This window comes from Sciurus carolinensis, chromosome 2 (genome assembly GCF_902686445.1).
Source record: "Sciurus carolinensis chromosome 2, mSciCar1.2, whole genome shotgun sequence".
NCBI classification, from domain to species: Eukaryota; Metazoa; Chordata; class Mammalia; order Rodentia; family Sciuridae; genus Sciurus; species Sciurus carolinensis.
The window spans coordinates 71,765,745-71,837,833 of record NC_062214.1 but is presented as its reverse complement, the minus strand read 5'-3'; the positions used below and the strand labels follow the sequence as shown (position 1 = coordinate 71,837,833).

The window sequence follows — 72,089 nt, the reverse complement described above, 5'->3', positions numbered from 1 at the left end:
AATATAAAGAATCAATGTGATGAAGATTTGGCTCTTTGAAAATTTAAATAATAATAAACACTTAGGTAAACTTACCAGAAGAAAGAAAGGGAAAATTCAAATCAACAGAATTAGCTACAAAAGAGTATATCAACACAGACATTTCTGAAGCCCTGAGAGTAATTAGGGATTCTTGAAAACTTAGATCACATTAAATTGCATAATATGAAAGATATTTAACAAATGTCTAAGTACATATGACCTAACCAAATTGAAATAATGGGGTGTAGAAAACTTAAACATACCAATATCAAGCTATGAGATTGAAAGAGTAAGAAAAAATTACTCCAACAAACTAAATTCCAGGACCAGACAGATTCCTAGCTGAGATCTACCAGCACTTTAAATCACTAGTGTAAATATACCTCCAATTATTTTATAAAATGAAAAATAAGGGAACACTCCAAAATACATTTTACAAATTTAGCTTTCCCCAATACCAAAACCAGATAAAGACACATCAAGGGAAGAAACATACAGAACAATATCCCTGAGGAACATAGATGAAGACAACCTTACAAAAAATATTAGCAATCTGCAATTAAAAATGAGCCAAGAAGAGTGACCACGCTCACCCACTGTGCAGAAATCATCCATGCTGTGGTTTTCCATAGCTCCCCAGGGCCACCTCCTTCTTGGGACACTGCAGCCACCACCATAGCCTCCCCCACCATGTGGTAGCCTCCACCTTGGGACAACAGACAGGCACTGGAGGCAACTGCCTACCACAACAATGCCCACCACAATGCTGCATATTTGAACAGACTGCCTAATTCCACCACACAGCCTGCCCTCACAGCCCCATCTCTTAAAGCAATCAGCTCCATTCTGGGAAACCTCAGCCACCATCTTGGGTTACCTCCACTGCTGCCACTCATTTTTAGTTGAGCATCTTCCATCATAGGACACTGGCCTGGGTCTGATACCCAAACATCAAGGCACCTACATGTTTGATTCTGCCACTACTGACAACGAGGGATTTGGCCACATTCATCTATAGACAGAAGCCAGTTCCTGGAGGTCCATCACCATGGCCCCTCCAGGGTTGATTACACCTGAAACACCCTTTCTCTCTTCCCTCCTGCTAATAGCAAACTTCTATTTATTCCTTATTCACTCTTCCCATGATCTAATACCTCTATATTCTCACTTCCTACCTTATAAACATCATACTATACAACCCTTTCTCTTCTTGTCCACCATTAGAAACTGTAGACACTAGGGTAAACCTATGGTTTTATATTGTAGACAATAATCAAACGCATCATTTCTGTTTATTGTGACAAATCTGTAAATGCCTTAATAGGGGTTATTTTGTTTAAAGCTGCATATTGTTTGCCAGTGGGTGCTGTTAATACTGATCTCCCCCCTAAAGGTGAGATGTTGGAAACCTGCAGGGACACTACAAATCTATAGGTTGAAAACTGTAATACCTCAGATCCACACTGTTAGAGGGGAAGACACATGAACAACATGAGAAAACAAGGGAAGAAAGTGCCCCAAAAAAAGCAAGGGCTACAATAATAGAATCTATTGACAGCACAGTAGAAGAAAAGTCAGAGAAGGAAGTCAGAATATACATAATTTTAAAAATCTGCAAAGTAAAGGATGATGTAAGAATGCAAATGCAGGCAACAGAAAATCACTTAAATGAAGAGCTATGAGAGTAAATACAGGAAGCAAAAGACTACTTCAATAATGAGATAGATATTCTAAAAAAAATGGGAATCCTTGAGATGAAGAAAACAATAAACCAAATTAAAAGCTCATTAGAAAGCATGACCAACAGATTAGATCACTTGGAAGACTGAACCTCAGGCAATAGAAACAAAATATGTAATCTTGAAGACAAAGTTGATCACAGAGTAAAGATGATAAGAAACCATGAACAAAAACTCCAAGAAATATGGGATAATATGAAAATAACAAATTTAAGAATTATTGGGACAGAGAAACAGAGACACAAACCAAAGGAATGTAAAATCTTCTTAATGAAATAATATCAGAAAATTTCCCAAACATGAAGAATAAAATGGAAAATCAAATACAAGAGAGGTTCACAGGACACCAACTATACAAAATTATAACAGATAAATACCAAGACACATTATATTGAAAATGCCTAGCATACAAAATAAGGATAGAATTTTAAAGACTGGAAGAGAAAAGTATCAGATTACATACAGGGGAAGACCAATTCAGATTTCAGCAGAATTCCCAATCCAGACACTCAAAGCTAAAAGATCTTGGAACAGTGTTTACAAAGCTCTGAAATATAATGGATGCCAACTAAGAATAATATTCACCAAAATTAAGCTTTAGATTCGATAATGAAATGAAAACCTTCCATGACAAACAAGAGTTAAAAGAATTTACAACTAGAAAGCCTGCACTACAGAACATTCTCAGCAAAATATTCCTTGAGGAGGAACTAAAAAACAAGAATGAAAGACAGCAAAGGGACAAACTACACTAAAGGAAAAGTCAATCAAGGAGAAACCAAGTCAAGTTAAAAACCAGAAATAAACCAACATAGCCAGGAATACAAATTGTATCTCAATAATTACCCTGAATGTTAATGGTCTAAACTAATTAATCAAAAGACATAGACTGGCAGGTTGGATTTTTATAAAGGAACCAACAATATGCTGCCTTCAGGAGAAACTTTTCATACAAAATGACATCCACAATTTGAAAGTGAAATGATGTGGAAAATATACCTTTCTCATGGACTGCATAAAAAAAATGAGTTTCCATCCTCATATCAAACAAAATGGACTTCCAGTCCAACTTAGAAAGAACAAAGGACATTTCATATGCTTTAGGGAATCATACATTAACAAGAAATAACAATCATAAATGTGTATGCCTCCCAAAATGGAGCATCTATGTACATCAACAAAACCTTCTCAAATTCAGGGATCAAATAGACCACAACACAATAATACTGAGTGACCCTAACAGACCTCTCTCACCAATGGATAGATCTTCCAAACAAAAACTAAACAAAGAAACTACAGAACTCAATAATGTAAATAACTTAGACTTAAGAGACATATAGAATATTCCATCCATCAACAAATGAATATACTCTTCAGCAGCACATGAATCCTTTTCTAAATTAGAACATATATTATGCCACAAGGAAACTCTTAGCAAATAAAACTTTAGAGATAATGCACTGCATTTCATCAGATCATAATGGAATGAAATTAGAAATCAACAATAAAATAAATATAGAAGCTACTTTACCACCTGGAAACTAAATAATATGCCATTGAATGATGCAAGGATAATCCAAGACATCAGAGAGGAGATTTAAAAATGTTTAGCGGTAAAGGAGAATACTGATACAACATATCAAAGTCTCTGGGACACTGTGAAGGCAGTCCTAAGAGGAAAGTTAATTGCATTGAGCTCATTCATTAAAAGAATAAGAAACCAACAATTAAATGACCTAAGATTACATCTCAAAGCCCTTGAAAAAGAAGAACAAATGAACACCAAAAGTAGTAGAAGACAGGAAATAATAAAAATCAGAGATGAAAATCATGAAATTTGAAACAAAAGAAACAATAGGAAAAAATCAACAAAACAAAAAGTTGATTCTTTGAAAAAAATAAATAAAATTGATAAATCCCTAGCTACATTAATGTAGAGAATGGATAAATGCTCAAATTACTAAAATTCATGATGAAAAAGGAAATGTCATGACAGACACTACTGAACTACAGAAAACAATTAGAAACTATTTTGAAAATTTGTACTCCAACAAAATAATCTACCAAGAGAGTTGAAAAGACTCTACATTGAAAATTACAGAAAACTGAAGAAATAAATTAAAGAAAACCTTAGAAGATGGAAAGGTCTCCCATGTTCTTGGATTGGCAGAATTAATGTCAAAATAGTCATACTACCAAAACCATTATACAAATTCAATCCAATTCCAATCAAAATCCGAATATCTTTCCTCAAAGAAATAAAGAAAGCAATTATGAAATACATTTGGAAAAATAATAGACCCAGAATAGCCAAAACAATTCTTAGCAAGAAAAGTGAAGCAGGAGACATCACAATACCACCATACCTTAAACTATACAACAGATTTATATTAACAAAATAGGCATGGTATTGACATCAAAATACACAGGTAGATAAATGGTACAGAATAGAAGACACAGAGACAAACCCACATAAGTACAGTTATCTCATACTAGACATAGATGCCAAAAACATACTTTGGAGAAAAGATAGCCTCTTCAACAAATGGTGCAGGGAAAACTAAAAATCCAAATGTACAAAATGAAATTAAATCCCTATCTCTCACCCTGTACAAAACTCAACTCAAAATGGATCAAGGACCTAAGACTCAGACCAGAGACCCTGCATCTAATAGAAGAAAAAATAGGCCCAAATCTTCATCATGTCAACTTAGTACCATATTTCCTTAAAAAGACTCCTAAAGCACAAGAAATAAATTCTAGAATAAATAAATGGAATTTATTCAAACTAAAAAGCTTATTCGCAACAAAGAAAACAATCAATAACATTAAGAGAGTCTACACAGTGGGAGCAAATCTTTACCACATGTACATCAGATAGAGCACTAATTTCCAGTATATATAAATGCTGGGGTCCAGCCCTAGCAGCAGTCAGGGGTCCTAGGTGGATGGGAGGCATCTGCGTGGTGCAGAAACAGCAGAGATACCAACTCTTCTGAGGCTGAATATATCTCTTTATTTTTCAGCCAGCCTTTTTATATGTATTTCATTTCATGGTTAGTTTAAAATAAGAAAAACCTTCAAAAGTACAATCTATGCTTCTTCTAAAAGTTACACATTCTCTCTGTATGACAGCACAGACCAAAACAATCTTATTTCCCAGCTAGATTAAAACAACCTTGTCCCCTAGTTAAATTAAAACAACCTGTTTCCCAGCTAAACTGAGGGCACCATGATCTGCCAACCTTCAACCTCCATTAGATATTCTGAGAAACTACCCCCACTGTGAACTCCAGTGTTTAACAGCAAAAAACTTTTACTATTATTAACAAAGAGCAAATAAATCAACTTGTAGTTAATATTTAGTCTATTCTAATTCATATAATGACAGACTACAATCTTATTTTGATTCTCAAAGAATTAGACTAAACAGGAAAAACACAAATTATATTTATGACTAACCTAAATATTTTTATTATGTAAAGTATCTCTAGAATCAACTATTAAAACTAGGAAAGCAATAAAGGTTAAACACCACATCCAAGTTCAGAGGAATGCCTCTTTATCCATTTGTATTTAGAAATTATTATACTAAAGCAATCACAGGCTCCTTTTAACTCGAACATAGCTACAATTATTTATTTTCATATATTTTATCTATGCATTACTACTAAATTTTATTGTATACTATTTTGTGTCCCAATACAGTAAAACCTTCCCAACGTTTTTCCAATAATTTTCTAACAGTATATTGATTATTAATATTAAAAAGCAACTACACATGGAGACATGCCATGCCTATGGCCCCCAAAAGGGAGTATGATCAACAGAACCATATCAAATGTTGAGTCCTCTACTCCAACAGAACCGTGTCAAATGTCAGAATGGCAGGAAATAGATGTGGCATATAAAGAACTCAAAAAATTAAAACCAAAAAGCCAAATAACCCAATCAGTAAATGGGCTAAAGAACTGAACAGACACTTCACAGAAGATGTACAATTGATCAACAAATACATGAAAAAGTGTTCAATATCTCTAGTAATTAGAGAAATGCAAATCAAAACTATTCTAGAATTTTATCTCACTCTAGTCAGAATGGCAATGATTAAGAATATAAGCAACAATAAATGGCAAGGATGTGGGGGGAAAGTATATTCATACATTGCTGGTGGGACAGCAAATTGGTGCAACCACTCTGGAAAGCAGTATAGAGATTCCTTAGAAAACTTGGACTGGAACCACCATTTGACCCAGGTATCCCATTCCTCAGCCTATACCCAAAGAACTTAAAATCAGCATACTACAGTGATGAAGTCACATCAAGGTTTACAGAAGCTCAATTCACAATACTTAAGGTATAGAACCAACCTAGATGCCCTTTAATAAATGAATAAACTGTGGTATATATACACAATGGAATATTGGAATAAAATTATGGCAATTGCAGGTAAATGGATGGAGTTGAAGAAAATGATGCTCAGTGAAATAAATCAAACCCCAAAACCAAATGCCAAATGTTTTCTCTGATATGTGAATGGTGATTCATAATGGGGTGAGGGGTAAGGGAAGAATGGAAGAATTTTAGATTTGGCAGAGGAGAGTGAGGGCAAGGGAGCAGGTATGCAGATGGGAAAGATGGTGGAATGAGATGGATATTATTACCCTATATACATGTAACAGCACATGACTGGTGTAACTCTACATCATGTTTAAAGAGAGAAATAAAAAGTTGTGCTCCATTCTTGTACAATAAATCAAAATGCATTCTGCTGTCATGTATAACAAATGAAAACATGTACAAAAATAAATACTATTAATTCTTCCTATCCATGAACATGGGAGAGATTTTTTTCCATCTTCTTATGCCTTGAATTTCTTTCTTCAATGTTCTACAGTTTTCATTGTAGAGATCTTTCATTTCCTTTGTTAGATATATTCCTAAGTATATGTTTTAGACTACTGTGAATGGGATTGTTTTCCTGATTTCTTTTTGCAGATTCATTGTTAGTGTATAGGAAAGCTATTGATTTTTGTATGCTGATTTTGTAACCTATTACTTCACTAAATTTGTTTATTAGCTATTGCCATCTCTTGGTATTTTTTAAAATCTTCAACATATAGGATTATGTTATCTGAAAACATTGATAATTTGATTTTTCTTTTCTATTTTCATCCCTTCCATTTTTCTCTTTTCTAATTGCTCTTGCTAGAATTTCTGGCACTATATTAAATAAAAATTCTGAGAGTGGACATCCTTGTCTTGCTCCAGATTTTAATATAAATGCTTTCAGTTTTTTTTCTCATTTACTATGAGGATATCTTTGGGTTTGTCATATACACCTTTTAATATATTCAGGTAGGCTCCTTTTGTCCCCAGTTTCTTCAGGTTTTTGTTGTTGTTGTTGTTGTTGTTTTAACCAGGAATGGGTGCTGAACATTGTTCAAAGTTAAATCTGAATCTGCTGAGATGATTATTTGATTTTTGTCCTTGATTCTATTTTTTTAAAGTTACATTTGTTGATTTTTATATGCTAAACTATCCTTGAATCTCTGGGATAAAGCCAACTTGGTCATGATGCACAATCATCATAATGTGTTGCAGAATATGATTTGCTAATACTTTATTAAGGATTTTGCATCTCAGTTTTTCAGGGATATTCATCTGTACAAACCTTTCCTTGATGTGTCCTTCTGTAGTTTTGCTTCATAAAATGAATTTGAAACTGTACCATTGCTTTCTATGTCATTGGATAATTTGAGGAACATTGGGATTAGCTCTTTAAAAATCTGGTAGAACTCAGATTCATCAGATCTGGGGCTTTTCTTTGTTGAAAGGCTTTTATTACTTCTTCTATCTCACAATAATTATTGGTCTTTTGGGATTTTCTGTGTACTCTTTACTCAATTTTGGCATGTCCTATGTGTCTAGAAATGTATTCATTTCTTCTAGATTTTCCAATTTATTGGAGTAGAATAAATTTTCAAAGTAGTACCTAATGATTCACTGAATTTTTGTGATGTCTGTGGAAATTTCTTCTTTTCATCTCTAATTTTATTCGTTTGGGTCTTCTTTTTCTTTTGGTTAGTTTGGCTATGAGTTTATCAATCTTGATTTTCTTTTCAAAGAATCAACTCTTTGTTTCATTTATTCTTTTTATTTTTTAATTCTCCATTTTATTGATTATGGTTCTGATATTAATTATTTCCCTCCTTCTAATGCTTTTGAAATTAGTTTGTTCTTTTTCAGAGGCCTTGAGATGTATGATTTTTTTATATGAAGACTTTATGCTTTTCTTAGGTAGGCATTCATAGTCGTAAGTTTGCCTTGTAGAACTGCCTGCATAGTTTCCCAGAGATTCTAGCACATTATTTCACAATTCTCATTTAATTACAAGAAATTTTTAATTCTTTCCCTGATTTCTTCTATCACCCATCAATATCTCAAAATGTATTGTTCAATCTCCATATGTTTATATAGTTTCTACATAACTATATAAACTTCTAAATTCATTGCATTATATTCTAAGAAGTTGGAGGGAATTCTATTTTTTTATACTTGCTAACAGTTGCTTTGTGGCCTAAAATATGATCTATTTTGTAGAAGTTTCCAGGACTTATTGAGAAGAAAGGTTATTCTGGTTTTGTGGGATGAAATTTCTATAGATGTTTTTAAGTTTAATTTTATTTATAATAGTTTTCAGGTCCAAAGAGTCTTCATTAAGTTTATATCTAGATGGACTATCTACTAGTGAGAGAGGTGAATTGAAATACTGGTGATTATATGAATCTTTAAATTGAGTAGTGAATCTTTTATGCAATTAGTTGCACACATGTTTGGGGCATAAATATTTATTATTGTATCTTCTTACTGAATTGTTCCCTATATCACTATGAAATGACCTTCTTTATCTCTTCTGATTTATTTTGCTTTGAAGTCTGATTTTTCATTTGGGACTAGCTACTTCTACTTGTTTTGAGGCTCAATTTAATGGTATATCAATTTCTATCTTTTCACTTCCAACCTGTGGCTCTATTTGCTTGTAAGGTGAGGCTATTGGAATCAACATACAGTTGGGCCTTGCTTTTAAATGCATTCAGCCAGGCTGTGTCTTTTAATTGGAGAGTTGACACCATTTACATTCAACCTTATTATAAAGAGATATTTATTAATTCCTGCCATTCTGATTTATTTATAATGTTTAATTTGTCCCAGTTTCTCATGTGCTTAATTACTCTTCAAATGAGATTTGTTCATTTGTGAGTTATGGGGTATTTTATTATTTCTTCTGTGTGGAGTATTTCTTTAAGTTCTAAAGTAAAGTTTAGTCGTTAGGAATGTTTTTTAACTCCTGCCTATCTTGGAAGGATTTTATCTTCCCTTCAACTGTGATAAAAGCTTTGCTAAATATTGCTATATTGGTTGACAGATTTTTGTTGTTGTTGTTGTTGTTCATTCATTTATTTTGGTACTGGGGATTGAATCCTGGTGTGCTAGACCACTGAGCTATATCCCCATCCTTTTTTTTTTAATTTATATTTATTGTAAATAATTGGGATACATGTTGTTTCTGTTTGTACATGGAGTAAGAACATACCATTTGTGTAATCATACATTTACATAGGGTAATGTTTGATACATTGTTATTTTTTGCTTCCCCCAACCCTCCCACCCCTCTTTTCCCTCTATACAGTCCCTCCTTCCTCCATTCTTCCCCCCTCCCACCCCCAATTATGTGTCATCATCCGCATATCACTGAGATCATTTGTCCTTTGGATTTTTTTAGATTGGCTTATCTCACTTAGCATGATATTCTCCAATTTCATCCATTTGCCTGTAAATGCCATAATTTTATTATTCTTTATAGTTGAGTAATATTCCATTGTATATATATATATATATATATATATATATACATATACCAAAGTTTCTTTATCCATTCATCAATTGAAGGACATCTAGGTTGGTTACACAGTCTGGCTATTGTGAATTGAGCAGCTATGAAATTCATGTGGCTGTATCTCTGTACTATGCTTATTTTAAGTCCTTTGGGTATAGGCCAAGGAGTGGGATAGCTGGGTCAAATGGTGGTTCCATTCCAAGTTTTCTAAGGAAACTCCACACTGCTTTCCAGAGTGGCTGCACTAATTTGCAGCCCCACCAGTGATGTATGAGTGCTCCTCTTTCCCCACATCCTCTCCAACACCTATTGTTGTTTGTAATCTTGATAATCACCATTCTAATTGGGGTGAGATGGAATCTTAGTGTAGTTTTGATTTCCATTTCTCTTATTACTAAAGATGGTGAACATTTTTTCATATGTTTGTTGATTACTTGTAGATCTTCTGTGAAGTCTCTGTACATATCCTTAGCCCATTTGTTCATTGGGTTATTTGTATTCTTCATGTAGAGTTTTTTGAGTTCTTTATATATTCTGGAAATTAGTGCTCTATCTGAGGTATGATTGGCAAAGATATTCTCCCACTCTTTAGGCTCTCTCTTCACATTGCCAATAGTTTCCTTTGCTGAGAGAAAGCTTTTTAGTTTGAATCTATGCCAGTTATTGATTCTTGCTTTTATTTCCTGTGCTATGGGAGTCCTGTTAAGGAAGTCTGATCCTAAGCCAACAAGTTGAAGATTTGGACCTACTTTTCCTTCTAAAAGATGCAGGGTCTCTGGTCTGATTTCAAGGTCCTTGATCCATTGTGAGTTGATTTTTGTGCAGGGTGAGAGAAAGGGGTTTAGCTTCATTCTGTTGCATATGGATTTCCAGTGTTCCCAGCACCATTTGTTGAACAGGCTGTCTTTTCTCCATTGCATAATTTTGGCACCTTTGTCTAGTATTAGAAAATTGTATTTATTTGGGTTTGTGTCCGTATCCTCTATTCTGTATCATTGATCTACCTGTCTATTTCCATGCCGTTCTTGTTACTGTTGCTTTGTAGTACAGTTGAAGTTCTGGTATTGCGATACCCCCTGCTTCATTCTTCCTGCTAAGGAATGCTTTAGCATTCTGGGTTTCTTATTCTTCCAGATGAATTTCACGATTGCTTGCTCTATTTCTGTAAGGTGTGTCATTGGGATTTTAATTGGAATTGCATTGAATCTGTATAGCACTTTTGGTAGTATGGCCATTTTGACAATATTAATTCTGCCTATCCAAGGACATGGGAGATCTTTCCATCTTCTAAGGTCTTCTTCAATTTCTTTCTTCAATGTTTTGTAGTTTTCATTGTAGAGATCTTTTACCACTTTGGTCAGATTGATTCCCAAGTATTTTTTTTTTTTTGAGGCTATCGCAAATGGAGTTGTTTTCCTCATTTCCCTTTAAGCTGTATCGTCGCTTGTGTATAAAAATGCTTTAGATTTATGCATGTTGATTTTATACCCTGCTATTTTGCTGAATTCATTGATGAGGTCTAGAAGTTTTCTGGAGGAGGTTTTTGGATCCTCTAAGTATAGAATCATGTCATCCACAAATAGTGACAGCTTAAGTTCCTCTTTTCCTATTCGTATCCCTTTAATTTCTTTGGTCTGCCTAATTGCTCTGGTTAGAGTTCCAAGGACAATATTGAATAGAAGTAGTGAAAGAGGACATCCCTGTCTTGTTCCCATTTTTAAAGGGAATGGTTTCAGTTTTTCTCCGTTAAGAATGATGTTGGCCATCGCTTAGCATAAATAGCCTTTACAATGTTCAGGTATGTTCCTACTATCCCTATTTTTTCTAGTGTTTTGAGCATGAAGGGGTGTTGTATTTTGTCGAACACTTTTTCTGTGTCAATTGAAATAACCATATGATTCTTATCCTTAAGTCCATTGACATGATAGATTACGTTTATTGATTTACGAATGTTAAACTATCCTTGCATTCCAGGGATGAACCCCACTTGATCATGGTGCACGATTTTCTTAATATGTTTTTGGATACGGTTTGCCAATATTTCGTTAAGGTCTTTGCATCTATATTCCTCAAGGATATTGGTCTAAAATTTTCTTTCCTTGATGTGTCCTTTCCTGGTTTGGGTATGAGGGTGATATTAGCTTCATAGAATGAGTTTGGTAGGGTACCCTCCTTTTCTATTTCCTTGAATACTTTGAGAAGTATTGAAATGAGTTCTTTGAAGGTCTTCTAGAACTTAGCTGAGAATCCGTCTGGTCCTGGGCTTTTCTTGGATTGTAGATTTTTAATGGCTTCTTCTATTTCATTGCTTGATATTGATCTGTTTAAATTGTGTATGTTCTCCAGGTTCAGTTTGGGAGGAGCATATGTCTCTAGAAATTTGTCAATGACTTCAGTACTTTCTGATTTGTTGGAATACAGATTTTCAAAGTAGCTTCTCATTATGTTCTGTATCTCAGTGTCTGTCATGATATTTCCTTTTTCATCACGAATTTTAATAATTTGAGTCTTCTCTCTCCTTCTCTTTGTTAGTGTGACTAAGGGTTTGTCTATTTTGTTTACTTTCTCAAAGAACCAACTTTTTGTTTTGTCAATTTTTTGAATTGTTTCTTTTGTTTCAATTTCATTGATTTGAGCTCTGATTTTAATGATTTCCTGTCTTCTACTACTTTTGCTGTTATTCTGCTCTTCTTTTTCTAGGGCTTTGAGCTGTAACGTTAGGTCATTTAGTTGTTGACTTTTCATTCTTTTCTGGAATGAGCTCCAGGCAGTAAATTTTCCTCTTAGTACCGCTTTCATAGTGTCCAAAAGATTTTGATATGTTGTATCATTGTTCTCATTGACCTCTAAGAATTTTAGTATCTCCTCCCTGATGTTTTCTGTTATCCATGTTTCATTCAATAGCATATTATTTAGTCTCCAGGTGTTGGAGTAACTTTTTTTATTTTTTCATTGATTTCTATTCTCAGTCCATAATGATCTGATAGAACACAAGGCAGTATCTCTATTGTTTTGCATTTCCTAAGGGTGGCTTTGTGGTATATCATATGGTCTATTTTCGAGAAGGTTTCATGTGCTGCTGAGAAGAAAGTGAATCCACTCATTGATGGATGGAATATTCTATATATGTCTATTAAATCTAGGTTATTGATTGTTTTATTGAGTTCTATGGTTTCTTTGGTTGGTTTTTGTTTGGAAGATCTATCTAGTGGTGACAGTTGTACGTTAAAGTCACCCAGAATTATTGTGTTGTGGTCTATGTGATTCCTGAAATTGAGAAGGATTTCTTTGATGTACAGGGATGCACACTGGGGCACATAAATATTTACTATCATTATGTCTTCCTGATTTATGGTACCCTTAAGCAGTATGATATGTCCTTCTTTACCCCTTCTGAGTAACTTTGGCTTGAAGTCCACTTTATCTGATATAAGGATGGAAACCCCCCCCCTATTTTACTGAGTCCACGTGCATGGTAGTTTTTTCCCATCCTTTCACCTTTAGTCTGTGGATGTCTTTTTCTATGAGATGAGTCTCTTGCAGGCAGTATATTGTTGGGTCTTTCTTTTTAATCCATTCTGCCATTCTATGTCTTTTGATTAATGATTTAGGCCACTGATGTTCAAGGTTATTGTTGAGATATGACTTGTATTCCCAGTTATTTGGCTTATTTTTGGTTTTTAAGTTGGCTTGGTTTCTCCTTTGAGTGGTTTTTCTCTAAGGTAGTTCCTCCCTTGCTGTCCTCCATTGTTGTTTTTTATTTCCTCCTCATGGAATATTTTGCTGAGAACATTCTGTAGCACAGGCTTTCTTAACTTTTGTTTATCATGGAAGAATTTTATTTCATCTTCAAATCTAAAGGTTAGTTTTGCTGGGTATAGAATTCTTGATTGGCAACCATGTTCTTTCAGAGCTTGAAATATGTTGCACTATTTTTTCTGTTTTTGCTGCAGCAATGTATTATGGTTTAGATGTGAAGGATCCCCCCAAAGCTCATACGTTAGACAATGCAAGAATGTTTGGAGGATAAATGATAGATCATGAGAGCTTTAACCCAGTCAGTGACTTAACCACTTTATGGGATCAACTGAGTGGTAACTGAAGGTGATTAGGGGGTGACTGGAGGAGATGGGGCATTAGGGGCATGCCTTTGGGGTATATATTTGCAACTGTCAAGTGGAGATCTCTCTCTCTCTCTGTCTCTCTGTCTCTCTCTCTGCTTTCTGGTCACTGTGTGAGGTGCTTCTTTCCATCATACTCTTCTACCATGTTGTTCTGCCTCACTTTGAGCCTCTGGAATGAAGCCATATAGATCTCATCTATAGACTAAAATCCTTGAAACTGTAAGCCCCCAAATAAACATTTTCTCTTCTAAAGTTGTTCTTCTCAGGTATTTTAGTCACAGCAGTGAAAAAGCTGACTAAAACACAATGGATGTCTGAGAGTGGGATCTGAGGGCCCATACCTAGCCCTTCCTACTTGGAGTCTAGCTATTTGCTTGGGTTTTTGTCTCCTGTCCTCTTTGCATTAAAATATACCTAATGTTTGAGTGTCATTAATTTGTGTGTGGAGCAAAGTGCATTATTTTGTCTTAGTATAGTTCAGCAGTGGAGTCTCTAGTCTGTAAATTTGTACTGTCCCTAAAGGTTCACAAAACCTCGAATAATAGAGGGTAACAAATAAAAGTAATAGCTGTTTCCTATTATTGACATCTATATTGTTGACACAAAAAAACAGGAATGGTGGGATCAGTAATTGCCAACAGCAAAAATAATCACTAACCATGACTAGGTCTGGCATTAATGCGACCAGATGGTTTCAATCTTGTCATCCACAGCAGTAATAATTGCCACAATATGAAGATGGGGGCAGGAGTTATGTTAACCAATTAGTTCTAAAATATGGGGAAAATACAGTTCTTCAAGTAAAGAAAAAGTGATAGAAAAGTGGAAGAGAGTTTATGATATTCAAAAAGTGAACAGAGACAGTAAAGAGATGTACCAATGATAAATAATGATTGAGGAAAATAATTATATTAAAGGGAGAGAGGAAGAAAGAACAAGAAAATCTGGCTGCTAGTGGGAGAAGACAAGAGAGACAGAGAAAGGAGAGAAACAAATAAACAAAATAAGTAAGCCCAAAATCCTAACTCTCAAAAGATAAATCAAGGAAAAATAACTACTTTTAAAATGCTAAAATGAGAAAAAAAAATTTATATCTATATCTATCTATCTATGTATCTATATCTATATCTATCTATATCTATATCTATATCTATATATCCATGAACCAAATAAGCATAGCAAGAACAGTTAAAAGAAAAATCACAAAAAATTATTAATGAAAAATGAAGTAATCATCTCCACTGAAGTGATCAAAATAGTCAAAATAGTCAATGAGAATATAAGGTGACTACCTACACCCAATTCTCTTTTTCTATTTCTTCTTGGGTTATGTACTGACAGAAAAAGAGAGCAAGGCCTGGGAGTGTTCATCCCTTTTTTTTTTCTATTTATTTATTTATTTATGTGTGTGTGTGTGTGTGTGTGTGTGTGTGTGTGTATTGCTCACTTTGCTGTCAGTTGGAATAGCCTGAGACTGAAGTTATTTGAAATAGCTCTCAGCTTTCCTTCTCACAAGTATAAGGTAGGAGGGTTGGGAAATATTGTCAATGGTAGCTTTTTCTGCACACACCAGATCACTGTACTATGGGACTGCTGCAGAGTTCTGTGGAGGATTTCCCATGGCTAGAGCTGGCTAGAGCTTAGGTTTAACCAGGTCTTACAGGCTTTGTTAAGTAGTATCTGTTTTGAAGAGATAAGGTTAACTTACACTTAGGGCCTAGCAGTTTTCAGTCTCTGCTGGGAGTCTGGATCTCAAGTTCCACTTAGGAATTCTATGGGAAGGGCAGGGAGCTAATCCACCATGCACTCTGTTGCCCACAAACACAGCTTTCCTAGGATTAGTCCCTGAATGTATTCACATTTGTATATTTAGATTCCTGTTCATTTTCAATTGGTCTTGTGAATCACAAGATTCAAAAGAAAATAATTTACCCTTTTTTTTTTTTTTTTTAACTTAAATCCCCTGGCTACATTGCCTGTTTCATTTATGTTCATTTATGTTCTTCTAGGTACATCCTAGGACACATGAATCATGTTTTCTGGTAAAGTATGGAAATGTTTGCTATGATTGCCTTGACTACTGTAGCAGTAAGCTGCAGTATGGCCTCTTCAATATGACTCTCACTTAGAGAGTTTTTGTCAGTTGAAAAATACAAATTTTCAGTTGCAGTGAAATCCCTGGATATTTTTCTGATTTACAGGTTTTTCCATACCAAATCTTTTTGTCATGGTTGTGTTATCCCTCCCCTCTGTGATGAACTGGTGCCACTGTCACAACTGCCTTGGATCCAAATGTACTTTTTATTCTAATAGGACTTACTTTATCATTTGTTATCCTTTATGTATCTAAGTTTTTTTTATGTTCCTTTTTATTGGGTCTTCTTAGTTATACATGATAATAGTCAATTTTACATAATAATACAAGCATGGAATATATTTCATTCTAGTTAGTACACCAGTATTGTGGATGTACAAGATGGTAAAATTCACTGAGGTGTATTCATATATATACATAGAAAACTTTAGTCGGATTCATTGTATTATCTTTCCTTTTTTTATCCACCTTCCCTTTATTCTCCTTTGTCTACTCCACAGAATTTCCATTCGTCCCCTCCCCACATTACTGTGGGTTATCTTCCATGCTTGAGAGAAAACATTTGACATTTGTTTTTTGGGGACTGGCTTATTTCACATAGGATTATAGTCTCCAGATCCATTCATTTACCAGCATGTCATAAAGTCATTCTTCTTTATGACTGAGTAAAAATTCTTTGCATATACACAATGCATTTTACTATTTCTATATCTTTATAAATTTGTTCTAATTATTTACACATGACAGTAGGATGCATTTTGACACATTGTACATAAACAGAGTATAACTTCACATTATGCCACTTGTACATGATGTGGAATCACACCAGTTGTGTATCTATATAAGCATACATGGTAATAATTCTTGATTAATTCTATCTTTTCTACCACCATACCCTCTTCCCTCTCTTCCCTCCCCTCTGGAAAATCCAAAGTAACTGTATTCAACCATATTCTGCCCTCTTATTGTGAATGAACCTCTGCATGACAAAGAAAAATATGTGCCCTTTGATTTAATGGGATAGACTTATTTCACTTAGCATGATATTCTCCAGCTCCATCCATATACTGGCAAATGCCATCATTTATTTTTTCTTTAAGGCTGAGTAATATTCCATTGTGTATATACACACCATGAATGCATCTGTTGAAGAGTGCCTAGGTTCGTTCTATAGTTAATCTATTGTGAGTTGAGCTGCTATAAACATTGATGTGGCTGTTTTACTATAGTGTACTGAGTTTTAATTCTATAGGTATAAACTGAGGAGTGAAATAACTGGATCAAATGGTGGTTCTATTCCAAGTTTTCGAGGAATCTCCATGCTGTTTTCTAGAGTGATTGTACCAATTTGCAGTCTACCAGCAATGTATCAGTGTACTTTTTCCCCACATCTTTGCCAACGTTTATTGCTGCTTGCATTTTTTATAATTGCCATTCTGGAGTAAGATGAAATAATAGAGTAGTTTTGATTTTCATTTCTATAATTGCTAGAGATGTTGATCATTTTAAAATATATTCTTTGACCATTTGTATTTCTTCTTCTGTGAAGTGTATGTTCAGTTCCTTAGCCCATTGATAGACTGGGTTACTTTTTTTTTGTATTAAGTTTTTATTTCCACCTGAGCAAATTAATGCAGATTAGTGCTATATCTGAGGCACATGTGGTAAAGATATTCTCCCATTCTTTAGGCTCTCTCTTCATGTTACTGATTGTTTGCATTGCTGAGAAGATTTTTATTTTGAATCCATTTCATTTATTGATTCTTGATTTTAATTCTTGCACTTTCAGAGTCTTGATAGAAAAGTCAGTTCCTAACCTGATATGGTGAAGATTTGGTCCTACTTTTTCTTCTGTTAGGCTCAGGGTCTCTGTTCTAGTGTCTAAGTCCACAATGAGTTGAGTTTTTGAGCAGGGAGAGAGATAGGGGTTTAATTTCATTTTGCTACATATGAATTTCCAGTTTTACCAGCACCATTTATTGAAGAGGCTATCTTTTCTTTAATGAATGTATTTTTCACCTTAATCTAGTATGAGATACCTGTATTTATGTAGGCTTGTCTTTGTGTCTTCTATTCTGTATCATTGGTCTACATGTGTGTTTTGGCGCCAAAACCATACCATTTTTGTTACTATGGCTCTAGTTTAAGGTCTAGTTTTGTGATACCTCCTGCTTCACTTTTATTGCTAACAACTGCTTTGGCTATTTTGGGTCTCTTATTTTTTCAAACGAATTTCATGATTGCTTTTTCTAGTTCTATGGAGAATGTCATTGGGATTTTAATATAAATTGCATTAAAACTGTATAATGCTTTTGGTAGGATAGCCATTTTGACAATATTAATTTGGTCTATCCAAGAACACGGTAAGTCTTTCCATTTTCTAAGGTCTTCTTTAATTTCTTTCTTTAGTGTTCTGTAGTTTTCATTGTAGAGGTCTTTTACCTCTTTTCTTAGACTGATTCCCAAGTATGTGATTTTTTTTAAGGCTATTGTGATTGGGGTAGTTTTCCTAATTTTTTTTTCCATATATCCTGCTTCTTTGCTGAATTCATTTATTAGTTCTAAAAGTTTTCTGGTGAAATTTATTGGATCTTCTAAATACAGAATCATGTGGCTGGCAAATAGTGATAGTTTGAATTCTTCTTTTCCTATTAATGTCCCTTTAATTTCATTCTTCTGTCTCATTGCTCTGGCTAAATTATCAAGGGCTATGTTGAATAGAAGTGATAAAGGCATCCTTTATCTAATTCCAGTTTTTAGAGGAAATGCTTTCAATTTTTATCCATTCAGAGCTATGTTGGCCTTGGGTTTAGCACATCACTCTTACAGTGTAGGTTTTCTAGTGTTTTGAACATGAAGGGATGCTGTATTTTCTCAAATGCTTTTTCTTCTTCTACTGAGAAGATCATATGATACTTCTTTGTAAGTCTACTAATGTGATGAATTATGTTTTTTGATTTCCATATGTTGAACCAACCTTGCCTCCTTGGGATGAACACCACTTGATCATGGTACACTATCTTTTAAATATATTTTGTATGAGATTTTCCAAAACTGTGTTGAGAAGTTCTGTATCCATGTTCATCAGAGATATTGGTCTGAAATTTTCTTTCCTTGATGCGTTTTTGTCTGGTTCTGTTATCAGGGTGATACCAGCTTATAGAATGAGATTTTTAGGGTTCCCTCCTTTTGTATTTCATGGAATAATTTGAGAAATATTGGTGTTAATTCTTCTTTGAAGGTCTTGTAGAACTCGGCTAAGAATCCATCTGGTTCTGGACTTTTCTTAGTTGTTAGTCTTTTGAAGCCAACTTCTATTTCATTGCTTGAAATTGATCTGTTTAAATTGTGTATGTCTGGGGTCACTGTTGCAGATGCCCAGAGGTGCTTTCTCTGGGTACCACATCTGCCCACCCCACTACAGCAGCAGACACCATCACTAATGCTGCTGTCATTTTCCAGAGGTCTTCACAGTTGCACCTGCTGTAGCTGGAAGATGTATTCTCTGAGTGCTGCTGCTGCTCATGCTGCTGATGTCCAGAGAACTTTTCCCTGGGTGTCACTGTTGCAGAAACTGCACACCTGTCCCTGACACCATTGATGCAGCTTCTGTTGATGCTGTTGCAGTTACCATCACACAGAGGTCTCCTGCCCTTGATGTTGTCTTGGATGCCTGGCTGCCATCTATACTGCTGACACCACTGCTGCTACCATCAACATCACTGCAGTTCCCTGGAGGTTACCTGGAGGATCTTTCTCTTGGTGCTGCTGTAGCTGATGCCACAGCTGTGGTCACTGTTACTGCTGCTGCAGTCCCCTCACTTTCTGCCAGTGCCACCAACATCTGCAGTGGCTGCTGACCCCCAGTCTGCTGCCAGCAACTCCTGCTACTATGACTTCCACCTCTCTAAAGAGGTCTGCTGCCAGGGAGAATCCAGGTTTGGTTGCATGGGGCCACATCTAGTTTGAGACACCAGAGAGAGCCTGAGATTTGTTTGGGGTGATGATGGGTTAGTTGCCACTGCCATCTTAGGGAACAGCTGCCCCTGTCTGGAAACACAAGCCAGAACCTGGAGGCTCAGTGTTAGGGTGTCTATGAGTTTGGCTGCAACTGGGATCTTCCTCCTGGGAGTGAGTGTTGCTTCCATCTAGATACTGTCTCTCAGATTTGCTCATCCCTCATGGTCTCTCTTCAAATTCCAGTGGCATTGAGATCTTGGAATTGTAACATAGCTGAACCCACCTCATCTGAGGCACAGATTGGTGAGATAGTGACTGGGTCTGCCAGGGCCTGTCTGGGATGAGCAGTCTTGTGGGAAGTCAGAGACAGAGCTGAGAAGCTTTTAGACACTGGCAGAGATAGTTGTTCAATTTTTTACTGAGATTTATTTATTTTTTCTTCTCTGACACTTCTCTCCACCATATTTGGAGCAGGGTATTTTTTGTGCATCAGTTTGTTGAAGATGGTGATATATACATGGTGTTTTAAGGTCCTGCTGCATATTCTGTATATTCTCATATGATTAATATTTTTCTCTTTATAAGTATTCTTCCTCTCTCTTTTCTGTCTTCCTATATTTCCTATCTACCTTTTGTCCATCTAACAACCAATCTCCGTTGGTTCCTCTTCCACACCTCCTATGGATTTTTGCTACTGCCTTCTCTCTTTCTCCTTCATGAACACTCTGTCCTGCACTTTTTCTGTTCTTTCCTTGTCCACTATTTGAGACTGTAAATTCACTGGGAAAATTTTTGGTTTTCATTATGAACAGTGATTGAAATCATCATTGCTGTTTATAGCTAGAAGACAGTGCACACCTTGCTGGGAGCTATTAGATTTGAGACTGTATATTGTTTGCACTAGGTGTTGTTGATAATGGTATCACTCTTAAAGGTGGAATACTGAAAATCCTCAATGACAATATCAGTCTACAGGGTAAAATCTGTATTGCCACAGATCCATGCAACCAGATGGGAAAACACACAAGAAACATGAAAAAAATAAGGGAACAAAATGCCACAAACAAACCAGGATGCCCCAATAAGAGAAGCCACTGACAACACAATAGAAGAAAAGTCTAAGAAGGAGTTTAGAATGTACATGGTTAATCTGATCTGTGAAGTAAAGGATGGTATAAAAAGAGAAAATACAATAAGTGAAAGATCACTTCAATAAAGAGTTAAGAGATTGTGAAAAAAAAGCAAGCAGAAATTCTCACAATGAAGGAATCCATAAATCAAATTATAAATTCAATGGAAAGCATCACCAACAGACTAGATCATTTAGAAGACAAAACTTCAGGCAATAAAGACAAAATAGTTAATATTGAAAATAAACTTGACCATGCAGCAAAGATGGAAAGAATCTATAAACAGAACTTCCAAGAATTATGGAATAATGAGAAAAGACCAAATGTAAGAGTTATTGGGATAGAAGAAGAGATACAAACCAAAGGAATACACAATCTTTTCAATGACATAATATCAGGAAATTTCCCAAACCTAAAGAATGAAATGAAAAATCAAATACAGGAGGCTTACAGGACCCCAAATGTACAATACTACAGCAAAACCCACACCAAGACTCATTATAATAAAAATGAGTAAAATAGAGAATAAGGATAAAATGTTAAAGGCCATGAGAGAGAAAAAAAAAAGTCAAATTACGTATAGGGGAAAAATTCGGATATCAACTTATTTCCCAACTCAGACCCTCAAAGATAGGAGATCTTGGAACAACATATTTCAGGCTCTGAAAGAAAATGGATGCCAACCAAGAATTTTATATCCAACAAAATTAAGTTTCAGATTTGAAGGTGAAGTAAAACCTTCCATGAGAAATGAAAGGTAAAAGATTTCACAATTAGAAAGCCTGCACTACAGAACATTCTGAACAAATATCCCAAGAGGATGAAGTGAAAAAAGAAAGGGAAGGAAATACACTAAAGAAATAGTCAAAAGGGAAACTAAATCAAATTAAAAGTCATAAATAAACCAAAATGGCCAGGAATATGAGTCATATCCCATCAATAATCTTGAATATTAATAACCTAAATGCATCAATCAAAAGACACAGACTTGCAGATTAGATTAAAAAACAAGATCCAACAATATGCTGTCTCCAAGAGACTGACTTCCTAGGCAAAGACATCTACAGTCTGAAGGTGAAATGATGGGAAAAAATATATCATTCAGATGAATTGTGCAAACAAGCAGGTTTCCATATTCATAGCAGATAAAGTGTACTTCAAACCAAAATTAATCAGAAGGGACAAAGAAGGTCATTTCTTTCAACTGAATGAAATTATACAGCAGCAACAATTGTAAATATTTATGCTCCAAATAATGGAACATCTTTGTATGTCAAATAAACCCTTCTCAAATTCAAGAATCAAATAAACCACAATACAATAATACTGGGTGACTTTAACACACCTCTCTCGCTACTGGACAGATCTTCTAAACAAAAGCTAAATAAACTGTAGAACTAAATAATACAGTCAATAATTTAGACTTAAAAGATATATATAGACTATTCCATCCATCAATGAGTGAATGCATTTTCTTCTTGGCAACACATGGATCACTCTAACACAGACCATATCTTATGCCACAAAACAACTATTAGTAAATACAAAAAAAATTTGAGATAAAACCCTGCATTGTATCAGATCATAATAGATTAAACTTAGAAATCAAGAATAAAATAAAAATGGAAGCTACTATAACACATGGAGACTAAATAATACACTATTGAATGACAAATGGATAGTAGAAGAAATCAAGAAAGAAATGAAAAACTACTTAGACTTAAATGGGAATACAGATACATACTCAAAATCTCTAGGACACTATGAAGACAGTACTAAGAAAGTTCATTGCATTGAGTTCATTTATTAAAAGAATAAAAAGTCAACAGATAAATGCCCTAACATTACATCTCAAAGTCCTAGAAAATGAACAAATCAACAACAAAAATAGTAGAAGAGAGGAAGTGATTAAAATCAGAACTGAAATCAATGAAATGGAAACTAAAAAAACAATTGAAAAAATTGACAAAACAAAAAGTTGATTCTTTGAAAAAAATCAATAAAATTGATAAGCCCCTAGCCATGGTAATAAAGAGAAAAAGAGAGAAAACCCAAATTACGTGATGAAAAAGGAAATATCACAATGGACACAACTGAAATACAGAAAATAATTAGAAACTATTTCGAAAATGTATTCTCCAATGAAATACAAAATATTGAAGACATTGACAAATTTATAGAGATATATGACTTACCTAAACTGAATCAGGAGGTCATACATGATTTAAACAGAACAATTTCATGTAATAAAATATAAAACACAATTAAAACACTACCAATTAAGAAAATTCCAGGACTGGATGAATTATCAGCTGAGTTCTTACAAGACCATTAGACCAAAGATGAATTAACACCAATACTCCTCAAATTGTTCCATGAAATAGAAAAGGAATGAAACCCCTGCGAACTCATTCTATAATACTAATATCACCCTGATACCCAAACCAGACAGACACATCAAGGAAAGAAAAATTCAGACCAATATCCCCAATGAACATAGATGCAAAAATTCTCAATAAAATTATGACAACTCTCATACAAAAACATATTAAAAAGATAGTGCACCATGATCAAGTGCAGTTCATCCCAGAGATGCAGGGTTGGTTCAACATATGAAAATGAATAAATGTAATTCATCATACCAATAGACTTAAAAACAGGAATTATATGAACATTTCACTAGATGCAGAAATGGCATTTGACAAAATACAGCACCACTTCATGTTCAAAATACTAAAAAAAGTAGAAATAGTAGGAACATACCTCAACACCATAAAAGCCATATATGCTAAACTGAAGGCCAATGTAATTCTAAACAAAAAAAATTGGAAGCATTCCCTCTAAAAACTGGAACAAGACAAGGATGCCCTCTTTCACTACTTTTATTCAACATTGTCCTTGAAACAATAGCCAGATTAATTAGACAGTTCAAAGAAATTTAGTGTACACAAATACATAAAAAAGAATTCAGTTTGCCAATGATATGATTCTATATTTAAAAGATCCAAAATATTCCATCAAAAATTTCTAGAATACATGAATTCAGTACAGTAGCAGGATATAAAATCAATACCCTTAGATCAAATGCATTCCTATACAACCATAATGAAGTCACTGAAAGAGAAATAAAGAACACTACCCCATTCATAATTCCTTAAAAAAAATAAAATACTTGGGCTTCGATCTAACAAAAGAGATGAAAAAATGCTAAAATAAAAACTACAGACACTAAAGAAAGAAATTGAAGAAGACCTTAGAAATAGGAAAGACCTTCCATGCTCCAAGGTAGGCAGAATTGATATTGTCAAAATGGGCATACCACCAAAAGGACTATATGAATTTAATGCTGCAATTTCTATTAAAATTCCAATGACATTCTTCATGAACTAGACAAAGCAATCATAAAATTCATTTGGAAAAATAAGAGATCCAGAATAGTCAAAGGAATCTTTAGTAAGAAAAGTGAAGAGGGAGGCATCTCAATACCAGACCACAAACTACATTACGGAGCTATAGTAATAAAAACAGCATGGTACTGGCACCAAAACAGACATGTAAACAGACATGATACAGAATAGAAGAGACAGAGTGATATCCACATAAATACAGATATCTCATACTAGACAAAGGTGCCAAAAACATTCAATGGAGAAAAGAGCCTATTCAACAAATGGTGCTGGGAACAATGGAAAGCCACCTGTAACAAAATTAAGTTAAACCCTTATCTCTCACATGCATGAAACTCAACTCACTGTGGATCAAAGTCTTAGGCACTACAAAAAAGACCCTGTGACTACTAGAAGAAAAAGTAGACCCAAATCTTCACCAGAATTAATATTGTCAATATGGTCATATGACCAAAAGTGCTATACAGATTTAATGCACTTCCTATTACAGTTCTGATGGTGTTCTTCATAGAAGTAGAAAAAGTAGTCATGACATTCATTTGGAAAAATAAGAGGCCCAGAATAACCAAAGCTATACGCAGTGAGAAAAGTGAAAGGTGGCATCACAATACCAGATCTACACTACAAAATATACTACAGATCTATACTAAACAAAATGGCATGATATTGGCAAATCAACATGAAGACCAATGGTACAGAAGACACAGTGACAAACCCATATAAATACAGGTATCTCATACTAGACAAAGGTGCCATAAACTTACATTAGAGAAAAGAGAGATTCTTCAACATATGGTGCTGGGAAAACTGGAAATCCAAATGTACTACCTTGAAATTGAACCCTTATCTCTCACCCTGAAAACACTCAACTCAAAGTGGACTATGGATCTAGGCATTAGACCAGAGATCCTGCACCTAACAGAAGAGAGAGTAGGCCCAAATCTCCATCATGTTGGCTTAGGAACTGAATTCCTCAACAAGACTCCGAAAGTGCAAAAATAAAATCAAGAACCAGTTAGTGGAATGGTATCAAACTAAAAATCTTCTGAGCAAAGGAAACAATCAAGAAAGTGAAGAGAGAGCCTACATAATAGGAGAAAATCTGCCACCTGTACCTCAGATATAGCACTTATCTCCAGAACATATGAAGAACTCAAAAAACTTTCCAGAATGATTGTACCAATTTGCAGTTCCACCAGCAATGTATGAGTGAACATATTCCCCCCACATCCTTGCTAACATTGTTACTTGTATTCTTGATAATTGCCTTTCTGACCAGAATGAGAAGGAATTGCATTGTAGTTTTATTTGTATTTGTGTAATTGGTAGAGATTTTAAGCATTTTAAAATATATTTGTTGACTAATCACATTTTTTCTCCTGTGAAGTGCCTGTTCAGTTCCTTTGTCCATTTATTGATTGGGTTATTGTGTGTGTGTTTGTGTGTGTGTTAAGTTTTTTGAGTTACTTGTATACCCTGGAGTTTAATGCTCTATCTGAGGTGCAAGTGGTAAAGATTTTTTTCCCATTCTGTAGGCTCTCTGTTCATGTTCGCTTTTGATAGTATGACCATTTTGGTAATCTTTCCCTATCCAAGAACATGGGAGATTTCTCCACTTTCTGAAAATTCGAAACTGTGAATCAAAATAACAGATATTTTGTTATGGTGGCATAAATCCAATTAACACAAAATCAAGGTCAAGAAACATAGAAAAAGTGGTTGCTATTGATAGGATCATCTAAGCCAACTAACCAATAAATTCCTAAGATTTAAAGGGATAAAACAATGTCCGGGAAATGAGGATTAAGTGATTTTGCAGGAGAAATTTTGTACTAAGATAAATGAAAAACTTCAGGATAAAACAGACACAGATACCCAAATCCAGTAAAATCCTGATGGATTTCTATAGTTACTTATTAAATAACTTTTTGTGATCTTCAAAAATCTTTATTGAAGCATAAGAGAAATACAAATGTATTTATAAACATGTAATGTGTCACATGCATATATCTGTGCAACTATCACAATCAAAATAATATTTCAATGATTCCAGTTTCCTTGTGCATTTATATAATTCATTCCCCAGCTTATCCCCATACTACTTATTTACTAGAGATAAACACTGATATACTTAAGATAAATGGACTTTGCATACTCTTTTATCTTTCTTCTCTCATTCATCACAATTATCTTCAGATTCATCCATATAGTAAGTAGCATTTATCAACAGTGCATTCCTTTTTCTTGCTTAGTAGTATGGATATAATACATCCACTCATTTGGTGATAGACATTTGGTTTGTCTCTACTTATGCACTATTAAAGTTTTTATGAACATTAATACACGAGTCTTTGTATGGCTAGATTCCTGCATTGCTCTTGTCTAAATTTGTAAGAATGGAATGGTTACATTAATATGGTAGGTATGTATTCATTTGTTTTTAAAGGAAATGTCAGTTTTCAAAATGGAATTTTGTTTCTTCTTATATTGGTAGTTTGTTTTTCTAGGATTTTGTCCATTTCAACTAGCTATCTATGGTTGCTATACAATTCATTGTTATTTCCTTATAATTTTTTATCTTGGAAGGTCAGCAGTAATATGCTTTCATTCCTGATTATAGTAACTGCTTATCTCTCATCACTCTACATGTAGGTTTTTCAGTTTTATTTTCATAAAGAATTATCTTTTATTTTGTTGATTTTCCTTGTTCTTCTGTTCTCCAACTTATTTCCACTGTAATAGTAAATTTCCTTTGCTTTTAGTTTAGTTGTAATTGTTTTTCTATTCGCTGAACATTTGCTCATTTATTATCTTTTTCTAATATAAATTTCACTTTAAGGACTGCTTTAGAAATGCAAATCAAAACCACCCTAAGATTTCATCTCACCCCAATTAGAATGGCGATTATCAAGAATACAAGCAACAATAGGTGTTGGCGAGGATGTGGTGAAAAAGGAACACTCATACATTGCTGGTGGGGTTGCAAATTAGTGCAACCACTCTGGAAAGCAGTGTGGAGATTCCTCAGAAAGCTTGGAATGGAAACACCATTTGACCCAGCTATCCCACTCCTTGGCCTATACCCAAAGGACTTAAAATCAGCATACTACAGAGATACAGCCACATCAATGTTCATTGCTGCTCAATTCACCATAGCCAGATTGTGGAACCAACCTAGATGCCCTTCAGTTGATGAATGGATAAAGAAACTGTGGCATATTTATACAATGGAATATTACTCCGCAATGAAGAATGATAAAATTATGGCATTTGTAGGCAAATGGTCGAAATTGGAGAATATCATGCTAAGTGAGATAAGCCAATCTCAAAAAACTAAAGGACAAATGATCTCGCTGATAAGCGGATGAGGACATATAATGGGGGGTGGGAGGGGCTAGCATTAGGTTTAGGGTTAGGTTTAGAGTTAGGCTAAGGAGAGCAGTAAGAATGAAGGAATGAAGGACTGTGTAGAGGGAAAAGAGGGGTGGGAGGGGTGGGAGGGGTGGGAGGGGTGGGGGGGAGGGGAAAAATATAATAAACATCATTACCCTATGTAAACGTAAAAAAAATAAATAAAAAAAAAAAAATTAAAAAAAAAAAAAAAAAAAAAAAAAAAAAAGGACTGCTTTAGGTGCATTACATCAGTTTTGTTTTCTTTTTCTTCTAAGTTTTTTCTAACTTCCTTTGTGATTTCTTCTGAGACCCATTGTTCATTTAGTTGTGTGTTCCTTAATTTCTATATATTTCTGAATTTTCCAAGCTTTCTTCTTCATTGCTAATATTATCCCATTGTGGTTGGAGAACATAATTTGTATTATGTCAGTTACATAAAAATTTATTTATCATGTATCTAGGAGTTATCTCTGAGTTTTTATCCTCTTTGGAATTTGTTGGGTTTCTTGGTTTTTAGACTTTTTAAATATAAAACTTGGTAAGTTTTCAGCCATTCCTTCTCTCTACTCCTCTGACTCTTGAAGTTACTTGATTCTTTTTTGACATTTCAAATCTGTTACTTAGCCCCCATAGTGAGTTATTCATTTCCAATCTTGTAGAAAACTCCGAAGTTTTAGTTTTTAAATTTCTATTTCTTTAATGGTAGTTTGTGAACATTGCCCTCAAACTTTGTTCTGACATGCTTTCTTTTAGTTCAATTAAATGTGATTTGAAATTATTGATTTAGAATATTTTTCTAAGAAGTTCAATGTCTAGACTTTCTTAGAAACAGTTTTCTACTAACTACCTGCCCCTAGCACAGCAATGTTTTCTTATTTCTTTGGATGCCTCATAATTACCTTGTTGGAAAGCTGACACTTTAAATAGTATGACAACTCTGGAAATTAGATTCTGCTCTCAGGCTTATTGTTACTATTTTTCATTGTTCACTTAGGTTACTTTTTGAACTAAATCTGTAACGTATGTATATTTTGTTGAGCTATGAAGTCTTTGCTCAGTTCACTTATCATTGGGTAAATGATTGGATAGAGAATTTCCTAAACACCTAGAACTAGTAAGTCTCTCAGTCCTTGCTGAGCACCTCTGGGCATGTGTTGGGCATACTTTCCACATTGAACCAGGCAATTGTTTAGAAATTCCATGAAACTTTTTGTGTTGGCAATCATATCATCTGCAAATACAGTTTTACTTATTTGACATCCTGGAATTTTTTCCTTTTGTTTTCTTTATTGTACTGGCTATAAGCTCCAATACTTTTGAGTAGAAGTTGAGAGAAGATATCTTGTGATTTTTTAAATCATAAGTCCTCAACTATTAAGAATGATATCAGCTGATATTAATTGTAGTTTCATATTTGCCTTTTATCAGATCCTTTATTATCCTGAATGTTGAATACTTTCAGCAGGGATTGAAATTTTTGTCAAATGATTTTTCTGCTTTGGTTGAGATAATCATATCATTTTCAATCTATCCATAGCAATATAATTTGCCCTGAAATTTATTTTGCCTATTATTATTTTGCCACTCTGGCTTTCTTTTGATTCAGATCAGCATACTATAACTTTTTCACACACTTTTGTTTATAATATATGCAGGTTTATGCTTCAAGTGCATTTCTTAAAATCAGTTTGTTTTTTACATTTCTCTCTTCTATCTCTGCTTTTACTTTGGCATGCTTAGGCCATTTATATTTAATATTTTTCTTTATATGGTTAGCTTTAAGCCTATCATCCTATCAACTTCATATTTTAAGCATGTAGAAATTATTTATTACATGTGACCATTTTTATGCCTCTTTTTGATTAAATGGATATCTATGGCTTTTCTCCATTGGTTTATTGCATGCAACTATTTTGTTGTTGCCTAATTATTTCTTCATCTGTATTGTCTCACAGTCTTTCTTTAAATGATATGCCAATTCATTTGTAAGATTGCTACATATGTAATTTTTTGCAAATACAAAACTTAAAATCTAAGTTTTCTCACACAAAACCTTATGGGTGCATATATACACCTGTGTGTGTGTGTTTGTGTGTGTGTGTGTGTGTGTGTGTGTGTGTGTAGGGAGTGGGGGAGACTGTTTTCAGGGTTTCTTTACTAGGTATTATCTAGATATTGTTTACACAGGGTATTGTGACCTCTGGCCAAAACAGTTTCCATAATTTTATAACGAATTTTAATTCCATGGTTCTCATATTAAAAATCTGTGTTGACATCTTTACTGTGTTGGTTGCATTTTTTATCCTGGGTCACTGTGTACTGATATGCCAGAAGATTTCCCTCCTGGTTTAAATTGTAATCAGAATCACATTCAGATATTCTTTACTACATGGACTCTCTGATGAATAGGAAGTTTTGAACTCTGGATGAATCCCTTCCCACATTTATTGCATTTGTAGGGTCTCTCTCCAGTGTGAACTCTCTGATGAACTCTAAGATTTGTGCTAAAACTAAAGTCTTTACCACACTCTTCACATTTGTAAGGTTTCTCTCCTGTGTGAACTCTGATGAACACGATGATTTGTACTCGGACTGAAGCCTTTTCCACGTTCTTTACACTTATATGGTCTCTCTCCAGTGTGGATCCACTGATGAGCATAAAGATTTGTGCTAAGAGTGAAGCCCTTACCACACTCACATTTATAAGGTCTCTCCCCTGTGTGGACTCTCTGATGGATATGAAGTTTGGAGCTCCTACTGAAATCTTTGCCACATTGTTCACATTTATATGGTTTCTCACCTGTAAGGATTCTCTGATGAAGGTGGAGTTTGGAGCTTCTACTAAAGCCCTTACCACAAACATTATACTTATAAGGTTTCTCTCCTGTGTGCACTCTTTGATGAATAAACAGATCTGAATTCCTAGGAAAGCCCTTACCACACTGTTGACATTTATATGGCTTCTCTCCTGTATGAATTCTCATATGAATGAGGAGTTTTGAGCTTGCAATGAAGCCCTTTCCACATTCGTTGCACTTATATGGCCGCTCTCCTTTGTGAACCCTCTGATGTGTACCTAGATCTGAACTTCTAGTGAAGTCTTTACCACACTTACTACATTTATATGGTTTTTCTCCTGTATGGATTCTCTGATGAACACGAAGATTTGTATGATCACTAAATTTCTTACCACACTCATCACATTTATAAGGTTTCTTCCCTGTGTGGATCATCATATGTCAATTTAGTTTTGATTTACTACTGAAGTCATTTCTATAATTATTACATTTGTAAGATCTCTTTGTTGTGTTTTCTCTGTAATTATGGTGATGATAACTCAAACTTAAATTATTATTCCTCTGAATACGTATACATTGCATATCAACCATGTGAACATTTTCATTTCTTTCAAAATTTGAATTTTTCCTAAGGACACTTTCAAAGTCATTCCATTTCACTTCTGCATAGTTTCTTCTGGTGACTGCAAATGACAAACTATTTTCCAAGAGTAATTTGTCTTATTCTTACAAAACTCACAGCCAAGCTGTTCAGCATGCTCTCCCACATGTCTATCTTGGCCTATTATCCCATCCTCAAATAATGAAGAGGTTTGTCTTCCTAAGTTAGATGAAATATGACCTTGGAACTTCTTTGAACCAATTTCCATTGAATAGTTTTTCCTCAATAGTGCTTTCTCCTTGATCTCTTCTTGGGTCATTAAAAAGCCTCTGCTTCCCTCAAAATTTAGGCAGTCTGTCACAAAAAAAGTCCTGGGTATGCACCTTCCTTGTGATTTTCCAAGGTAGAAGTTCCTGGTTTGCTAAGTCTGTTACAACTTCCTCTTGATAATCCACCACAGTGTTCCCACTTCCAGATACTTTGGTTGATATTCCTTTAAGAATAAAGGAATTAAGTGATGAGAATAAGTAAGGCTTTATTTGAAGATGAGGAGATTTCTGAATAAAGAAATGTTCAATCTCAAGCATTTCTGACTAAAGGAATGTCTTGGCTTCCTCTCCAAAATTCCATGTCTTTTGGTTCTAAATATCTGAGGAAAGTTAGTGATGAATTCTAGAATCCTCACTGCAAGAAAGGAGAAATGAGTACCAAAAGAAAAAGCACAATATACCAAGTCTTCAAATTAAGAGCTGAAAGTCAAATAATAACAACAAAATGCCTAACACATGATAGGCATTCACTGTACATATTTACTGGATGAATGAATGGAAATACAACATTTGTTAAAAATGGCATCTCAAGTTGGTTGAAATTGGGCAGAAAAAATAGATTAGACAATAACAGAAAAGTTACAGAAAAGGCAATAAGAAAAATATGAAGGCTATTAGAGGAAATTTTCCTTATCCTATCAATTCAAATTTCTATTGTTCACATACAACCCATGCTTTCTCCTGTCCAAAAAAGCCAAATCTGCATTCTACACCCATCCCATACTTACTTCTCTTTCTTAATTGGCACGGTCTTCTCCATTAAAATGGAGCATTCAATAATAGCTACTTCCTCATCTGTGACATAGTCTCTATGGTTCTTACCATAGCATGTCCCTGTCTTTACAAACACTTGTACGTGCATGCACGTGTACATACTAAGTTACAAAATACAGCTTGAAATTAAATCAGTCTCCCTGAGCAGCAGATCCCTTTGTAATAATTAACCAACTATTCACACTAATGCACATGATATAATCAGCAATAATACAACTGACTCAACACAACTTCAGCGAAGTTAGCAGTTAGCTACAACCTGTAAAAATTTGTGGAAACTTCATTTTCAACAGCAAAGAATAATGATTATCATCAGCAAAGCACTGAATGAGAAGGAATCTGTTTTGATTACCTTTAGCATATATAAATGGTGCTTTACTATTATATATTTGTCTAAATAATAAAGCTCCCTCTCTTGTAATAAATGAGGATATTAATTTTCTAAATTTAGAAATCCTTAAGGGGATAAATGATCTATACAACTTGGGTAGAAGAGAAAATAATCAGAATATAGGGTTGGAATCTTGGCTCCCTGGTAACTATAGGCTAAGGGCAGAAAATTAGGGATAATTTAGCTTCACATAAAAACCTGAGATCATGAAAAACACTGTACCATTTTATATTCTATACAAAATGACACAGACTATCAATAGGATTGTGGAGGAATAGAAGATTCTTTATAGCAGACTTTATTTTACTTTTGTATAGTTTCAATATTTTTATCAAGCATAATTTAGTTCTGTAAACATAATGCAATTAATCAATAAAAGACATAAGTAGGGTAAATAATCAAAATATAAAGGAATTAACTAGTTGTATCAGTGTTTTCCAAATGAAATGAGTCACAAATACAAACCACATTGTAACTGAATTTTAACCCACATTTTTAAAAAGATTATGAAGAAACAGGTGAAACTAATTTAATGACATATTTTATTCAACACAATATATCCAAAATACTACCATTTCAACATGTAACTGGCATAACAAATCTTAATGAAATATAATTTTCTTACTAATTCTTCAAAATCTGGTGTGTATTTTACACTCAGTACACTGAAGTGAGAATTGGACAAATTTCAATAGCCTGGAAAGCTACACACAGTTAGTACCAGACAGCACAAATTTATATCCTTTACATTTATCTCATTAATAAGAAAATTAATTATAATAAATTCACACATTATCCCATATCATTAATTTATATAACTGTTTCCAATGCCATAATTTTTCAATGTTTGGATGTGTCATAATTTATATGAATAAGGTCATTATAATGAAAATCAGCTATTTACATTTTTTCTCATAAGTGAGAACAGATAATTTGTAAAAGATAAAAAAAAAAGGCCTACTAAGTACATGGAAAAATTTGACAGTTAATAGTGAGAAAAATACAGTGCAAAGTCATGAGCTATATAATTTATTGCAGGTGTGTGCATATATTACTGGTAGGAATGTACAGTGGTATTGTCCTTGTCATGGTTTTGATCTGGACTGTTCCTCAAAGGCTCATGTATTAAAGGCTAGATCCCCAGCTTATGGGTGCTACTGGGAGGTGGTGGAAACTTTAGGAGATAGCCCTAGTTGAAAGAAAGAAGTCATTAGGGTTGTGTCCATGAAGGATATGCCTTGTCCAAATCCCTTCTTCCCTCTCTGCTTCCTGGCTGCCATGAGGTGAGCAACTGTGTTCTATCACAAGCTCCCTATCATGAAGTTTTGCCTCACCAAACGAACAGAATCAATGGAGCCAAGTGACCATGAACTGAAACCTCTGAAACCAATAAACTACAATCTTTCCTCCTCTGATTTTCTCAGGAACCTCATTATAGTGAAAGAAAGCTAACACATTCTTCTAAAAGAAATTTAACAAAATATTTTTAAAAGATCTAAATTAGTTAAAACTTTTGCTACAAAAAAAAAATCATTCTCTAAGGACTTTATACTATGGTCTAACTAAAAAATGTGGAATATATGGACCATTATGAATAATTTGGCAGTAACTTAAATGTTCAATCATGGGTATCCAAAGAATGAAAGTAAACCAATGAAATTGAATGTTGATCAGTTACTTCATATGACTAATTATTGTTCTGTATGTCAAATAATAAAGACAGTATAGCTTATATGTATGTGTTCTCTCTTTTAAAGAAAGGTAAAATTGATTAAATTTTGTTATTTGCATATTATGAAATTTGCATAATAAATTTACATGCTCAAAGTCAAGTAAAAAATTGGAAAAATTAAAATGGCAAAGTGTAGCAGAAAGACTGAAGATGAAGACAATTTTTAAAAGACTAGAATTTTTTAGAAGAAATGTAACTGGTGACTCCAAATAAGCAATCTCAAAAGAGGGGTAATGTTCAGAAATTAAAATAAGGGCGGAGAAGAAAAAAAGAAATTTAATCATACTGAAATTATGGAAAACTCTACAGGGCAACGAGTACCTTAGAGTATTTCTGTTTGATTTTTAAAATGAAAATATGCCATTGGTAGAATTTTAGCAGAAATTAAAGACAGTAAAGAAAAGAAAAATCATTTGCAATTCCACACCTGGCAATACTGACCTTCAACATTTGTGAATGCTCCCTTCAGGATTTTTTTCTTTATAGCTTCATAGTACTCAATAGATATTCATTGAATTAAAGGAGGAGGGGGACCGAACCTCATAGGAATGTCAGTACAAATATGCTAAAGTAGTAAGAAAGGACAGAAATAGCAAGTTTTAAGAAATACCTGACTGGGAAGGAAAAAGAAAAAACTGTACTTAATATAATATAATAATTGCATTTAAAAGCAAGAGAAGGCTAGTGAGAGGAGCTCAGTAGTACAGTACTGACCTAGAATATAGGAGGCCTTGGGTTTGAGCCTCAGCATCAGAAAAACAAAAAAAACAATTTAAAAGAGAAGAGCTCAAAGTGTAACATGTCATTTCATTTTAATATTTCCCTCTATTGTATTGTAAATGTAAGTATACATAAAATTTTATAACTTACTTTCTTTACATAACACATTATCCTGTATCATTAAGAATTTATGTAACTACTTCCAATGACATAATTTTTCAATGTTTAGATATGTCATAATTTATATGAATAAGGCCCTTATAATGAAAATCAGCTATTTATAATATTGAGAAAATATATTTGATCATGACTCAATTTCTAGACCTCTATGGTACATATTAGATGGAGGTCCTGTCAGAGAAAGAACTAATGAAAAGGTTATTATCATTAAATCTCTTTATAGCTAAACTCTCTCCAGAACATTTTAAGCAATTTTTTTTTTTTTCTTCCAGCCCTATTTTAACCAATTCTTCCTCTCAGGCACTAAGATAAGGTATGGTCTAGTATGTTTATTTGTATTTATAGGGGAAAAGTTATGAAAATTAAATGACTAACAAAGGAGAATGAATGAAAAGCATAAGAATACTGAAGTAAGGAGTAATCATGCCACAAAGTCACAGAAGTGCGATGAGTAAGAGAATAAGATGGATGAGAAAATACGGGTAAGAATTTTGAAAAGGTAAGAAAATATGAACTTAAGAAAGAGCATCCTCCTCTGATAAGTATCAAGGAGAAACTAACAGGATAAAAGGATGAAAAATATATAAAATAGAGAGGACTATGAGATAAATTCATCAGTCAACATTTCAAGAAGTTCTATTTTTACTAGTTATAACATCGTTATCTCCTGAGTCTCACCTGGATGAGCACCTCTCAGGGATGCTGTCCTCATCATCCATGCCTCCTCTTCTAACTCTAGTGGGGAGATAATACCAGTTTTGACATCCTACTCATGGGGAAAGAAAAACATAAAAAATATCTGAAAATATCTTGTCCCTTAATATGCGAGCCCTCTGAAAGACTAGTATGGTGAGGTTTCGGAGAGAGTTAAGATATAGAAGTTCCTCATATCAATTCTTAAAGCATAAAGATAATTTACTTAGGGAAAGATATGTTAGAAAAAATCCTATGTCATGGGACTGTCATAGCACTGAAGACTTAATCTACTGCCTATGATGCTACTGGGAAGTGGTGGAACTTTTAGGAGCTGGGGCCTCACAGAAGGAAGGATCATTGGAGGTGTGCCCTTAAAGGGAATACTGGGACTCCAGCCTATCCCTGTCTCTTACCTTCCAGAGTATTATAAGGTGGGCATCTTTCTCCACCATGTGCTCCTGCCATGAAGTCTTGCTTCATGAGAAGCCCAAAGGCAATAGAGTCAATCAACCATAGGCTAAAACCTCTGAAACCCTGAGCTGAAGTAAACCTTGCCTTTATTAAGTTGATATCTCATGTGTTTTGTCATAGTGACAAATGGTCAACTGGATTTGAAAGGTTTGGTTTTTCAGACTAAAATCCAGCTGACCAGAAGAAATAGTGTTGTGGCATGATTACTCCTTACTTCAGTATTCTTATGCTTTTCATTCATTCTCCTTTGTTAGTCATTTAATTTTCATAACTTTTCCCCTATAAATACAAACAAACATACTAGACCACACCTTATCTTAGTGCCTGAGAGGAAGAATTGGTTAAAATAGGGCTGGAAGAAAAAAAAAATTGCTTAAAATGTTCTGGAGAGAGTTTAGCTATAAAGAGATTTAATGATAAGACCCATGAATGTTAATAAGTGAGGAAGTACAGACTCTTCAATAGAAGGTTTTCAATTACAAAAGAAATTTGTCCTTACCCACATAGATCAGATTCCTCTAATTCTCCAGCATCACTTCCCTGTACAGTTTCCTCTGTGGAGGACTTAGTTGTTGCCATTCATCCTCAGTGAAGTCCACAAGAATATCTTTGAATGTCACTGGCTCCTAAAATACAAGAATATTTACACATTACTAACTATTCAGAAAAATGTTCATGATATAAAGGGTGACACTAACAATCACAAGTAAGTTGGAGATGTATAGCAAATATTCTGACCGTGCTCCCAGACTTGAGATATATCTAACATAGACACGAGCAAGTAGAAATTCACTGATTTTCCCAATATGCTTTTCCATCCTGTCTCAAAGAAATAGGTGTCCCTCCCTTTAGATTCTCTTATCTAGGACCTAAAGGTTTTCTCCTCTAATGTTCTCTAGACATTCACTCATACCTTAATAATGTTTTTAGTTAATCTTCAAACCATCTCTCCATGAATATTCTTCCTCAGCTTATAACCAAAATCTTTCCCTTTCTCTCTTGTTGAAAAAAATAAATTAACAGCCCTTTGAACACAATTCAGAAGTGTAATTACAGTAACAATTGCTTATGGGACATCATTTTACAAGCCCTGTAACAAGATGGAAAGATGCAGATGACCACAGAGTAGGGAGTTGGAGAAGGAAAGTCAAGGAAATATACCATCAAAAGAAGTTCTGACATACCATTCTTTTGCAGACACAGGTAGAACTGACAGGGACCTGCCAATTTCTGAGGCAGCATGTGGAGCTCAGAGAATGAGATCCCAGAATTCTTTACTCCAAACTGAGCGTAGAAAGAACAGGCTTCAGGTCTCCAACAAAGAGTTAAAGGCTATCTTACGTGCTTCCCATTCACTACCACAGTGTCTCCACATTTAAAAAGATACAAAGACTACAACACCAAAAGCTTAATCACACTGTAAAAGGTAAAGTAAGAATTCTGAATAATTCTGGAAGTGAGTCTACAAGAATCCATCCATACTAATCACAGTAGATAAGATTTCTGCCCATCAGCAGAAACTTTAGAATAAATAGAATTTTTTTTTAAAGTAAGAACATGGTCAGAAATGACATGCAAAGAAGTGAAAGCACAGCAATAAAAGCAACAAAAAAAAGAAAGGGCAAAGAATAAAAAAAAAAAAAAAAACTATTCTGGGAGAATTGTGATCAGAGGAATATAAGCTATCTTCCCTAAATGCTTGTTCTATAGAAACATCCAATATGGACATGTATTTAATTAAATATATAAAAGCAAAAATCAAAATGATAAGAAAATTACATGAAAAGGTATGAACTATTCTGAGAACTAAAATTTACCATAGAGCAAATAAATTAGGAATTCTCAAATATTATAGGGCTAAGGGAAGAATATTTTTTAAGTAATCACTCGATAATGAAATCCAAACTCTCTGCCAAAATAAATAAATAATAATAAATAAAAATCACAATGAAGAACTAAGGAATAAAATAATCACAAAAAATAATGAAGTCTGTTTATTGTCCTAATTCAAATAGATTATCTTTTCTGGCTTACTTCATTGGGTTAATACAATTGTCTTTTGTTGTTATAATTAAACGGATTTTTTTTCTTTGTTTTATTTTACAGCCTTTGTGATAGATTAGTTGAACCACTGATTAGAACAATCCTAACTAATTGCGGGATCAGAACTGAAATGATGAACCAGGAAAATAGTTATAGGAGAACTAAGAGTAAACCATGACAAAGTAAAAATTTTACAACAGCAGAAACAAAACATCTATAGAACAAAATGGCAGGAGAAGAAATTTTTATAAAATACTTGAATATCTAACCATGCAGATATAAACACAGTGAATCTCTTTTAATATGGTCTTTTCTTTCACTCTTAGAAAAATACTAAAACAAGAATTTTATTTTGTTCAGTATATTTATCTCTAAGATAAAGCAATTCCTTAATTTCTCCATAGTTGTTTTTTCTTATTAAATTCAAGTAACACTAAATATTTTTCAATTGTTTGCTGGTACATCTATTGTTATTAAACAATTCCTATTTTCTTTCTGTTCATCCATTAATCGGTCCTTCTCTTTCTGTCTTACTACAATGTCCAACCCTTATTTCTACAAATATGCATGGAGAAAGATGTAACTAGACATTCAAGGTTAATATTAAAAGGCAGGATTGATATGCTTTCACTTTTGTTCAACTATTACATGTTGTTGAAGTATTAAATAAGATAATATACCTTGAAAAGGAAAAAGTAACTGACTTTTATTTTAGTCAAAATGGAATAAACACCTGTTTCCCAACTAATTATAGATAAAAATCCTGCATATTATATTTAAAACAAATACAGGACAACTATGAAAGGTACAAAAAAGAAGGCAGGCAGACTAGGCTCTCTAGGTCTGAGAAATAACTTGATACTGAGTTCCTGAGATTTTTTAGTCTTGTAAATTCCATAGCAGAAGCTGAAGAATCATCAATCTGGAAATGCCAATGGGAACAGAGAAAAAAGGCCCCAAAAAGTCTGTCTGTTTGTTTGTTTAAGACCAGAAAAACAAGGTCAGCTCAGTAATGTTAAATAAACAAAATAAATAAATAAATAGATTTTAGACACTGAACACCTACTCTAGGCAAACACAGGTAAAAATGTGGCTTTTTCCCCATCATCTTCAGCCAAGGTTGAGCAGGTGAGCCTATATTTCTACCCTCACCTGTGTATAAAATCCTACCCCGGCCCACCACCTAGAATCAACTGAAACAAAGATTTCAGAACAGTCAACATCAGAAGTCACACTGAGCAATTACATAAATGCTTAAAACAAATGAAAAGGGAGAAAATCTCAGCAGAAAAGCAGAAGATATAAAGAAAAATCTATGAAAATTTTACAGGTAAAAACATAAATTAACTGAAAAAAAAAATTCATTAACAGGCTCCACACAGAACAGAAAGAACAGAGAAAAGAAATAGTGAAATTAACAGGAGGGATAGAAATTACCTAATGATCATAGAGAAGATACACTGGGAAAAAATAAACAGTTTAGGCATTTGGGGGGCTATATCCTAGGATATAATCCAAATCTTAGCAAAATTTAAAAGGACTAAAATCATACTACAGAAAAGATGATCAAATAAGACTGTTAAACTAATAATGATTAATAAAATCAAGAAGGCTAAACTTTGGTAGAGTACAGAAGAGGGATCCATGAAAGAAAACTAATTAGTCACACAAACTGCCAAACCTGTTCATGAAATTCACTCAAGTAAACAGCCTTTCTCTAGAAACAGAAATCAAAATATTTCAGATGCTGAAATTCCATTCTCCTGCAAAATGATAGCAGCAAATAGACCATATTACAATAACAGAATACTACAGACTAAATGAAATATCCCCAGAGAAGCACTTGGTTGCATAAGTATATGTGTGTGCATGTGTGTGTTTGTGTATATATATATAATCTTAATCAGAAATCAAGCAATTCATTATAGAAATGGAAAGAATAAAGTTATAGAACCAGAACTGACTGAATTACAAAGAACCAAAAAAAAAGAATAAAAAAGCAAGAAAACAACTAGTAGAATAAAAATGAGATAAAGCTATTTAATTAGTCGAATACAAAATGGTAAAAAATGTAACATGTATTCTAGAAATTCCAAATTGGCTCAACTTTAGAAGTCTGTATATCAATCTCTGTCTTTCATCAATTCATATCTGCAGATTTGCCTATTTGGTAAAAGGTTTTTGTAACCCCAAAATCAATACTCACATTACCTTCATCATTATATTCAGACACATACAAAGCTGTAAAAACTTTGATTTTCCCTAGCCATGCAGTCTCTTCAGTTTTCATACTTAAACAAGTATCTTTTTTATAGACTATTCAGTGCCATGGGTTTGTTTGTTTTGGTTCCCCCCACCCAGGGGAGGGTTCAAGGTTTTGTTTGTTTGGTTTGCTTTTGTTGATGGTTTCATTATTTAAAATAGTTTCCATGTGTAGTGATGAAGTGCTTCCTATCCAGTGTTCCTAAGTACAAGACTACAAAATATATTATGAAGAAAGCAAGTGTTAGATTAAACTTCATTCAGGCCTGAGGTATAGTGCTATTGGCCATGAGTTCAATGTTAATGAATCAACAATAAACATTAAATATGGTGTCCTTAAATAAAAACACCCAATACAAAGTTATACTTTGACTAGTTCTGTGATCAGAAGCAAACAGGATCTTAAACCTTTACCTTTTAAGTGCAGTGGTTTAGTACTTGCTAATTCAATGTGCATGGCAACTTAGTAGAATATAACTAAAGTGAATAATGAGAATCCACTGTTTTGGCTTAATATTTGTAATACAAAATCATATCATTATCCTCACATATGCTGAAAAGGCTTCATTCCTAAAGCCAAGACCTTGAAAAAAGAAGAAATACTGAAGGTGTTTAGAGCAAAAAGAAAAAAACACCCATTTTCTCTACCACTATTTTATTTTTACTATAAGTATTAGCCAAACAAATCAAATTAGATAAAGATATATGAATTGGAAAAGTTCATATAACACCATCTTTGTGAGTGAAGTGACAATATATTTGAAAACTCTATAAATAAAAAGATAAAATTATATCAAATAATAATTCAGTAAGGCATTATAACACAAAGTTAACTAAAAAACAGAAGAATCGGGCTGGGGAGATAGCTCAGTTGGTAGAGTGCTTGCCTTGCAAGCATGAGGCCCTGGGTTCAATCCCCAGCACCGCAAAAAAAAAAAAAAAAGAAAAAAACAGAAGAATCAACAGCCTTCATATACATGATCAATATGTAGTTAAAAGAAACAACAGAGAAAATCCCACTACGATAGCCAAAAATGATAATTCAGGAAAATTGTAATTAGAAATTTATAAAAACTATATGATGAAAACCCTAATACACTTCTGAAACATACAGAAGCACAAAGGTATATATCCAATAACATAAAAATATACATGCGTAAAGTTACTCACTGCAAGACTGTTTAAAATTTCAGAATATTGGAAAAACCCTAAATGTTCTTATAAAGAATGGTTGAATAAAGTACAATATATAAATTTATGGACAGATTGAGTCTCACAAAAAGATACTGAAGAAGTTTGTTTCCCAAGTAAATAAAATTTTATTTGTTCCACCTTATTTGCAGAGGATCAAGTTAATAGAAGTGATAAAGGAGATTTCATAGAAGTGATAAAGGAGATTCGATATGCCTGATACCTTATAAAAATGTAAGGAGTGAATTACAGAGGAAGAATGCCAAGTGAAGATAAAGGCCAAGATGGGAGCAATGCAACTACAAACAAGAAATGTTAAAGACTGCCAGCAAACTACCAGAAGTAGGAAAGAGGCCAGAAACAGATTCTCCCTCACAGACCTCAGAAAGAACCATGACTGCTAACACCCTGATATTAGATTTTTCACTTCAGAACTGTGAGAAAATAAATTTCTGTTATACCACCCAGGTGGCAATTAATTAAGGAAGCCAGAGCAAATTAATACAATATTCATTGTATGATATAATGCTGAAAATTTAATAAGAACAATCTCACTGAATAATATCCAGTGATTCCAGGATATATTGTCAGGAGATACAAGAAGAATGTAGAGAATATTCAGTATGCTATTTTTTTGTGTGTTAAAAAAAAGTGGAAGTAAAATGTACATTATTAGCTTAATTTTGCAAGAAAATTATAAAAAGAATAAAACCCAATCTGATGAGCAGCCACTTCAATGTTTATTGCAGCACAATTCACAATAGCCATATTATGGAATCAACCTAGATGCCCATCAGTAGATGAATGGATCAAGAAAATGTGGTATGTATACACAGGGGGATTTTACCCAGGCATAAAAAATAACAAAATAATGACATTTGCTGGTAAATGGATGGAAATGGAGAAAATCATGCCAAGTGAAATAAGCCAGACTCAGAAAATCAACACTTGCATGCTTTCTCTCATATGTGGAAGCTGGAGCAAAATAAGAGAAAGAAGGCAGTTGGGAAGGGTATCAGATATAAAAAATATAGGGAAGATTAGTAGAGTAGAAGAGAGGGAGATAGGAATGGAAAGGGAAAGAAATACCCAATAATTAACAAAATCATGTTATATTCATATGTAAAGGTACCAAAGGGAATTTCATCTTTATGTATATACAGAAAGTACTGGTCAAAAATAAATCAAGGAGTGAAAGGAAGATTAGTAGAGATGAGAAGGAGAAATAGAGAAAGGGAGGAGGAGAGGAAAAGATAAGGAGTAAGAGCTGAAATGAAATTCCTTTCAAGTGCGATTTTATCAAAATGAACCCAAATACTATATATAATTACAATGCTCTGGTTAATAAAAAAACAGAATCTGATAAGATTGATCACCTACGGGGGTGTACTGGATGAGACAAAAATTCACAGGTAAAGGAAGAATTATAATTCTCTCAGAGTTATTCTTTGTATAATCCTTAATTGTAGAATCACGTTAATGTTACAAACAATTTTTTAAAAATCACCAAGGATAGAAGGAAATTTCTAAATGGAACCGTGTGTTTCAGAACTACAGTAACAAAAGGCCACAGACTAGGTAGCCTAAACAAAAGAAATTTATTTTCTCACAATTTTGGAGACTGAAGGTAAAAAGTAAGATGTTAACAGGTTTGGTTTCTTCTGAGGCCTTTTTTCTTCACTTGCAGATGTTCATCTTCTCCCTGTGTCCTCACATGATCTTTCCTCTCTTGTCTGTGCTCCAATTTCTCCTTCTTATAAGGACAGCAGTCATATTGCATAAGGGAATACACTAATAGCCTCATTTTAACTTACCTCTTCAAAAGCCCCATTCCCAAATCTATTCACATTATATGGTACTGGCACTTAGTGCTTCAATATATGAATTTTGAAGAATACAATCCAGTCCATAACCAAAAAATAAAGATCAAACAAATGAAGGTAACAACATTTAAAATGAATATATTCATTCCCCAAGCAACTTTTGAATCAGCATTTTAATAACAAAAATATCTTCAACAAATTTGAACTATGGTAAGCTAGTAGGTTTTTCATAAGTGAAATGCATAGGCTGTAAAAACTACATTTTATGTATTCTACAACTGAGCAAAGGAGGAAATATATTTAGCATTAATACAAGCCTGTTTTCTCATTATGCTGAACAGAGTCACAAATATAGCAAGGAAGAAAATATGAACAAATTCTTTGAGTTGGAGTAATATCAGAATGAATTAATGGTTTTTAATACACAGAGTTGCATATATGTGTATATAAGCATATGTACATGTGTGTTTTGCAAATTTATACATAGATTTGTCCATTGGAAGGGCCTGCAAGCAGGGATAGTTGCACCCAGATTTGGATTCAATGACACCTTCTCATTAAATAGACTCAAGACTCCCTGGGTTGGGGTAGGGAAAGAACAAAAGGAACCTAAAACAACTTGTGCCAAAAAAAAAAAGAACACTAAAAACAAAAGGTATATGCTAAGAGAATACAGAATTTAAGTTTGAATGGACTCTTATGGAAGAAATCTGGATAATTTCAGCATCAAAATCAATAATATCTATAACAAATTGTAACCCACTGAATAAAGATCCATGAGTTTCCACTGACATAAAAAATGAATAAATTAAGTAGCAAAGTCAGCTCTTATTCACAGAAGCAATTAGAAATGTAAAAATAATAACATAGTTAAATAGTCACCATTTGTGCAGCAATTATCAATAAATGTAATATGTAGTGGTCAAAGTTTTAATAAATGTACATGGTCAAAACATTGTCCCACACATTTCTTATTAATTATGACTTTGCATTTTGTGACCTTGAACACTTCTCTTAGTATCTCTTAGATTTTTTCTTCACTGCCAAAGTGGAAATAACTATCATCTTTTTTTGCATTTCCCCTAAGATACAAAAACTGGAATTGATGCAGAGTCTGGAACTAACTGACAAACATTAGGAGCGTGGTAAAAGGTAATACATTTTCCATTTTTTAAAAAGGAGCAAAAGTCAGTCAGTCAACTCTGAACAATTAATTTAGCATTTCAGGAGAAAAATAAATTCAACTCATAAATACCAAGGTCATGGCCTCTTTTTCTAGAGGAAGTATCCAGAGGACAGAGCTAGTAGGGAAAAAAAGCAATTAGTAGCTGGACTAGTCCAGAGCAACCAGGGGTTTCCACAATTAAGCCAACATTTTAACCAACTGAAGCCATTAATTCCTTTTTTCCTCATTTACCACCTTAAAAGATCTTTTACTCATTTACACCCAGATTCTTTTACATCCCTTGACTCAAAGTTTTGGGTTGTTGTCAACTATCTCCTTTCCGGATGTGATAGCACCTCCCAAACTACCCTCTTCCTGGGCCAGAAACTCCAACAGTAACACAGACTCAGGAGTTCTAGTCTTTTCTCAAACTCTCTTTAAGTTTTCCCTTTAGTTTATAGCAAGAGTTCTTAACCCACATGCTTCCTTTCAGAATGTATTCTTGCTGCTTGCTGCTGAATTTTGCCTGAGAACTCTTAAAAGGGACATTAACACTGAGGACAAAAATTCACTCTCTGTTTACTTGCCAAATGATGAGCGCTTACCCTATATGATAAAAGGTCACTATGCTGGTGGATCTTTTTCCCTTGAAAAGCAATGAGCCTGCCTGTTCTACTAATGCTCAGAGCAGATAGCCTTGGCAGGAAGGTCCCAGTAGGATCTGCCCTGTAGAACCGGAGGCCCTATAGGAGAGCTGCAATCAATGCAGCCAATGCCTAAGGTACATAAGAGATTTAGAGAATTAAAGTGGCTAGAAAGGGTTTTGTAAGAGACCCAAAACTCAGCAGGAAACCCTGACGTCAAACACCTCAAGACTCATAGCACAGGAAAGCAAACTTTGCCTCCTTACAGAGTAAACTCTCAATACAATGATTTAAACTTAGCCATTTGGTATATCTTCCCTGCACAACTTTAAAACCTGACCTGTTTAAGGACGCAAACCTGCCAGGTGATCAGTTCCCAGGATCAGTCCCAGGTAAATGAACCTGGAGAACTGATCACTATTTGACTCCCACCTGGCTCAGGGAGGATGCGCACGCGCACTCGCCTCGGGTTCTCAAAAGGAATGCACACATGACGACGACCCAGGTCTTCGCTCTTACTGACCCACCTCGCACACCCCTTGCTTCCATGCCGGTGCCCACGGCGTCTCCAACTTGTAAGATCCGGCTTTAAACACGGCGCGGCCCGAGTCACACTCGGCTAGGGATCATTCGACCTCCCTGAACTTTCACACGGTGACCGGAAGAGGAATCGCGGGCGCGGAAAGTGTGGACTACAGTTCCCACAATGCCGCGGATGCGCTTCCTCTTCCGCGGGAGGGACAGAACGCCGTCTGTAGGGATGCCTCTTTGGGATTCTTCCTTGATATCCTGTTGTTTGATTCTTGACTATCTTCGAGAGAGAAAAAAGGAATGCTTTTTGTTGTTTAAAAATGTCCTTCTCGGCATTTAGTGAGATTAAATGTGCATCTATGTTAATATGTATATTTACATAGGCCTTTCATATTTTTTGCTCGCTTTTTGCTAACTATATAAGCATAAGCTTTATACACTTAAATATCTTTATTTCCTTTGTTATTCTGTGACTTTAAAACCAGGAAATCCTTTAAGTTTATCTGATTAAAATGACTTTTGTCTTATTCAGTATGGGATGCTTCACATTCCAGGAACAAAGCGAGATGATATGAGATTTTCCACACACTACTCAACACAGTGGGCAATTAAAATTTTCTGAATTATTTGTTTCTGGTACTTTTCCCTTTACTACTTTCCTGCTCTGACTGACCATTAGTAACCGAAACTACTTGCAGAAATCAAACACAAGGATAAGAGGGTCTAATGTACCTCTTTGGTTTAACTCTTTTGAGTAACATTTTTCTAATATTTTTCTCAGTCCTGTGATATTTGTCTATATATGCTTTGATTTAATATATACAGCTATTGTACAGTTAAATTTTTTAAGTGAAAATAAAATTAATTACTGGAACATTCAGAGTTGCCTTTTTGTCCTCTCTTCCCATTTTTTACTTCTCCTTTCAGGGAATTCTTCCCCATGATGACTGATCTGCAAATCCTAAATCATTGCATTATTTCTGTATCTTTAGACTATAGAAAGCACTGTGGGGTTTTTCCCCAAGGAACTACAGCACTGAATAGTAATATTAGAGAAAAATCAGTGGATACTTCTACTCAATCCTGTTAACTGAAATCACTGTATAAAATGTCTGTTTTAATCTTCATAAAATCAAGGAAAAGTCAGCAAGATGACAAAAATGCCATATCATGATCTCTCAGAAATCTCTGGATCCAGAGGAGTTAATAGGGTAGCTGAAACTTTTTCTGCCATGAAGATATTTGTCCAACCTGAGGCAAGAGGAATGCAAATCAAAGTCCAGTGATAGCCAGAGATGGAAGAAGTCTGAGAGAATTTTTAATGCCAAAATTCCAAAAGACTAAAAAAATAATAGATATAGAAGTCTAAGTTTGCAAGAATTTTCATTGGCAGGTATATTCATTTAATATTTGGACAACAACTTTATGTTTTCTGCATTTATTCATTGTTGAAGAAGCAGCTGTCAGTCTGTCACTCCTTTTACCATAGAAGGATTTTTAATATTCTGTTCTTTCTCTCTAGTTTTCTGATGTAACACTAGTAAATGTTGATTTACTTTTTAAAATTCCGTTTGAGATTTCCTGAGTTTCTTGTGTCTACAGATTAAGCAATTTTATTAGGTCTGTAATATTCTCAACATTATTTGCAAATATTTACTCTGTGTAATCTATCCTCACAGCCCTAATGAAACTCTGACCCAAAATCAATTAGAAATTTGCATCCATCCTCCATGTCTCTGAAATTGGTTTTCTCTTTTTTTATTATCCTTTTAATTTCTTACATAGCATCCTAGATAATTACTCATGGTCTACATTTTAATCATTAATTTTCTGCTTTGCTGTGTACAATCGCCAGCCAAACTCATCTAGTAAATTTTTCATTTGTGTGATTATATATTTACACGTGAATCTATATTTTTTCCCTTCCAAATGTTATCTTATGTGGGTTCTGGTTACTATTAGATTTAGTCAAACTTGTGTTTTAATTATTAAACATTTTATTATCTGTGAATAGCAATTCAGCATTGAATTATTTAGGAGACTGCCATCATGTGTTCTCACTCACAGTGCTTTAAATCTTTATTTGTCTTGGCATACTGTTTATTGGCTCTGAAAAGATAGATGTATCATGGAATTTTCGCAGGCTGAAGATTAAGTTGTTTTTCTCTAGGAAGGAGCTACACTGTTTGTTAAGAGCATGGTCAGTGCACAATCCCATTAAAGTTAAAACAGAGCTGAACTTTCCTAGACCACCCTTGTGATATGAATTTGAGAAAAATCAAACTGAGATCCTATCCTGTGATGGTTAATCTCAATTGTCAACTTGACTGGATTAAAAGATGCCTAAGATTAGGAAGCTTTGGGGTGTCTCTATGAGAGTGTTTCTAGGAATTATTGGCATGTGGGTCAGCAAACTCAGGCAGAGACCCACCCTAAGTGTGGGCAGCACAGTACAATAGGTTGGAGGCTTGGATGGAATCAAAAGTTGGAAGAACAAGAAGACAGCAGCCAAGACAAAATCAATTCTTCTTGAGCAGATTCTTCATTGCTGCTGTGATTGCCTGAGGCCATCAGGCTCCAGCTCCTTCACTTTTCCAAAGTGGACTCTGAACCAATAATCTCCAGAGTTTCCAGGCCTACAGCACCAGACTGGGGAGGCATCATTGATTCCTCTTGTTCTGCAGACAGCCATTGTAGGACTATCCAACTTGTGATTGTGCAAGCCAATCCCGTAAATTCCCCTTTTATAATCATATATATATTTATATATATATATATATAATCATATATATATAATCATATAAATACGATATGATGATATATAATCATATATACATATGATTATAATCATACACACACACAATGTAATCTTGTTGGTTCTGTTCCTCTAGAGAACTCTAATGCATATACATACTTTTACTATCTAAGGCATTAATATTCTTCTATATTTATTGTCCTCTACTCCATTCTTTGAAAGGCAAATCTACCATATTCACCCGTATGTGAAGAATGAGCAAGTGTTTAATGCTGGTTTTTCTTATATTAAGGATGTATTTTAGTCTTAAGTTATATAACAACCAAAAAATGGAAACAAGAATTAGCAGAATTATATCATGAAAAGAAGAACTACGAAAATTCTATATCTAAAAAGAATGTATCATAAAGGAATGGGAGCAAATGAAGACATTTTCAGATCAAAAAAAAAAAAAGAAGAAGAAGAAAAAGATAAGGAAAGGGCTGACCACATCCACAGTGTGTCCACATCTCAGAGCAAATGGACACCTATATAAAATTTGATTAATACACAAAGACTGATGATGCCACACACACCAATATAGTCTGAAGAGGTCTGTTGCTTACATAATAAAATTTTCTGGGTAGAGGAGGGTGGGCATCCAAAACTAGCCTGAAAATGTCTTAAGAAACCAAGGAAAGAAGACTGGCTTGAGGTTTTACTGGCGCTGAAGGTTTGGGGCCAGGGTAAAGGTGACCATGCATTGTTTGAACATCTACCACTTTCAAATGAGTCGTCTTATCAGCTTGCCTAAATGTGAGGCAGGAAGAAAAAAATCTGTCGCCAGGTAAACAAAAGAATAACAAGAGTCAGATCCTTTATTATAGGACTTTACCAGAAGTTTCTGATCAAAGAAATTCTACATGATGTACATTAGAGACAAAAGCAAAGGTCTTACATTAAGGAGAAATGTATAGAAAATAAAAATAAATATGTGGGTAACAGTACATGAACATTAATTTTAAAGAACAGCAATAAATATGTCTGATGTGTCAAAAGAACTTTAAAATTCAGATAATCATAATTTGTAAAAGGAGAATATAATAGACTGAATTGTTCTAAGTAACTTGTATTATCTGGGGAAAAGTTTAAACATAATTTGATTAACTTTAAATTTTGAAAATGTCAGTTATTTCTTATATAACCAAAGATAAATATTAACATCGCTTAATATTCAAAATAAAGACTGAAGATTAAGTTACTATACAATGATCAATCAAAAATATAATAATGGAAAGAAAAAAAGTCAAGGTGATAGATTCTAAAGTAAAAGATTAGTAATTATATGAAATCAATTAATTCTGAAATTTAAGACCAAAATGATTGTCATATTTTATTTTAAACAACTAAAGCTTTTCATATTAGGCTCCTAAAAAATCTTAAACAAAAATAGAAAGGAATAATTAAAACATATTATCAAAATGATGGTAGCCAAAATTAAAAATTTACAGCAACATCAGGAAAAGACTTTAAGGCAGAAGTGGACTACAAAAAATAGACTTTAAGCTAGAGTCTATTAAAAGTTATCTCATTTGATAAAATATTAGTTTCACCAGTAATATGTAAATCTGTGCTCAGCTACAGGTATAATATAATCATAATGAAAAAAGAAAAATCCCCCAAAATAATGAAAAATTTTGGACAAGTCTGTTTCAATTATTGTTAAACAAAAAATTGAAGACAAAAATGTTAGAAAAATATATAAGAAGTTAAAATTCTTATCTCCAAAGTTTATTTAATACAAATGCAGGCAACACTTCAATTATGAACTCTAAGATGCATTCTCATCAAGCACATATCAAATATTCAGAAAATGTGACCACACATTTTCCCATAAAAAACATCTCAACCAACTACACATAGGAAACCACAGGGAACATGTTCTCCAACAACAGGGAAATTAAGATGGAAATCAATAATAATGAAACAATCATAAACATTAATATAAAGCAATAATCCTGTGTCATCATGGGTCATAGATGAAACCAGAAAGACATGAAAAGTGTTGACCATGTTGTACCTCAAAACGTGTTATAGTTAAAAAAAATTATATATATATATAAAATTATATATATATATAGAGAGAGAGAGAGAGAGGCAACTATGCGTATCAGGAAAAAGACAAGAGTAGTGAGATAAGTAAAATCATATCAGATGTCTGACAAATACCAACATAACTTGAAGCAATATAAACAAAAATAATGATAAAATTAACCATGGACTTAAAATCCATTTAAGATAACTGCCAGAAATAGTATATCTTCCTCAATTATGGGCACACACACACAAATGTTTCCCAGAGATTGGGGTACACAATAGAGAAAAGCATCTTAGAAGTGTCAGTCTTTGAGAGGCATCATTTTTAGGAAAGACACGCCTAAAAGTAAGGGAAAGACATCCCTTGTTTATTGTGTAGTGAAGGGTATGTGAAGTAAAAGGGAACATTTTGGTATCCTAAGAGGCAAAAGGAACGTAAGCTCTCCAAAGACCACAACACCTGCCAATCACCATTAAAACACCTACTATATATCTGTAATTTGCTATACTGACAGAAGAGGGAGCCATTGCACTAGGAATTCTTTATGCCAGTAAAAAAATCCCACCTCCAACCCAAAAAAAGAAAAAGAAAAAACCCAATAAATATTAGATTTCTTATTAAAAATAAGATCAAATACTGTAAATTAATTCTCCTTACAATAAAATAACTATTAATCAGAATAAAACTCTAAGGAAACATTACAAATGAAATAAAATGTATTCAAACACTGATTTCAATCCATATGAAATCAGATATTTACCTAACAAAAATATGCACTTAGGAACATGTCAAATGACCTCCACTATTATTTACAATTACCATTCACTAAAAATTAACTTTTTAATTTAAAAATGATAAAAGAACAAAAATGGATAAATATGTATAGAAGTGAAAATATAGATAATTAAGCTCAGAAGAGAAATAAGATTTAAAAATACAAAGTTGTCTCCTAAATGAAAAGTAAATCACAAGGTCACAAAAGGGAATAGACTCAAATGAAAATATAATGATTGGCAATGAATACAAGTAGAAAAATAGCTTTGAGATTAAAAATGTGATAAAGGTTTAAAATAAGATTAGACAAGAGTGACATAAATAGAAGTTTAGCAAAGACACCATTTGTTTACTAAAGTCACTGGAAAAGAAAAAAAACTAAAAGGAACAAACCAATAGTAATTAGTATTTTAAAATATATCACAATAAATGTATTCAGAAATAGACCTGAATCTACTGGTACCTGAGAACATTCATATGGAACAATAAAAACTAAGCCATAGACAAATACAGTTATTAGACTTTGAAATTAAATCATTTCACAGTTCCCAGGAGAGAAGTCAAACAAACAATGAAGACAAAGGCATTAAACTATTATCAGATCTTCAAAAACTACATCCAAAGCATAGTAACCTTGGAGCAGCATTTTCAGTATATTCTATTAAACACAGTGTAAATTGAAGATTTTATATTCAGTCTACTAGGCTTCAAGTATTATGATCATAGAAAAATAGTTTTAAACATACAAGAATTTTTAAAGTCATATACTCACAAGCTTCCTTGAAGAAACTGCAGCACTAGCTTCATCCAAAAAACAAATTGGGAAATTCTCAATGAAATTAATATGAGCATTTATAAATATTGTTGCTCTAAAATTGAAAATGTGCAAGGGTCATATTTACTAATATGCAAATATCATATGTTCTATAACTTGGAAATAATGAAATAAAAATGAAAAGGGAAAAAATGAAATAGGATATAATTTTTAAAACATAAAAACAATAAATAAAGGGATTTCACAGAAAGAAACAGCAATTGTAATGTAATATACATAATTATAAAATATTATGATTCAGTGAACACCAGATTCATCTATCATATTCATTACTATGGATGTTATAACCTACCTGCAAAAAGAAGATATTCAGTTTGGATCATCCAACAAAGCACAAATGCTCACTGAATACAAGAGACATGCCTAAAACAGAATGATTAAGATACATAAACAGGGGCATTCTAGGGAAATGAAAACAATAAAAATGCAAGAGGAATAATCCTATGTTACATAAAATAATTTTCAAGTCGAAAAATCCTATGTAGATAAAATCCTATGTTAGATAAAATAGTATTTAAGTCAAAAAATCATTAAACTTAACAGAGGGAAATTTTCAATGCTACAACCCAGTTCACAGTGAAGATTAACAACACGTACAAATATGTCTGTACACAAATCACAGTGAATAGAACCACAGATGCACTTATACAGAAGATACTTATTATAGGATATTTTAAAATTGTTGCTGTCAGTACAAGAAACCTACATATAAAAATTTATAAATCTTAAGAATAAATGCAAAATGTATCTCCCTCAGAGAGTACATCTTGTCAAGAACAAGTAGAACATTCACAAAAGTTGTCATAAAATAAGTCATAAAGAATAGTAGTAAGTTTGATAAAGAAGAAATATTACAAAGAGCACTCTCTGGCTTCAATGCAATGAAACTACTAATTATTAACAAATTTGTAAAACAAAGACTCACATGGAAATTTTTAGAAATTTCTATTAACAAAACTGAAAAGAGAAATGCAAATATTTTTAAATAATTAAAATATAGATCAGAACCTTACAAGTCAATTTAATAAAGGAAGTAGTGGAAATTTCTTAATACTAAGCACATTTATAATTAAAAACAAAACTATGAGACAGTTGTGGTGGCCCACACCTGTGATCCAGTGGCTCCAGAGGCTGAGGCAGGAGGATTGCTAGTACAAAGCCAGTCTCAGCAACTTAGGGAGGTCCTAAGCAATTTAGTGAGACCCTGTCTCTACATAAAGTATAAAAAAAGAGCTGGAGATGTGGCTCAGAAGATAAGCATCCCTGGGTTCAATCCCTGGTACCAAAAAAAAAAAAAATGAAAGTACGACATAAAACTTAGTTTCATATATGAACAATATAGAAAAGTAACAACAAAGTCAAACAAATTAAACAATCACAAGAAGGAAAATAAAGATGAGAGGAGGAATTAATGAGGTAGAGAACAGAAAAACAAGCACAAAATGGTGACCTGGATAGGTCCATGCCAATAGTTCATTAAATGTAAGTGGGCTTCAGTAGAAAAATACAGAATATTAGATGGAATAAAAGCAGAAACAAATATATTCTTGCGTCTTAGGTACAAAATTTAGATATAGTGAAACACATAGAAGAACTTACACAGATGGGAAATGCAATACCATGCAAATTATAAGGTGTATGTGTGTCTTTGCTTTTGTGTGTACATCAAACCTCAAGACAAAAAGGATTATGAGGGACAAAGAATAGCACTCAATGATAAGAATGGCAATGTTCTAGCAATAGCTAAAATTTATTTCTCTCACATGTGCTTAATTAGGAAATATACATAACAAAATATTTAAGAGTTAAGGGGAGAAAAGTCCAAAATCATGGTTGGAAATTTTAGCACTAATCTTGACACATTTCATAAAATAATTAAAAATAGGCCATCACTGGTTCATCACAGTCGAGGAGCGAGCTGGCGGGTGAGCCAGGCCACCTACATCATGGAGGTAGGCAGCAGGCAGCTATCCCGCCCAGCCAGCAGGCCAAGGGCAGACATCATAACTGAGCAACCCTGCCTGACCCCTGCACCTAGCTCAGTGCCATCACTGGTTGGTCGCAGTCGCAGAGCAAGCTGGCGGGTGAGTCAGGCCACTTGCATCTAGGAGGTAGCAGGCGGGCACCCAACCTGCCTGCCTTGCAGAGCTGGGTGGTGGGTAGCCAACTCGCCCAACCACCAGGACAAAGACAAATGCCATCACTGAACAACCCGCCCGACCACCACGCCAAGGTTTGTGGTCATCACAGAGTTACCCAGAGGCTCCTTTATAGGCTGGTGCAGGCATTTTGAATTACTCCTGAGGGCATGGCCATCATCATTGGAAGGGCAACTCCCTCCCTGAGACACCTACAGGAGGTTAGAGGACCTTTGACAAGACCCAGGAGCCAAGAAGAGGAGATATTGAAAGACTCGGGACCAACTCAGAGCCACCGGGGAATATACCCCACCTGAAGGCCACCACCCCTACAAGACCAGCTTCCTAGTGGAGCACCGCATTATCAAGTTCCTCTAAGACTTCAGGCTAAGGAAGGCTAAGAGGTGAGTTATTGGAAATCTACAGAGACAATATTAGTCAACAGAGGAAATCTGCAATATCCCAGAGTTTCACTATAGACGGGTAGACACCTGAACAATATGAGAAAACAAGGGAAAAAAATGTCCCAATCAAACCTAGATGGTATAGCAATAAAATCCAATGATAACGTGGCAGAAGAAATGTCAGAAAGGGAGTTCAGAATGTACATAATCAAAATGATCAGTGAAGCAAATAAGGAAATGAAAGAGCAAATGCAGGCATTGAAGGATGAGATGAAAGGGCAAATGCAGGCATTCAATGATCGCACCAATTGAGAGTTAAAAGAGCAAATACAGGAAGTAAAAGATCATTTCAATAAAGAGTTACAGATATTGGGAAAAAACCAAACAGAAATCCTTGAAATGAAGGAAACAATAAACCAAATTAAAAACTCCATAGAAAGCATAACCAATAGGATAGAACACCTGGAAGACAGAACCTCACATATCAAAGACAAAATATTTAATCTTGAAAACAAAATTGACCAAATAGAGAAGATGGTAAGAAATCATGAACAGAATCTACAAGAACTATGGGATATCATGAAAAGGCCAAATTTAAGAATTATCAGGATTGAGGAAGGTTTAGAGAAATAAACCAAAGGAATGAACAATCTATTCAATGAAATAATATCAGAAAATTTCCCAAATCTGAAGAATGAAATGGAAAATCAAGTACAAGAGGCTTATAGGACTCCAAATACACACAATTACAACAGACCCACACCAAGGCACATTATAATGAAAATACCTAACATACAAAATAAAGACAGAATTTTAAAGGCTGCGAGAGAAAAGAATCAAATCACATTCAGGGGGAAACCAATACGGATATCAGCAGACTTTTCAATTCAGACCATAAAAGCTAGAAGGCCCTGGAACAACATTTTTCAAACTCTGTAAGAAAATGGATGCCAACCAAGAATCTTATACCCAGCAAAACTTACCTTCAGATTTGAAGATAAAATAAAATCCTTCAGTGATAAACAAAAACTAAAAGAATACACAAAAAAGAAAGTTGGCATTACAGAACATTCTCAGCAAAATATTCCATGAGGAAGAGATGAAAAACAATGATGCAAATCAGCAAAGGGAGGAACTACCCTAAAGGAACAACCAAATAAAGGAGAAAACAAGTCGTGTCAAAAACAAAAAAATGAGCCAAATGACCAGGAATACAAATCATATCTCAATAATAACCCTGAATGTTAATGGCCTGAACTCATCAATCAAAAGACATAGACTGGCAGATTGGATTAAAAAAAGATCCAACAATATGTTGCCTGCAAGAGACTCATCTCATAGAAAGAGATACCCAGAGACAAAAGGTGAAAGGATGGGGAAAAACATACCATGCACATGGACACAGCAGAAAAGCTGTAGTATCCATCCTCATATCAGATAATGTGGACTTAAAGTCAAAGTTAGTCAGAAGGGATAAAGAAGGACATTTCATACTGCTTAAGGGAAGCATAAATCAGCAAGACATAACAATCATAAATATCTATGCCCCAAACAGTGCCTCATCCACATATGTCAAACAAAATCTTCTCAATGCCAGAAATCAAATAGACCACAACACAATTATACTAGGTGATATTAACACACCTCTCTCACCACTGGACAGATCCTCCAAACAAAAATTGAACAAAGAAACCATAGATCTCAATAACACAATCAATAATTTAGACTTAACAGACATTTATAGAATATACCATCCAACAAAGAGCAAATACACCTTCTTCTCAAACCACATGGATCCTTCTCTAAAATAGACCATATATTATGTCACAAAGCTACTGTTAGGAAATAGGAGAAGAAAGAGATAATACCTTGTATACTATCAGATCATAATGAATTGAAATTAGAAATAAATGACAGAGTAAAAAATAGAAACTATTCCAACACCTGGAAATTAAATAATATGCTATTGTATGATGAATGGATAACAGAAGATATCTGAAGGAAATTAAAAAATTCTTAGGTAAATGAGAACAAAGAAACTACATATCAAAATCTCTGGGACACTATGAAAGCAGGTCTTAGAGGAAATTTTATTTCATGGAGCACATTCAATAAAAGAAGAAAAAATCAACAAATAAACAACCTAACACTATGGCTCAAAGCCCTAGAAAAAGAAGAACAGAGCAACACCAAAAGTAGTAGAAGACAGGAAATAGTTAAAATCAGAGCTGAAATCAACGAAATTGAAACAAATGAAACAATCAAACAAATTGACACAATAAATAGTTGGTTCTTTGAAAAAATAAAAAATAAAATTGATAAACCCTTAGCCACATAAACAAAGAGAAGAGAGAGAAAACTCAAATTACTAAAATTTGGAATGAACAAGGAAATATCACAACAGACACGATGGAAATACAAAATATAATTAGAAACTATTTTGAAAATCTATACTCCAACAAAATAGAAAATCTCAAAGACATCAACAAGTTTCTAGAGACATATGAATTACCTAAACTGAACGAGGAGGACATACACAATTTAAATAGATCAATTTCAAGTAATGAATTAGAAGAAGTCATCAAAAGCCTACCAACAAAGGAAAGTCCGGGACTAGATTGGTTCTCAGCCGAGTTTCACAAAACCTTTAAATAAGAGCTCATTCCAATACTTCTCAAAGTATTCCATAAAATAGAAGAGGAGGGAACCCTCCCAAACTCATTCTATGAAGCCAATATTACCCTGATACCTAAACCAGACAGAGACACATCGAGGAAAGAAAATTTCAGACCAATATCCTTAATAAACATCGACGCAAAAATTCTAAACAAAATTTTAGTAAATCGCATACAAAAGCATATTAAAAAGATAGTGCACCATGATCAGGTGGGTTTCATCCCAGGGATGCAAGGTTGGTTCAACATCAGGAAATCAATAAATGTAATTCACCATATCAATAGACTTAAAGTCAAGAATCACGTGATTATTTTGATAGATGCAGAAAAAGCATTTGATAAAACACAGCATCCCTTCATGCTCAAAACACTGGAAAAAATAGGGGTAGTGGGAACATTCCTTAACATTGTAAAGGTCATCTATGCTAAGCCCATAGCCAATATCATTCTAAATGGTGAAAAACTGAAAGCAATCCCTCTAAAAACTGGAATAAGGCAGGGATGCCCTCGTTCACCACTTCTATTCAACCTTGTCCTCGAACCTCTAGCCAGAGTAATTAGACAAACCAAGGAAATTAAAGGGATATGAATAGGAAAAGAAGAATTCAAACAATCCCTACTTGCTGATGACATGATTATATATTTATAGAAACCAGAAAATTCCACCAAAAAACTTTTAGAACTCCTAAGTGAATTAAGTAAAGTAGCAGGATATAAGATTAATGCTCATAAATCCAAAGCATTTTTATACATAAGTGATGAATCTTCGGAAAGAGAAAATAGGAAAACTACCCCATTCACAATAGCTTCAAAAAAATAAAATACTTGGGAATCAATCTAACAAAACAGGTGAGAGACCTCTACAATGAGAACTACAGAACACTGAAGAAAGAAATTAAACAAAAACTTAGAAGATGGAAAGATCTCCCATGTTCTTGGATAGGCAGAATTAATATTGTCAAAATGGCCATACTACCAAAAGTGCTATACAGATTCAATGCAATTCCAATTAAAATCCCAATGACATATCTTACAGAAATAGAGCAAGCAATCATGAAATTCATCTGAAAGAATAAGAAATCCAAAATAGCTAAAGCAATCCTTAGCAGGAAGAGTGAAGCAGGGATATCACAATACCAGAACTTCAACTATACTACAAAGTAATAGTAACAAAAATGGCATGGTATTGGTACCAAAATAGACAAAAAGATCAATGGTACAGAATAGAGGACATGGACACAAACCCAAAGAAATACAATTTTCTCATACTAGACAAAGGTGTCAAAAATATGCAATGGAGAAAAGATAGCCTCTTCAACAAATGGTGCTAGGAAAACTGGAAATCCATATGCAACAGAATGAAACTAAACCTCTATCTCTCACCCTGCACAAAAATCAACTCACAATGGATCAAGGACCTTGAAATCAGAACAGAGACCCTGCACCTTATAAAAGAAAAAGTAGGTCCAAATCTTCAACTTGTGGCTCAGGATCAGATTTCCTTAACAGGACTCCCATAGCACAAGAAATAAAAGCAAGAATCAATTACTGGGACAGATTCAAACTAAATGACTTACTCTGAGCAAAGGAAACTATCAGCAATGCGAAGAGAGCCTACAGAGTGAGAGAAAATCTTTGCCACCATACTTCAAATAGAGCACTAATTTCCAGAATATATAAAGAACTCAAAAAACTCTACACCAAGAATACAAAGAATCCAATCAAAAAATGGGCTTAGGAAATAAAGAGACACTTCACAGAAGAAGATCTACAAGCAATCAACAAACATGAAAAAATGTTCAACATCTTTAATAATAAGAGAAATGCAAATTAAAACTACCCTTAAGATTCAATCTCACCCCATTGAGAATGGCAATTATCAAGAATAAAAGCAACAATATGTGTTGATGAGGATGTGGGGAAAAAGGTACACTCATACGTTGCTGGTGGGATTGCAAATTAGTGCAGCCACTCTGGAAAGCAGTGTGGAGATTCCTTAGAAAACTTGGAATGGACCTACCATTTGACCCAGCTATCTCACTCCTTTGCCTAAACCCAAAGGACTTAAAATCAGCATACTACTGAGATACAGCCACAAGAATGTTCATAGCTGCTCAATTCACAATAACCAGATTGTGGAACCAACCTAGATGCCCTTCAGTGGTGAATGGATAAAGAACCTGTGAGATATATATATATATATATATATATATATATATATATATATATATGTATGTATATATATATACACACATATATACACACACACACACACACCATGGAATATTATTACTCAGCCATAAAGAATAATAAAATTATGGCCTTTGCAGGCAAATGGATGCAGTTGGAGAATATCATGCTAAGTGAGATAAGCCAATCTCAAAAAACCAAAGGACGAATGATCTCACTGATAAGCAGATGATAACACATAAAGAGGGTGGTAAGGGGGCAAAAATGGAGGAAGAAGGGACTCTATAGAGGGATAAGAGGGGTGGGAGAGGTGGGTAGGAGGAAAAAAAAATAACAGAATGAATCTAATACTATTTTCCTAGGTAAATGTATGATTACACAAATGGTATGCCTCTATTTCATGTACAAACAGAGAAACAAGATGTATCCCATTTGTTTATAATAATAATGAATTTAAAAAAATAATTTAAAATAAATTCAACCTCTAAAGAAATGAACTAACAATACTATCAATTGCTTTCATAAAAATATGCCTAGAATTGAGAAGAAATATTATTTTTAATTTTTTTATTTGTTCTAATTAGTTATACATGACAGTAGAATGCATTTTGACACATCATATATAAATGGAATATAATTTCTCATTCTTCTAGTTGTGCATGAATTAGAATCACACTAGTGGTGTAGTCATATATATACATGGGATAATAATATCAGATGCATTCTACTATACTTCCGACCTCCATATCCCTCCCCTCCCTTACTTCCCTCTACGCAATCCAAAGTAACTCTATTCTTCCCTAGTCCCACTCCCCTTATTGTGCATAACCATCCATATACCACAGAAAACTTTAAACCTTTGGTTTTGGGGATTGGCTTAACTCTCTTAGCATGATATTCCCTAGCTCCATTCATTTATTGACGAATGCCATCATTTCATTCTTCTTTAAGGCTCAGTAATATTCCATTGTGTGCATATACCACAATTTTTTTATCCATTCATTTGTTGAAGGACACCTAGGTTGGGTCAATAGTTTAGCTATTATGAATTGAGCTGCTATAAACATTGCTGTGGCTTTGTCACTGTGTTATGCTGATTTTAAGTCCTTTGGGTATAAACCGAGGAGGGGGTTATCTGGGTCAAATGGTGGTTCAAAGAAACTAAACTCAAAGTGGATCAAAGACTTAGGCACCAGAACAAAGACCCTGTGCATAATAAAAGAAAAAGTAGGACCAAATCTTCACCATTTCAACCTAAATTCTGACTTCCTTAAAAAGACTCCTAAAGTGCAAAAAGTAAAATCAAGAATCAATAAATGGGATTGATTCAAACTAAAAAAACTTCTATTCGACAAAGGAAACAATCAATAACATGAAGAAAAAGCCTACAGAATGGAAGAAAATCTTTACTACATGCATCTCATGTAGAACATTAATCTCCAAGACAAATAAAGAAATCAAAAAACTTAACACATACACTCAAAAATAATGCAATCACAATAGCTCAATTCACTATAGCCAGATTGTAGAACCAACCTAGATGTCCTTCAATTGATGAATGGATAAAGAAACTGTGGTATATATACACAATGGAATATTACTTAGCCATAAAGAATGATAAAATTATGGTATTTGCAGGCAAATGGATGAAATTGGAGAATATCATGCTAAGTGAGATAAGCCAATCTCAAAAAACCAAAGGACGAATGATCTCGCTGATAAGCGCATGATGACACATAATGGGGGGTGGGAGGGTTTAGTGTTAGGGTTAGGGTTAGGGTTAGGGTTAGGGAGGGGGGCAAGAATGGAGGAAGGAAAGACTGTATAGAGGGAAAAGAGGAGTGGGAGGGGTAGGGAGGAAGGGAAAACTAACAGAATGAATCAAACAACATTACCCTATGTAAATTTATGATTACACAAATGGTATGCCTTTACTCCATGTACAGAGAAACAACATGTATCCCATTTGTTTACAATAAAAAATAAATAAATAAATAACATGACAACATACACAATAAAAAAAATAATGCAATCAATAAAAGGGCTAAGGAACTGAGCAGACACTTCACAGAAGAATAAATATAATCAATCAACAAATATATGAGAAGCTCCAAGTTCCGGAGCCAGCGCGGCATACTCTGGCCCGCAAGCAGCTTCAGGGACCAGGACAGGGCAGCCAGCGACCTCCCCAAGCAGCCTGGACCCCTGTGGTGGGATGTGCCTTTCAAGGCTAGCTTCTTGGAACAGACCGCCCAGTGAGAGCATTTCTACATAGAGACAGCCACATGTCCACGAGTCAACGGAGAGCTTCGATCCCCAAGCAGCCTCTGGGATCAGGGCAGGATATCCAGAGACTTCTTCAGGCGGCTCTGCCCACTCCGGCCGCAGGCTCTTTCCACGGGATGCGATCCAAGATGGTGGACTAGAGGGGGACTGCATCCCCAGAACCCAGGAGTTAAGAAGGGGAGGCATTGAGAGACTCGGACCAAAATAGAGCCACGGGTGAGTCTGCCCACTGGGTAAAGTTCGGCACGGGTGGCAGGCCCAGATAGAGGTGGCTTATTGGAGCAGGGCAGGGCAGCTAGAGTCTTCCACAGGCAGCCCTGCACACTCCGGCGCTGGGCCCCTCCCACACAGCCAGCTTCTCCAGGTTCTCGGAGCAGGCCCCCTACTGAGAGCCTTTCTGATCAGAACAAGCTCCAAGACCTGGAGCCAGCGCGGCATACTCTGGCCCGCAAGCGGCTTCAGGGACCAGGACAGGGCAGCCAGCGACCTCCCCAAGCAGCCCGGTCCCCTGCGGTGGGAGGTGCCTTTCAAGGCTAGCTTCCTGGAACAGACCGTCCAGTGAGAGCCTTTCTTCACAGAGACAGCCACAAGTCCCCGAGCCAACTGGAAAGCTTCCATCCGCAAGCAGCCTCTAGGATCAGGGCAGGGCAGCCAGAGACTTCTTCAGGCGACTCTGCCCACTCCGGCCGCAGGCTCTTTCCACAGGGCAACCCAAGATGGCAGCCTAGAGGGTGACTGCACCTCCAGTCGCTCCAGAACCCAGGACTCAAGAAGGGGAGTCATCGAGAGACTTGGACAAAAATAGAGTCACGGGGTGAGTCTCCCCCACTGGGCGAAACTTGGCCTGGGCGCCAGGCACAGATAGGGGTGGCTTATCATAGCAGGGTAGGGCAGCTAGAGTCTTCCCAAGGTAGCCTTCCACACTCCGGCGGTGCGCTCCCCCCACACGGCCAGCTGCACGGTGCAGGCCCCCAGTGAGAGCCTTTCCACACAGAGCCAGCTCCAAGCCCTGGAACCAGTAGGGGCTAGGGGCAGCTTTCTTCAGAAGCACTGCATTATCAAGTTCCTCCAAGAATTCAGGCTACTGAAGGCTGGGAGGTGATACACTGGAAATCTACCGGGACACTATAAGCCAATAGAGGAAATCTGCAATATCTCAGATACCCACTGACATCTGACCAATATGAGAAAACAAGGGAAGAAAATGTCCCAAACAAACCTAGATACTACATCAATAAAACCCAATGACAGCACAGCAGAAGAAATGTCAGAAAGGGAGTTCAGAATGTACATAATTAAAAGGATCAGAGAAGCAAATGAGGAGATGAAAGAGCAAATGCGGCATTGAAGGAGGAGATGAAAGAGCAAATGCAGGCATTAAATGATTTCACCAATCAACAGTTAAAAGACCAAATACGGGAAGCAAGAGATCATTTCAATAAAGAGTTAGAGATACTGAAAAAAAAAAAAAAACTGAAATACTTGAAAAGAAGGAAACAATAAACCAAGTTAAAAACTCCATAGAAAGCATAACCAATAGCATAGAACACCTGGAAGACAGAACCTCAGACATTGAAGACAAATTATTTAATCTTGAAAGCAAAGTTGGCCAAACAGAAAAGATGGTAAGAAATCATGAACAGAATCTACAAGAACTGTGGGATATCATGAAAAGGCCAAATTTAAGAATTATTGGGATTGAGGAAGGCTTAGAGAAACAAACCAAAGGAATGAACAATCTATTCAATGAAATAATAACAGAAAATTTTCCAAATCTGAAGAATGAAATGGAAAACCAAGTACAAGAGGCTTATAGGACTCCAAATATACAAAATTACAACAGACCCACACCAAGGCACATTATTATGAAGATACCTAACATACAAAATAAAGACAGAATTTTAAAGGCTGCGAGAGAAAAGAATCAAATTACATTCAGAGGGAAACCAATAAGAATATCAGCAGATTTTTCAATCCAGACCCTAAAAGCTAGAAGGGCCTGGAACAACATTTACCAAGCCCTGAAAGAAAACGGATGCCAACCAAGAATCTTATACCCAGCAAAATTTACCTTCAAATTTGACGATGAAATAAGATCCTTCCATGATAAACAAAAGCTAAAGGAATTTGCAAAAAGAAAGCCAGCATTACAGAACATTCTCAGCAAAATATTCCACGAGGAAGAGATGAAAAACAATGATGCAAATCAGCAACAGGAGGCGCTAGCCTAAAAGAATAGCCAAATAAAGGAGAAACCAAATCATGTCAAAATACAAATATGAGTCAAATGACTGGGAATACAAATCATATCACAATAATAACCCTGAATGTTAATGGCCTGAACTCATCAATCAAAAGACATAGACTGGCAGATTGGATTAAAAAGAAAAATCCAACAATATGCTGCCTGCAAGAGACTCATCTTATAGAAAGAGGTACCCATAGACTAAAGGTGAAAGGATGGGGAAAAACATACCATGCACACGGACACAGCAAAAAAGCTGGAGTATGCATTCTCATTTCAGATAATGTGGACTTCAAGCCAAAACTAGTCAGAAGGGATAAAGAAGGACATTACATGCTGCTTAAGGGAAGCATAAATCAGCAAGACATAACAATCATAAATATCTATCCCCCGAACATTGACTCATCCACGTACATCAAACAAATCCTTCTCAATTCCAGAAATCAAATAGACCACAACACAATAACACTAGGCGATTTTAACACACCTCTCTCACCACTGGATAGATCGTCCAAACAAAATTGAATAAAGAAACCATAGATCTCAATAACACAATCAACAATTTAGACTTAATGGACATATATAGAATATACCATCCAACAAAGAACGAATACACTTTCTTCTCAGCAGCAAATGGATCCTTCTCTAAAATAGACCATATTTTATGCCACAAACTACTGTCAGCAAATACAAGAAGATAGAGATACTACCTTGTACTCTATCAGATCATAATGGATTGAAATTAGAAATAAATGACAGAATAAAAAACAGAAACTTCTCCAATACCTGGAGATTAAATAATACACTATTATATGATGAATGGATAACAGAAGACATCAGGAGGGAAATAAAAAAAATTCTTAGAAGTAAATGAGAACAAAGACACATCATATCAAAATCTCTGGGACACTATAAAAGCAGTACTTAGAGGAAGATTTATTTCATGGGGCGCATTCAAAAAAAGAAGTAGAAATCAACAAATAAATGTCTTAACACTACAGCTCAAAGCCCTAGAAAAAGAAGAGCAGACCTATACCAAAAGTAGTAGAAGACAGGAAATAGTTAAAAGCAGAGCCAAAATCAACGAAATTGAAACAAAAGAAACAATTGGAAAAATTAACAAAATAAACAGTTGGTTCTTTGAAAAAATAAACAAAATTGATAAACCCTTAGCCACACTAACAAAGAGAAAGAGGGAGAAAACTCAAATTACTAAAATTTGGAATGAACAAGGAAACATCACAACAGACACGAGTGAAATACAAAACATAATTAGAAGCTATTTTGAAAATCTATACTCCAACAAAACAGAAAACCTCGAAGACATCAACAAGTTTCTAGAGACATGTGAATTACCTAAACTGAACGGGGACGACATACACAACTTAAATAAACCAATTTCAAGTAATGAAATAGAAGAGGTCATCAAAAGCCTACCAACAAAGAAAAGTCCAGGACCAGATGGGTTCTCAGCCAAGTTCTACAAAAGCTTTAAAGAAGAGCTCACTCCAATACTCCTCAAAGTATTCCATGAAATAGAAGAGGAGGGAACCCTCCCAAACTCGTTCTATGAAGCCAATATCACCCTGATACCTAAACCAGAGACACATTGAGGAAAGACAAATTCAGACCAATATCCTTAATGAACATCGACGCAAAAATTCTCAACAAAATTTTAGCAAATTGCATACAAAAGCATATTAAAAAGATAGTGCACCATGATCAGGTGGGTTTCATCCCAGGGATGCAAGGTTGGTTCAACATTCGGAAATCAATAAATGTCATTCACCATATCAACAGACTTAAAGTTAAGAATCACATGATTATTTCAATAGATGCAGAAAAAGCATTCGATAAAATACAGCACCCCTTCATGCTCAAAACACTAGAAAAAATTGGGGTCGTGGGAACATTCCTTAACATTATAAAGGCCATCTACGCTAAGCCCATGGCTAATATCATTCTAAATGGTGAAAAACTGAGAGCGTTCCCCCTAAAAACTGGAACAAGGCAGGAATGCCCTCTTTCACCACTTCTATTCAACATCGTCCTTGAGACTCTAGGCAGAGCAATTAGACAAACCAAGGAAATTTTAAAGGGATACGAATTGGAAAAGAAGAACTCAAACTATCCCTGTTCGCTGACGACATGATTATATATTTAGAGGAACCTGGAAATTCCACCAGAAAACTTTTAGAACTCATAAGTGAATTCAGTAAAGTAGCAGGTTACAAGATCAATGCTCATAAATCCAATGCATTTTTGTACATAAGTGATGAATCCTCAGAAAGAGAAATTAGGAAAACTACCCCATTCACAATAACATCGAAAAAAATAAAATACTTGGGAATCAATCTCACAAAAGAGGTGAAAGACCTCTACAATGAGAACTACAGAAAACTAAAGAAAGAAATTAAAGAAACCTCAGAAGATGGAAAGATCTCCCATGTTTTTGGATAGGCAGAATTAATATTGTCAAAATGGCCATACTACCAAAAGTGCTATACAGATTCAATGCAATTCCAATTAAAATCCCAATGACACACCTTACAGAAATAGAGCAAGCAATTATGAAATTCATCTGGAAGAATAAAAAACCTAGAATAGCTAAAGCAATCCTCAGTAGCAAGAACGAAGCAGGGGGTATTGCAATACCAGATCTTCAACTCTACTACAAAGCAATAGTAATAAAAACGGCATGGTATTGGTACCAAAATAGACAGGTAGATCAATGGTACAGAATAGAGGACATGGACACAAAACCCAAATAAATACAATTTTCTCATACTAGAACAAAGGGTCCAAAAATATGCAATGGAGAAAGGATAGCCTCTTCAACAAATCGTGCTGGGAGAACTGGAAAACCATATGCAACAGAATGAAATTAAACCCCTATCTCTCACCCTACAGAAAACTCAACTCAAAGTGGATCAAGGACCTTGGAATCAGACCTGAGACCCTGCATCTTATAGAAGAAAAAGTAGGTCCAAATCTTCAACTTGTTGGCTTAGGATCAGACTTCCTTAACAGGACTCCCATAGCACAAGAAATAAAAGCAAGAATCAACAACTGGGATAGATTCAAACTAAAAAGCTTTCTCTCAGCAAAGGAAACTATCAGCAATGTGAAGAGAGCCTACAGAGTGGGAGAAAATCTTTGCCACTCATACTTCAGATAGAGTGCTAATTTCCAGAATCTATAAAGAACTCAAAATATTCTACAGGAAGAATACAAATAATCCAATCAACAAATGGGCTAAGGAAATGAACAGACACTTCACCGAAGAAGATGTACAAGCAATCAACAGATATATGAAAAAATGTTCAACATCCCTAGTAATAAGGGAAATGCAAATCAAAACTACCCTAAGATTCAATCTCACCCCAATTAGAATGGCGATTATCAAGAACACAACTAACAATAGGTGTTGGCAAGGATGTGGTGAAAAAGGAACACTCATACATTGGTGGTGGGGTTGCAAATTAGTGCAGCCACTCTGGAAAGCAGTGTGGAGATTCCTCAGAAAGCTCGGAATGGAAACGCCATTTGACCCAGCTATCCCACTCCTTGGCCTATACCCAAAGGACTTAAAATCAGCATACTACAGAGATACAGCCACATCAATGTTCATTGCTGCTCAATTCACCATAGCCAGATTGTGGAAGCAACCTAGATGCCCATCAGTTGATGAATGGATAAAGAAACTGTGGCATATATATACAATGGAATATTTCTCCACAATGAAGAATGATAAAATTATGGCATTTGTAGGCAAATGGACGAAATTGGAGAATATCATGCTAAGTGAGATAAACCAATCTCAAAAAACTAAAGGACGAATGATCTCGCCGATAAGCGGATGAGGACATATATTGGGGGGTGGGAAGGGTTAGCATTAGGCTTAGGGTTAGGTTTAGGGTTAGGGATAAGGAGTATGGTAAGAATGAAGGAAAGAAGGACTGTATAGAGGGAAAAGAGGGGTGGGAGGGGTTGGGGGGAAGGGAAAAAAATAATGAATCAAACATCATTGCCCTATGTAAACGTATGATTACACAAATGGTATGCCTTGACTGCATGTACAAATAGAGAAACAACATGTATCCCATTTGTATATAATAATAATAAAAAAATTTAAAAAAAGATATGATAAAAAAAACAAATATATGAAAAAATGTTCAACTTCTCTAGCAATTAGGGAAATACAAGTCAAAACTACTCTAAAATTTCATCTCACTCCTGTCAGAATAACAACTATCAAGAAGAATACAACCAACTAAATGTTGGCAAGGATGTGGGGAAAAAGGTATACATTGCTGGTGGGACTATAAATTGGTGCAACCATTATGGAAAGCAGTAATAAATATTATTTTAAGTGCAAATAGAATATTCTTACCAAGATATTATATATAATGGAATATCAAACAAGTTTCAATATTCTTAAATATTTTTAAATATTTAAATAGTTCCCTAACCAAGATGATATTAATTCAGAAATGAACAAAAATAAACATCAAGAAAGGTCCAGAATATCTGGAACTTAAAACAACTCACTTTAAAACAGCATATAATTCAAATAACATATTGCAACTAAAAATGGCAAATATTTTAAAGTGGATGAAAATTTAAATACATCATATCAACATTTTTGAGGCTGAAAGTACGGTGCAAGTTTATAGCTTTCAAGTACAGAAAGTACTTGATATTTTATACTTCAGAAACCAGCAAAAAAAAAAAACAAAAGTGAATTAAGATGAAATTAGGTGGATAGGAACAATGAAATTGAAAGATATTGAGATACACAGAAAATCAATGAAAGCAAAAATTAAATTTGAGAATTTCATAATACTTATAAAACTCCAAAAGATTGATCAAGGACAAATGAAAGCATAAAAATTACCAGTAGCTAGAATGAAAGAGAAGACACTACTACCGGTTCAAAAAAGGAGTGAAAAAAATCCCAACTCTGAAAGCATACACAATACCTTTTTCAACATAGATGCAAAATTTCTTGACAAAATATTTGCAAATCATGCCAGATGCATTCCTATAATCCTAGCAACTCAAGAGACTGAGGCAGGAGGATCACAAGTTCCATGCCAGCCTGAGCAACTTAGCAGACCATGTCTCAAAATAAAAATACAAAGCACTGGACACGTAGTTCAATGATAGAGTTCTCCTGGTTTCATTCCCCATACCAAAATTTTACATACCCACATCAAATGCAGTAATATTTTGAAAAGGTAATGCTACTGACGAAGTTTTCCCTGTTAATAGTATGACATTGATTGAGAAGAAACCAGAACCTTAAGATTTGGATAGGTAAACAAGAGAAGCCCCTAGTTAAGCTATGAACCTCAACCCCTCAAGTTAAAATTACTTTTTTCCAGTTGAAGAAGCTCTTCCACCCTTGCCTGAGAAGGAAAATGCCACTTGCCCAAAGAACCTCATTTTCCTTGAGGGAGTCAACTTGAAAGACACTATTGATTTTCCCCAGGACCTATCCCAGTGGAATTTTTCTAATTTAATAGATATTAAGTGAAATCAAGGTAGAAGCAATATAAAGTTAGATGAGGATGAATTTGTTGATATGAGTCAACTAAATAGAAAACTGGATTCATAATTCCTAGCTGAAGAAGTTAGGAAAGGCTTTGTTTGACAGGAAAAAGAATCAATCAAAAGGTGGCTTGCATTGTGTAAGTTGAAACGCTGGACTGATTGGTATACTGTAGAGGAAGGTGTTCAAAGGCTTAGGGATAGTAGAATGACAAAGTGGATGTATTATATAAGAACTATTCTTCCATCATGTAAGGATCCAGAGGACACATCTTTCCCCCACAGTCGGGAGAAATAAATTTTGAGCAAGCCCCCATATCCTTAAGATTTCTGTGGTTACTCTGTAGGTCAGAAATTACTGGGGAGATTACTACCATTCAACTAAGATCTGTAGATACAATGAGGCATCAAGGGGAATTACTCATTTGCCAGAAACAAAGTGGTTGTGGTCACCATAATGGATAGTGGAGCCAAAGTAGTGATCAGAGTAGACTGACTCACAAAGATCTGTGCAGTAGCCTGGTTGACACTACGTAGCTAGAAAATAATTAGATTGTCAGTCTACTAAACTTTTAACACATACACATGCACACTATTGATTGATTGATTGATTGTACTGGTTACTGAACCCAGGGGCACTTTTACCACTGAGATACATCCCCAGGACTTTTTATATATTTTTTAAATTTTCACAGTGCTGGCGAATTGAACCCAGAGCCTCTCATATGTTAGACGACTGTTCTACCACTGAGCTACACCCCCGGCCCTACCAAGTTTTTATTTGATTTGTATAATCAAAATGATCTAGGTCTAGAGAACAAAAGTATGAACTGAATCACTAAATAGTTATGGTTTCATAGCATTCTCAAACTTGAATCAGTTTGTAGACCCAGATCCTCTTAAATGAAGGGACAGATCCCCTAGAGGAAAGACCACAACATCATATCAAGAATTAAACTGTAATTCTAATCTTTCTCCCAACATTTCCCAAGGGAACCTACAGTCCTTCCAGAGTGACTAGTTCAGGAAATAATCAGACTCTTGTGAAAAATATTGGCTCTAAATTAACTTTAATTTCTGAAAAGTGTACTAGTCAAAGGTATGTAAGATGGAACAGATCCTATATGACAAATATCAATCAGAGTAAGGGTCTATACAGATACATTGATCAATGGAATTTGAGCTCAAAAAATCTGTCTCAGTGTTTAACCTAGTGGCTGCCTGACTCCAATTTGTACTTATTTCCTCCAATTCTGAAATGCATAATTCAAATAGGCAGTCTCAAACTTTTTCAGAGTCCCAAATCCACAAGTCTCTGACATATATAGAGAGATTATCACCATAGTAAAGCCCAAACAGAAGCCTCTTGAACTACTTTCTTCTACAATTCATTAACCAAAAGCAATATGGCATTCCTGAAGGTTCTGCAGAATTCCCATGCTATTATCAAGATAGAAATGTGGTGTGATATCCACCACACTCCCATTCAATGCACCAATTTGGCCTGTGAAGAAGATAGATTTTGGAGAGTGATAATAGGTTACCATAAATTATTTATGTGGTGACTCCCCCTTGCAGCTGCTGTTCCAGATGTACTTTTGTAGCTTGAGCAAATTAACAATTCCTTGGAAACTGCTAGGCAGTTGTTGATCTGGAGATTGTCTTTTTATTTTCTCTGCATTTATTAATAAAGACCACTAGGAGCAGTTTGAAACTTTAACTGACTGGGCTAGCAATTTCTTTTTCCTATCCAACACAAGGACAGTAACATCCAAACATATATCTAATTACGTTTCCCTTCTACCTCACACTGTGCTGGTTACTTAGATAATATTATGGTTATTGGACCAGTTGAGCAGAAACTCTAGTAATTACTCCACAGTGTAAGTGCTTGCACTGATAAGACATTGATACTCCAGAGGGTGGTAAATAAATCCCTAAAGTACTCATGGGACTCTATTTCACAGAAACTTCCAGGAGTCCAATGGTATGATGTGTACTGAACTATCCTTTCCAGAGTGAAGAAAATGTTATTTA

At 34.8% G+C, this 72,089-nt stretch overlaps 1 long non-coding RNA gene across 2 annotated transcripts; it reads right to left on the bottom strand.

Annotated features, from left to right (window-relative positions):
* Nucleotides 1-28,007: 28,007 nt before the first annotated feature.
* Nucleotides 28,008-46,252, bottom strand: LOC124976963 (uncharacterized). 2 transcript variants are annotated; one of them, XR_007107088.1, is made up of 4 exons: nt 46,117-46,252; nt 36,961-37,087; nt 35,973-36,029; nt 28,008-31,661 (listed from the first exon to the last, which is right to left on the bottom strand). It is a non-coding gene; the product is annotated as an uncharacterized LOC124976963 (long non-coding RNA). The 2 variants fall into 2 exon arrangements; XR_007107087.1 differs by lacking the exon at nt 35,973-36,029.
* Nucleotides 46,253-72,089: the final 25,837 nt, after the last annotated feature.